This window comes from Coptis chinensis, chromosome 9 (genome assembly GCF_015680905.1).
Source record: "Coptis chinensis isolate HL-2020 chromosome 9, ASM1568090v1, whole genome shotgun sequence".
Lineage (NCBI taxonomy): Eukaryota > Viridiplantae > Streptophyta > Magnoliopsida > Ranunculales > Ranunculaceae > Coptis > Coptis chinensis.
In genome coordinates this window covers 13,519,365-13,581,877 of record NC_141464.1, presented here as the reverse complement: position 1 = coordinate 13,581,877, position 62,513 = coordinate 13,519,365, and the positions used below count along the sequence as shown (strand labels likewise).

General features: G+C 36.9%; 2 protein-coding genes and 2 long non-coding RNA genes across 9 annotated transcripts; 1 reads left to right on the top strand and 3 right to left on the bottom strand.

Moving 5' to 3' along the window:
• Positions 1–3,091: 3,091 nt before the first annotated feature.
• On the bottom strand, positions 3,092–12,127 carry LOC147474841 (uncharacterized). Of its 4 annotated transcripts, XM_086584383.1 has the most exons (4): positions 11,644–11,742; positions 6,583–7,121; positions 6,267–6,495; positions 5,543–6,186 (listed from the first exon to the last, which is right to left on the bottom strand). In XM_086584383.1, exons 2-4 carry the CDS (start codon positions 6,952–6,954, stop codon positions 5,705–5,707), a joined length of 1,083 nt encoding a protein of 360 aa, XP_086440509.1. In that variant the 5' UTR covers positions 6,955–7,121; positions 11,644–11,742; the 3' UTR covers positions 5,543–5,704. The 4 variants fall into 4 exon arrangements, 3 of the variants coding, with proteins under 3 accessions (XP_086440511.1, XP_086440512.1, XP_086440509.1); XM_086584385.1 differs by lacking the exons at positions 5,543–6,186; positions 6,267–6,495; positions 6,583–7,121 and adding exons at positions 4,276–5,014; positions 5,085–5,484 and having other exon boundaries at positions 11,644–12,127; XM_086584386.1 differs by lacking the exons at positions 5,543–6,186; positions 6,267–6,495; positions 6,583–7,121 and adding exons at positions 4,276–5,014; positions 5,085–5,474.
• Positions 12,128–12,598: 471 nt separating this feature from the next.
• LOC147474840 (protein NRT1/ PTR FAMILY 2.7-like) lies at positions 12,599–21,564 on the bottom strand. 3 transcript variants are annotated; one of them, XM_086583414.1, is made up of 5 exons: positions 21,194–21,564; positions 20,855–21,072; positions 20,143–20,690; positions 16,409–16,641; positions 12,599–13,030 (listed from the first exon to the last, which is right to left on the bottom strand). In XM_086583414.1, the coding sequence occupies exons 1-5, from the start codon at positions 21,330–21,332 to the stop codon at positions 12,723–12,725; spliced, it is 1,446 nt and encodes a 481-aa protein (XP_086439540.1). In that variant the 5' UTR covers positions 21,333–21,564; the 3' UTR covers positions 12,599–12,722. The 3 variants fall into 3 exon arrangements, with proteins under 3 accessions (XP_086439540.1, XP_086439539.1, XP_086439538.1); XM_086583413.1 differs by having other exon boundaries at positions 12,599–13,036; positions 21,194–21,561; XM_086583412.1 differs by lacking the exon at positions 12,599–13,030 and having other exon boundaries at positions 15,727–16,641; positions 21,194–21,487.
• Positions 21,565–22,967: 1,403 nt separating this feature from the next.
• Positions 22,968–24,064, top strand: LOC147474839 (uncharacterized). Its single transcript, XR_015209140.1, has 2 exons — positions 22,968–23,121; positions 23,410–24,064. It is a non-coding gene; the product is annotated as an uncharacterized LOC147474839 (long non-coding RNA).
• Positions 24,065–34,386: 10,322 nt separating this feature from the next.
• LOC147474838 (uncharacterized) lies at positions 34,387–34,881 on the bottom strand. Its single transcript, XR_015207299.1, has 3 exons — positions 34,708–34,881; positions 34,554–34,627; positions 34,387–34,467 (listed from the first exon to the last, which is right to left on the bottom strand). It is a non-coding gene; the product is annotated as an uncharacterized LOC147474838 (long non-coding RNA).
• Between the last annotated feature and the right edge of the window lie 27,632 nt (positions 34,882–62,513).

Genomic DNA, 62,513 nt, shown 5'->3' with positions numbered 1-62,513 from the left:
TGAGTACATGACTGAGTCTGACAAGATAGTTGATGCACAAGCACACATAGGCTTCGGTATTACCCCCCATCGCATAAGCTTATCCTGTGTTCTCAATTTTCGTACTCCAAGGTTGTAGTGAGTCACCCCCCATCCCACATTTTTTTCCTTCCCTCCTGCACTTTCTGTTTTTTTTTTCCTTGTAAGAGTTATAAGAGATTGGCTTCTTCCTTTTTGGCATTTCTAGCCTGCATATATACCACAAGCATTAGTTTTAGGTTTCAATGCTTCACAATTTGTACGTTTACCAACTTTTATAGTTTCTACACACCTTCGGCAATCCGCATTACTCAGTCTCATACCCTAGTCATGTTCATCCTCTATGCTTAGTTCCACTTCCAAGTCACCCTAAGAAAGAAGCCTCGGTTCTCAAAGGGTAGGGGCTACCACTTTTCTCAATCTCTATCCACTCGTCAGGACTGTTGGTCTTGGATTATCTTTAGCAAAATTTTAATCCACCAACATTGTCCTTAGAGATCCTAGTTCTCAGAGTTCAAACAATGAGAAGTTTGAACTATGAAATTTTTTTAGTGTATATGAATAGCCTGTTGGAGTAAGATTGTTTGCATTAGAAGGTGCATAGCTCTAAAAGAATCAAATACTCTAAACTCCCCATGCGACCACCATTTGTACAAGTAGTTGTTGAAAATGTAGCCTAATTTCATGGAATGCATTAAATTTTTAAAAGTTTAGAAATTGTTACTTTGTTGCTGGTTATTCTTTTGTTTTAATATGACATTTTCATGCAAGCATTCCGCTAATAACCATAACCTTTTGCCATGTTATGAATATGTTCTCGTTGCCTACTAACAAAATGTGTGAATTTGGCTTATATTTTAATGGATTATTAATTAATTATTAGTGTATATATAAAATGGTTGTAAGAGTAATTATCATTATTTATACACAATGTTGTTTAGTGTATATATAAAATGGTTGTAAGTGTTAGTTTGATTACTTGTGAAATACGTTGTTCAATTAGTTCACATTTAACTTTTTTTTTCTCGTAGTTATGGCAAGTCGTCAGCATACCCGTTGTTGGTCTCCCACGATGGATAAGATCCTAATTGAATTGTTGTTGGATCATACTGTAAATGGTACGGGCAGAACGTCAAATAATAGGTGGGAGACTGAGACCTTGTCCATGATGGCTAGGGAGTTGAATCAACGATTTAACTCATCAGTTGGGGATGAGAATGTACGTGCTAGGATAAAAACGTTGAAGAGAGATTATATAGCTGTAAAAGAACTTCTCGAGAGTACTGAGTTTGGTTTTTCATACAACCAACAAACCAAGTGTATTGACGCTGATTGTCAAGCATGGGATGCGTATTTCAGGGTAATTTACTTGACTATCTTGTAACAAATTATTACTATGTTTATAACTATAGCGTGCTTGTTAGAAATTGTTTATTGTTATAGGCACATCCATTGTGAGACACCTAAAAGGGAGGATGTTTACCTATATTTTTTGAAGCTTGTGTAATTTTTGGGGATGACTACTCACTTCATACTCGAATGTTTGTGAAAGCTTTGGGCGGTTGTTGGTGACACTCCACAAGCTGCGAAAGTGTACTTGGTGAAAGCTTTGGTGGTACACAAGTTGAGAGTGCTAAAACGTTGGTGGACTTGGTGAACCTTCTGGTGTGGTTGATGATACTACCCCCTCCCTCTCTTCAGTGGAGTATTCATTCCCTGCAGTGGAGTATTCATGGCAGTAGACTTCGTATTTGTTGAAGTGTGTGTTGTTGTGTGTGAAGGGTAGGCGAGTGTGTGTGGTGTGCTGCTGTGTGTGAAGTGTGTGCTGCTGCTGTGTGAAGTGTAGGCGAGTGTGTGAAGTGTGCTATTGGTGGCTTCTGCTGCTGTGTGCTATTGGTGGCTGCTGTTGTGTGAAGTGTGCTATTGGTGGCTGCTGCTACTGTGTGAAGTGTTATTGGTGGCTGCTACTTGCTGTGTGAAGCAAGAAATGGCTACCATTTAATTAATGCTAGATGTAATGGAATGGTATCTAGATGTAATGTTATTAAGAGTCTGAAGCTTTGGAACTGTTGGTACTTTTCATAACCTGAATCATTAAACTAGTGCTCTTTGTTCTAGTTTATGCCATCCGAGTCCTTCACTTCTTAAATGGAGCTTCTAGGTCAACTAGCCTAGACTAGTGCAATTTTCTCTTTATTGGAGCACTATTCAGTCGATTGACTCAATTCTTCTACTGAAGGTAACAGAGATTGGGAGGCTTCCAAATAAAATGCACATGAGTACTCAAATTGGTGCCTGATGTGGACTGCATCAGGATTGTTGGGTGACTTGCTGCAATAGAGTAAATTGCTTTATAAAAATCCATACAATTTACCCATTTATTTTGGATTTAGTTTATGTCTTATCTCTTGGTTGCGAATGTTGGTGTTACAGATGTTAGTGAAGAAGTTAGAGAAACTAACAAAAGTATTCAAGGTTGAAATTATGAAGATGTGAAGGGGAGTTGTAATATCAGAAATCTCTAATAAGTATAAGAGATGGTTGGATGCATGGGACGGAAATCTCTAAGTTTGTAAGGAAATGAATAAACTTGAGTAAATTGTTCAATCATCAGTGGTAAGTAGACCAAGTTTCGAGCAGGGCAAGTGTGGGTGGTTGATGAGTTGAGATTCTATTAGAATAATAGCAGGACATTGTTCAACTGCTTATTCATCAATCATAAAGACAGACTTGTATAAATAAAAATTGAGAGGCTTATCAAAACAAAAGACATACAAAGTGGGGCTTGTACCTTGAGCAGACACAAGTTCATTGATCTATAAGCATCCATGAGAACCGAAAATACATATGAAACTTGTGCATCTCGAAAATACATATAGGCAAAGTGACTTTTCGTTGCTACATGAATTTAGCATTGTAAGCAAAATCAAAACAGGGAACAAACGGGTGAATGTCGCTGTTACTTGTGTCTCTGATTCTGTGCAGACTGATTAAGCTGGGATGCAAGTTCAAATGTAGATTTAATTAATAAATTACAATGCATGAACAAAGACGAATACAAAATAAAATATCCTTACATCAACAAAGATGAAAATATATAAGTACAACCTTAAACGAACAAAGATAACTTAATACTTGGTTCAAAGTCTTTAAATTACAACGCATTCGACTACAACACGAAAAGTAACTTAATCATAACAGCAATTAAAACAACTAAAAACACAACTATCAAATACCGGATGTACACCCAATCATCACGTTGCTCAACCACATTATGTCCCATTTTCTCTATTGGTGCATTTGGAATGTCAGAAGGTTTCATAGCAATTTGGGGAGTTGCAATCATCGTCTGGGTCTCTTCGACGGGTCGAATGCACCTACTTAGAATAGATGTGGTAGACATTCTACGCCTAAGGTGAGCGGCCAACTTTTCTTCGGCTTCTTTTATGGACGGGCATCCATAGAACTCCGCATTTTTATAGCCTTTTACTTGAGTTTTACAATCTTCCCAATCTTTGTAAACTCCACGAGTGAAGCCTTCGAGGACTACATAGCAAAAATGCCTCCCCATATCTGTATCACAAATCTAATGTTAAATTTGAAACTAAACATATGTACGTGGACTATCACCATCAATGGCATTCAAAAGCCACATAAACTACCAAGTTCTAGTATCCAAGAGCGGATAAAATACCAAGTTCTAGAACGGATAAAATACCAAGTTCTAGTATCCAAAAGCCACATACATTCATACATATACTAAGTTCTAATTCAAACACTCATACACTACACACTATATTCAAAACTTGAGACGTGATGGACCAACCAACTATATTCTATTTACTAAAACCAACTATAAAACATCACATTATAGAAAAAATTCGGCAGAGTCTCCTTTGTATTTCTGACATTTCATATGCACACATCCTGTCTTAACCTGAAAATCCAATAAATATACATCCAAGGCTTATATAAAACCTCATGTCTCAGTCATAAACCCAAGAATTAAACCAACTTAAATCAAAACCCCAAGTCACATATACAAACAATTATTTCAAAAAGTTTACTATCATTGCTCCTAACTCAACTCACACGATTCCCAGTTCTTGTGCTAAAAGCACCGTCACTTTCGATCCCGTGTCGAGGAAGAGTTTCCTAGTGAGCTGGTAGAAACCTATCCTCGTATCAAAAGAAAACTACATAAATTGTATTCTTAAACAACCAGACATCAAGCCTTATATAAAAGACAGCACAATAACCAACGTTAATCTATATAAAAGACATGCATTAATACATATAGTTAATTCTAATTCTAAATATCATACATATAGCGAATTCTAAATCAAAATATAATTCTAAGATATCCAAAAGACACAAGTTAACGGCCTACATTCTATTACTCGATCTATTTCCCTGACTGCTCAAGCTTTCTCATAAGCCACGAATACTTCAACTGAGGATTACGTATCCCCAAAAAGAACTTAAGCAAGGCCTCATTCTCTACCAACAAATCAAGGGCCCTCAACATGAGATCAGGTTCCATGTTAGGAAGTTCTTCTAAAGCAGCGATTAACAAGGTGGAAGGGTCAACAGGAGTGAAGGCATTAGTTAGTTGACGCACTGCCTCGGTCAACTCCTTGAAATCTGGGGGTGGAGGCATGGCCTCAAGACCAAGACGAGACCTCTTGCGCTTCACTAAAGGAGGGGTAGTAATGCGCCGACTACCAGCTTGTGTAGAATCACCAACTACAAAGCTTTCACCAGGTGAACTATCACCATCATTGGCATTAGGATGTGGACTTGGAGGCTGACTTGACTCTTCCTCTGTATTCTCTGCCCCTTCATCTCCAACTTCTTCATCTAGAATCACTACTTCCTCATCATCGTGCCCAGCATTGCCCCCTTCCCCAGTTGCCACATCACTCCCAAATACAATACAAGCTTCCTCAAAATGAGGAAACATCTTCTTTCGTAGAGTCCTCGCTATATGATGGGCCTATAACAATAATCAATTGCTTAGAAGATATTGTAATAATAAGCAATTACAAGTTAGTAAAATATATTACCTTGCAATACTCTTCTCATGCCACATGATCAGCATCAATACATTTGGTTTGTAGGTTGTACGAAAAACCAAAACCACTAGCCTCGACAGCCGCCTTGGCAGCAAGGTAATCTTTCTTCATTGTTTTCAGCCTAGAACGTACATTGTCATTCCCGATTGACATATTCAATCGTTGATTCACAACCTCAAAGAACCCTTTTTTAAGGTCTCGGGCTTCCACCCATTGTCCGACTTCCTACCTAAACCATTTAAAGTCTTTTCTAACAAGACTTCGATTAAGATCTCATCCATTGAGGGGTACCAACGAATTTGCTTATGCCTGGGAACAGGTGGTTTGGTCACCTCACCGTCACTAACCACACCCTTACCCTTGGATGAGTTGCCCGCCCGCCTAGCCATAACTGTAAAAAATATCATTAAAATACAAACAAAGAAATAAAAAAAACAATATCAAATTCATTAATAACTAACAACCTCTAATAAGTATTCATTAAACAAATTCATAGATAACAATATCCATTAAAAACCATAATTAATACAAGCACCAATTCACTAATAAAAATTCACATTAAAAAAACAACGTAATCCATTATAAAAGATAATTAAAACACCATCACATATTTAATGTGGTCCCATGGTATCTTGCCACATCATTAAAGCCAAAGCATCTCTCCAATTTGTCCAACCGTGGGCAGGTACCATATCAATTGGTACTTGTTGGTCTTCATTACCATTAGTGTCATCCTCATTAATGCCCGCATCCCCATTTTCCTCATCCGAGCTCAATTCTTCATCGGTTAACATACTGTCTGGGTTTTCCTCCCTCAAGAAATTATGGATAGCACAACATGCAAGGATTACTTTCGTATGTACACTCGTATCATAATGAGGAGCATGCCTAAGACATGCAAAACGTTTCTTCAACAACCCGATTGTTCTTTCAACAACCATACGCAATGACGAATGCCTAAAATTATATAACTCTTTGTAATCTTGAGCATCCTCTGTGCCTATGTCACGGAGATGATATCGCGTGCCACGAAAGGGTGTGAGGAATCCCGGGACTAATGCGAAACCAGCATCCGCAAGATAGTACTTCGATCCTGGGACGATGTAAGGTTGTAGTTTAGTATATGACATTTTTATGTGCTAAGATAGATTACAATTATAAACCTTGACATACCAGTGGGTAGAGTAAGTTTGTGCCTGTATGAGATCTCGGCACTCCTCAAGACTCGACCATCATGGGCAGAACCCTCCCATCCAGCAAGTACATAAGTAAACTTCATGTCAAATGTACAGGCAACCAACACATTTTGGCTGACGACACCCTTTCTATTACGATATCTACCCTGGTCTTCCACATCTACTTTGGTAGCAATGTGAGTACCATCAATAGCACCCACAGCGTCCTAAAACCAAAAATGGTTGTTAACGGCAATTTTATAAGTAAAAAGTTTAATAGAATGGACATACACATGCTTCTATATCTCTCTAACCTGAAAATACTGATGCCATTCTTTTGTTTTCGAGCACTGCTTAGGAGAGTTTTCAGCGGTAGCATTATTGACCACTTCTCTATATAACCTCAAAACCACTTCCAATACCACATGGAAATAACGATGAACTGTTTCACATGAGCGGAAGAATTGTAACTCAATATTTCGTTGTCGCATGTCATGCCCAATTGTGTACAAGAAATACGCGACTTGCTCCTCGACTGACAGATACCGGCTATCATTAAGACCAAGTCCGCGCAAACGGAGGCAGAAGCGACGAAACATTTCTCTATTCATCCTCAACATATTATGACAATAGCGGTCACTGTCCATATAAAACCTCCTCAACACAACACTCCGTTGCAGATCCATATTCCTACGCGGAGCCCTAGGTGCGGTGTGCTCAGATAGCTCTAACAATCCTACGCCTAGTCATATATATCCTATACCACCAATCGTAGTATGCCATCACAACTTGAGCAATAACAACAACCACCAAAGTCGCGACTGCCCTACGCTCACGTGTAGTTCTCCTCATTCTACACAAATTCATAAAGTGTAATAATAAGTAACAACTAAAATATCCACAAAGTCGAGATACAAATACATATATACGAAATGACTAGCAACAAGCCGCATGCATAGGCAGGTAGCAGGAGCACACACCACTTGACACACACACACAAACTATCCTACAGGAGCATTCAAAGAGTCCCATTGTACACATGAAAAGCAAGACAATGCGGTCTAAGTGCAAGTGTCAGTAGTGGCCAATATCTGAAAAATAAGTTTTTCATGTAAATAGCTATGGTAAGGCCAAACTCCAAAATCAAAACCTATGGACATGGACCTATAGTAAGGCCAAGCTCCAAAATCAATAGCTAACATCGGTTTGATCAACTGAACACAACACAATCTGAACAAGTATTTACACTAACTCGCGATTCCTATCCAATCTGCACCCCGACCCCCTTCGGACCCCATTCTTCCATCAATTTCCTCAACGTACTTTTGAATCTCATCCCACATACTTCTACATACTAACCTAGAAGTAGTAGCAGAGGCAGCACACACACACACCTAACTCTACCAGCAGCAGCAGCCACCACCAACTCCACCAAAGATCCCACAGTAGTGAATACTTGACCACCGGCATCCTTGACCAACTTAGGTCATGGCTTAATTTCATGTCCGAGTGCTGGTTCGATTCACTTGTTGAATCCAAGCATTAAGCATCACTTTTCCAGCGATTGAAAGTTAGGAAGGAGGGGCAATTGTTCTCACCACGACCAAATTTTGAAAATGAAATTCGAACAAAAAAAACCTAAGGACAACCTATTTGCTAAGATTCTTTGGACCCATAAGTGGGCTACACTTCTAATCAAGATTCAAAATTTGAAACATTAAGCCTCGTTATTAATCCTCAACTTCCACCACCTCCTTTTGATCCTTGTTCTACCATGGCTACATGACATATTTATGGATGATGGGTTTGAGGGGGCACCTCAAACCCAACTTTAACTTCATGTCAAATTATGACCCCTTCCTCGTAGCTCCTCTAATTCTTTCTGTTCTTTAGTCAATAAAACATATATCTATTCCCATGAAATTGTTAGCTAAACTTTAACAAGAAGCAAATGTTAGCTAATTACAAGCCCACAACGAACCCAGATACAAGAAGTGGCTTATAATACTAGAGTATCCCTACTACTAATTCCAATAGAGATTCTTCTAACGAATCTTTCCTTTGTGGTTCTTCGAATCGATCTCGAAGTCACTTTATGGGACTTTCCCTACTGGTTAGCGACTCAAGTATTCAGCTGAGATAATACTAGATTATTAGTCAATTAGCGTGTTAACGATAGAATCGAAATGAGAAAATATTTTATGCAAAGGGCATGTCGACTCTAAGTTTGGCATGTGCTCTTGAATTGGTTACCTATCCACGGGTTTGGTAGGCACATCCCTTTTCTTTCTTGACAGAATAAATAAATACATAACAATGAGTAACTATCAAACAGCAAGTAATACTCATATCCTTTACAGCAAAAAAGAAGAAATAAGCCTTGCGGTGAGATTGCGTTCCACACTCATGAGCGGATTTTTTTATTCGACTTTATAACTTGAGACGACCTTTGTCCATCTATACAAGTTCACACTGAAGAGCTTAACCTTCTTTTTGTAAGACTCAATACATTTGCTTCAATATTGAGACATTAATGGCTTACATCCAAAGATTCAAGTTGATTAGCTAGGGTGTTTAAGCGATCTTGTTTGTCCGGTGAACTCTTAGTTAGAGGGAAGCAAAGCATTGTTAGTGAACTAGGATTGTCTATGAACAACTCTGCTATCATCCATAATCATTCAAATGACCAGTTTGGAAATCTATGGTGCAAGAATCAGCAGGAAATGAATATAGCAAAATTAATAGAGATCGATGAACAATCCTTAGCATTTGAGGCTTCGGGTTGGAGATCTGAGAGATGGCTGCATGGCTGCATCGATCATTCACCATTAATATGAGAACGTGTTGAAGTACCAAATATTCATAGTATTCAGTTTAGATTCAATATATCTTTGGGGCCTGGCCAAAGCATGAGGGATTTATGAAACTTGTTCAGGAAAGCTAGATTGAACCGTTTTACGTTTATAGTTTGGAGTTTCCTCACTATATCTACTTTAGATTTAACTCATTTAAGTGATTTTGCTCTTCAATGGTACCACCCATGATTTAGTGGTTGAGAATCAATAGGACCTACAGTTAGAATAAATTCTTGCTAAACAACATATATAAGAATTATAACTACGATAAGCAAATTTATCTTGTTTTCTTTCATTTTACGAATATGTTAGAACCAAACTTGGCATTTCTAACCAACTAACTACAAATCCCAAACCTTGATCTCAGTAAGGGCCAATGGAGCCTCTTCAATATGAGATAAGGCAAACTATTCCAATTCAAAAACCATGACTAAAGTACTTGATCAACTCCATGATGCTACTTTTTCCTTGTAAGTTCAAGGGTAAGTGACCAGATTTTTCTTGCAATGCACAAGATTTTTCTTGCAATGCCTCAGTGGATTCAGATCCTTGATTACGCAGATTCGTATGCCTATGAGAGACTACGGAGGGACTTTCGATTTCCATTTTGCGGTCCCCCCCCCCCCGATTGGCTAGGGCTTTCTATTTCATTACCTAAAATCGCATAAATACGATCACGAAGTTATTTCGAGTTCGTGAATCAATTCAGCGGACCAGGAAAGGATCTATCACCTATATATGTGAAAATGCTCCGCCTTACAGCCTTGCTTCCCAGGGTATCCTGCTTCTTGACATTTGAAATCAAAGAAAGAAGGACGATAAGGCAAACTTTTCAATTTTGGAAATGTAAATATGCGGGGATATATAATATTATGAGATTGATTAACCTAATCGGTTGGTCATGTTCTTTTCGGAAGAGACTAGCTGGATGCTGTTGGCCAAGTATTTGGACTCTACACCGGCTCCATTCTAACAATTCAATCTTTTTCTTTTTCTGCAGGAAAGGAAGACATGGGGCTCATCCAATTCCGTGGGTCTCCCTGACGCCCTCTCTCTCCCAAAAGATAGCACGAGAGGTTACGATCCTCACCCATGCCATTGAAGCCGGTCAACCATCGAGTGGCTTAGCGAAAGCACCGCTTGAAGTCGGAAAGCTAAGATTCCACTAAAGAAATAGCTGCATAGGTTTAGCAGCCCTTACTTCATGTGTAGCTTGCATTGAGGTACACATGAATTCACTCCCCACTCCAAGAAGTGCGCGACTCAATGTCAACTTCAACTAACGCCGAACCTTGCTTGGAACGAGCAAATTCCTTGCGCCAAGTTATGCCGAATGAACTCTTACCGATATTTTTTTTAATCGATCGCCCCCGACTTGGCGGGGAACCTAGTCCCTTCTTGTGACAACGAAGAGAAGGAATTGCCTTTTTCCTCTCTTTTTCGCCTTTCGCTGGTCAAAGCAAAAAATCCACTACCGATTAAGATTTCCACGAAAAAAACTGCTAGTTGAAGATCGGTCCGGTTCGCTTCGATGACGCAAACTACTCTATTCGAAGTGGGGACCGAGGTCGACAGAGTTCGAGAGGAAAGCCCGTGTGACCATTGACTGTGAAATTAGAGCTTTGATTAAAGAGGCCCTCTTCTTCTCATCATATTACGATACAAGGGCTGGCTCAGTATGAGGCTCGTCTTTCGCAGAGCAAGTCCGGTCTTGTTTTCCACTCACCGAAGATTCTATCTACAAAAGAAGGTCAACGGGGATACTAAAGTAGCTCTCAATCCGACACCAGCGTAGAAAAGGGAAGTCGCGCCTCCTGCGCCCCATGGGCAAGAACAAGCTTCTTTTAGGTGTAGTGTAGTCGCATCCGTAGTTTGCAAGGTGAGGTCGTCTTTCTTTCCGGCCGCCATACGGTTCAACCAAGAGGAGGCGTTATCTATGTAATTACGGTCTTTATTGGCCGTTGTTCCGGTCGAATTCTATGGCGGCTGGAAAGAAAGACGACCTCACCTAGCAAACCACGGATGCTGACTACACTACACCTATAAAAAAGAAGCTTGTTCTTGCCCACGGGCACAAGAGCACTTCGAGGAGCGATTATCTATGTAATTACGGTCTTTGTTGGCGTTGTTCGGTCGAGCACTCTCGCGATTCGGGTCGATAAAAAGCATCAACATTACATCTATGGAAAATCGGCGTGGTGCCTAAAAGGTGTCTGACTAAAAGATTCGTTCTCTCTTTATCATAACAAGACTATTTATTCCCTTCCCAGTTTTAGATTCGATGTGTGTTCGTTTTCAACAATATTTCTCCTAATCATATATTCTCGCTTCTCATGTATGTTATCATCAAAGTGTTTTAACAAACCACAGACACAAAAGTTGAGATGATAAGAGGACACAATTAATCAAGTCCGAATAAAAAAAAACAAATAATCAAAAACAAAATAGTCAACACCCAACAAGCAGATCAACAACAAGAAAAAATATATATATCAAGCTATAATAACTAGTAAAAATTACCTCAATGCTTTCTTTGGTAAAACAGATTAGTAGATTCAGGAACACCACCAATATTTCTTCCAATCTTCTTACAAACCGTGCGAATCTCTACACAAACCTTGAAATCACAGTTATTAAAATCGATTTTTTCTGAAAAAAATCAAAAGAGAAAGAGAAAAAACAGAGTTAAGGGCGCTAACCGAGAGAAAGTGAGTATGAAAGAAGAGAGTGAGTACGAGGGATTACGCGACCTAGGGTTGATCAAATTTGGCAAATGAAGTGGGAAAATTTTGGGCGATTTTCTTGTGGCAAAATATATCCATCTCCGAGATGGATAAAATTTTCTTGCTTCAAGCGGGAAAATTGGGTCACGTGACATATTTGCCGGCAAATCACAAAAAAGTTTGCCAGGTCTTAAAATGCTACCAAGCAGCGGCAAATATGTGTTTAAGTGGGAAAATCTGGATTTGCCAGCGGGAAAATGGGTTATCAAGCAGGCCCTAAATGAATAATTATTTAGGCCAAGATGGAGGGACTCCTCATTCCAGAAAGCCTCGTCAAATTCACAATTATAACAAGTTGGGGGTGTGCCTTTAGCTCATGTACCAAAATGGTATGCGAAATTGTCTTGTGCTTTCAACAATACAACATCGCCTCTGGAGTTATTGTTGCTTTGAACTCAATTCCATGGTATCTCTAAACAAACCACAGCGAACCTTAACCCCTTCAAAAAAATTTGAACACCTCAATTATACATGTTTTATTATACTACGTACTTGCACCCATCTCACATGTACATATACAACCATCAATAGGACTGACATGCCCTATAATTTAACCAATAGAATAGTAAAAACAAACTATAAAAATCATATCATCCTGCCATCTATGATTCAAGAATTTAAAGTTCCTTCCCATTGTTTTATGTATAGAGAAAAACAACTTACGAACCAATAACTATCAAAGAAAACAAATATGGTCAAATAGGGGAGATACATGTATTGATATGTGTGTGTCAATGATTACCATAAATGTTGAATTTATTAGGCCTTTTTTTAAACAAGAAGCATCCTTGCAGTTTGAAGAAACTTGTTACAGTCTTATAGAAACGAAAGATTACATATCTCTAAAGACTGTGGATGGCTTTTGTCATCGGCGACAAACATATGAGTAGAGCTGTTAATCTCTATCCAACTGCAACCCGGTATTTTCTGAACTCGTCTAGTCTTCATCAAGTTTCTAACTTTTGTGACACTCTCCCACTGGCCGGCATCACCATGAACATTTGCTAATAACATGTAATAACCAGAGTTCTGTGGGTCCAACTCAAAGATATGTTTTGCAGCAATCTCAGCAAATTCCACATTGCCGTGGACCCTACAAGCTCCTAGCAATGCTCCCCAAATACCTGCATCTATATCAAAAGGAATGCTCTTTATGATTTTCATAGCTTCATCCCGCCCAGCACGTCCAAACAAATCAACTATGCATGCATAATGCTCCATCCTAGCCACTATTCCATAATCGTCAGTCATAGAATGTAAGTAACCATAACCCTCGTCAACATGACCACAAGCAGATATTATAGCAAGAAAAGTTACATGGTCTGGTTGAATCCAATTTTTCAGCATTTTATGGAACAACTCAACTGCATTGCTAACAAAACCATGGATTCCATAAGCAGCAATCATGCTATTCCAAGATAGTTCATTCTTCTCTTTCATCGAGTCAAAGACGCGGCGTGCAAGAACCAACTCCCCACACTTACCATACATGTCTATAAGAGCACTCTCGGCAAACAGGTCAGATTTTAAGGAACCTTTCACCAAGAAACCATGAACTTCTTTCCCATAGTGGAGAGCTGATATGCACACACTAAACTAGAAATGAAAATATGTATGCTCTACGTAAACCAAAACGAACTAGCAGGATTGATGCAAGTTCGGGCAACTCATTTGATCTCGAGTAGATTGGATTACTGGTACTGTGTAGTAGACATGAAATCAAATTCTATACACAGGGTTTTAAACTCGATGAGCGAATTCACGCTACAGTTCTAGAGACTTTTGCAACACTGGAAGACATTAAATCAGGCCTGAACCAAGAAATCTTACAGTCCGTTTGGAAAGCTAACTACGTACTAGTCTACTACTACTACTGGGACAAGTATTTGTAAGCGGAAAAACTAACAAAAACATGTACCCGGCAGTAGAGGTATTATCAAGAATTACACAATAATGTTAAGATCTTTCCCTAAATATTTGCAGAAAAAACTGTTAAAGCAGCATTCACAATACTGACCATGTCAACACCAGCATTAATACATTATTGACTACGCTCAATTCATACAACAGACCCAATTCCTTTTTGTAAGGCTCGTAAGATTATTATTATTATTTATTTATTTATTTATTTATTTATTTATTTATTTATTATTATTTTTTGGTGTAGAAGATACAGCGCAGGATGAACAAGAATGCCAAAAGAAACTTTCACTAATAAAATGGTACAAATAGACGTGTCGTTATTTTGTTTTTCTTTTTTTTAATCATTTTGCCCTTATGGAAAATACTCCAAAAATATATGGGAGATATTATTGGATTTAGGCAGTTATTGGGGTATGACAAAAATTTATGTTAGTTATGGGGCATGGGAGTGTTTTGTTGGGTATGTCCAAGATCACCCTTGTTTTCATCAATTCATCTTAAGTAAACACCTAATAAATATTATTGGTGTAAATTTAGTAAGTGTTTGTTTCATTCCATCTTAAACACCTATCAAATATTCTTTTTTCAATTTGAGTTTTGTTTCGATTTTGTGTTCTAAATTTTTGGTGTAAATTAAGTAAGTGTTTGTTTCTATCTTAAACACCTACTAACTATTATTTTGGATTCATTAAACAAACGATCCCATACAAAACTCGGGACATTAAATTAGAGTTGAGCCATAAATTAACTTTCTCAAATTAATTATAGACCTCCAGGCTCCAGTTAACTCTTAAATTCCTCGAGATTAGTATTCTCTGTTATGTTAAGTTATGGACCACATAAATCATTCCTGCTAGAAATTATTTGGTAATCTAATTTGGTATCAATCTAAATTTAATTAAACGTTAACTTACACATATATAAATATTTTAATTTGATGTACAATTCAAACGATTGTGTACAAAACTGTGTAGTATGCTTGCTTTAATTTGAAAATATGATGTATAGTTTGGAATCTAATTTGGATGTATAGATGTTTAATTTGGTAATCTAATTTTGTAACTATTAAGGAAAAATTGTATAGTTTGGAATCTAATTTGGATGTATAGATGTTTAATTTGGTAATCTAATTTTGAAACTATTAAGAAAAAATTGTATAGTTTTTGTCTGAGAAAAACTTTGCTCCTAGGCACTTAGGAGCGAAAAGTCTTCTAAGCACCCATCCACCATCTTGTTAACTATTGATTAACTATGGTTAATTAAAATCTAACCAAAATTTGTTTTATTCTCTCTCCAAATCATTCAAATTTTCTCTCAACAAATTTTTCATTTTTTCCGTGTTTCTATTAAAAAGGAAATTTTTTTATTAATTTCAATTAAAAATTAAAAATTTGTAAATAAATTATTAATTGTGTTGCAAATTTTCAAGAGGTTCTCCTTCATTTAATTACAACACAAATTTCTCAAATTTATTTTGTATTGGTTATTACCATCAATATTTTGGGTTGTAATAAAGTTGCAATTTGTAATTGCATTTACGTTTTTTTTTAAGAATTATGAAAAAATTTAAGAGTTTTTTTTTTTTATAAAGTTAATGTAGTTTTCATTTTATTTTATAAGGTTATTTTCTACACAAATCTTTCTTTTTTGTGTTTCCGTAAAAAAAAAATAAAATAAAATAAATTATTAATTTCAATTAAAAATTAAAAATTGCACAAAATTTTATTATAAAAAAAAGCAACACAAAATTAAAAATTTAAACTCCCCCGATTTATCAGATTTTGGAGTCCTAAATTATACTATTTGTATACATATCTTGAGACAATATATTATATCTAAGTCATAAATTAACTTTGGGAGTTTCAAAGCGAGAAAAGGGAGACAGAGAGAGCCATCATTGTGTTCCACTTGTACAATTTAAATTATTCCATACCAATTACATTAAGCCATGTCTTGGATCTTGATAAATAATCATGAACTACTTCAATTAACAGTCTCAGATTTTTGTCCTGGATTAGGAACATTCTTGTACTTGTAAAACATTGCACAGGTTATATAGTAAGCAAAGTTTGTGCAACCTATTACAACCAACAACCAAAACACTTTATCTATTCTCCCTTCATTTATATTATTTGGTAACCAACCAGTAACCCTTTGAATCAAGTTTACCAAAACTGTACTTAAATAGTACCCAGAAGCAATTACCACTGAGATCATAGCAGTTGCAGTACTTCGAAGGGATATTGGAAATTCTTGGTAATATAATGCCACCTGACCAGGAAAATGAAAGGCTTCACCAACACCTATAATTGCCAGTGGTGGTACTAACCAGAAAGCAGACATTGGTACAATTGAATTTGGCTGGTGTGTGAGGTTGTGGGACCGAACCTTATGAAGTCTCCTCGTCTCGACTAGAGCTGACAAAGCCATGCCTACAATGTTGAGTACATGACCTATTCCAATACGTTGGAGCGGCCTCAGAGGGCGGCGTGCCAACTTTTGCCAGATAGGAAAGAGATAGCAATCCATGATAGAGAGTGAGATGACAGTAGATAATAAGGTGAAAACAAGAAAAGTACCAGCTGGGATATTGATGTGGGGCCCGAGGTGACGGTCCATGCTTAATGCTTGAAGGACCATTAGGGCATTTTGTATACCTATTGGGGTGCTAACGAAAACACCAGTTGCCCATAAAGGGAAGATACTTATTAGGCTCTTGAAATCTTCAACTTGTTGCACCGTGCACAAGCTCCATGATTCGGTTGGTGGCTCATCTTGCGTTTCATTTTTCAGTGCTGCACGGTTTAAAAACCTGCATGAATTGCAAGATTGCAGTTAGAAAGAAATTTAGGAGAATAATTGTCGTACCCAATTTCTAACGTTCACCAAAAAAAAGAAAACAATGTTTTTTGTAGTGATAGTCGCTCATAAATGCCATGATCTTTATGAACAACCAATTTCACGACTGTTTTAAATAAATTTCGTTTGAAAATATATTTTGTACTCTATACTTGGAAAATCTATTTTGTATTCTATATACTTAACAATTCTCAGTGGTACCATACAAATACTTTCGACTAATCAGCTTATTAGTTCCACCTAAGGGTGTTCATTTGGACCCGAAAACCGACAAGAAAAATCGATAAAAAACTGATCTGCATTCGGATAAAACCTGAACCTGAAACCTCCCCGACATATAATAGGTTAGGGTTCGGTGGGAATTTAATACCCTAGGGATATCTGAACCCGATCCTTACCTTTAACCCGAAACCCGACAATAAAAAATTTGGTTTGCATAGACTGTTAGAAACTAGGGTATGCCCGTGCCTACGGCCCGCGAGACCTCGACACGCTTGCCGTGCTATTCGACAACTCGTTGCGCCTTCGGCGCAAGGCGTATGCATGCCATCGGCACGAAACAACTCATCATGCCTTCGACGTGAAACAACTCGTCGTGCCTTTGGCGCAATACCAACCCAATTGCCCATTAGCCCAATAGCATCAATTGGGTCAGCCAATGATGCAATACCATGTCAAATTTGGAGGCCCAACAATTTATAAGTTCATAGTATTGTTGACTTTTGGCTGATTTTTAGATAGATCCCATAGTATTGATTGCACTTAACAAAATTGCACAAACCCACTAAACACTTGGATCTACCAAGTCATATTTTGGTGAGAATAATTACCTAATATTGGATGGAGCCTTTCCAGCCTACACTTCCCTATTTTGTTAGATAGAAAAAGATGTTTGGTTTTGTTACGGTAAAGGCTAGCCATTTCCACCCACTAAAAAGGTTAACCGTTTATGAGGATAACTAGGAACCACACTTGGTCTCCACCCACTTTAAAAGCAACGACATATGAGGTCATGAGGATAAGTGGTTGACCAGTTAAGCTCCCTTCGACATAGTACTGAACATATGAGGTCATCACGTCCAAATCATATATAGTTATCAGTCCAAATCATTTGACATAAGCTATCATAAACTAGTTGACTGGTTCAAACAAAAGATCGATCACGCTGTTAGGAAGGTGGAGTAGCTATTGTTATCGCTCGAAGTTGAGAACCCAGTCTTCCACCTTGTCTGATTTGTGAAGATGAGGGTATGTTGAGGTGCAATTTTGAGCCACCATCTTCCATCCCTTTCTTCTGTTCTCCGATCTGGTTTTTTTGGGTTTTAAAGAGCCGGGTTTAAATTGGGTTACCCGAACCGGAAACCGAAACCGAAACCGACGGAGTGCCGGACCCAGTTGGATATAGGATATGTTTGAGGTTTTGGGAGGTGCTTTCCTCTTTATACCCTAACCCGAATTATCGGTAATCCGAACCGATCAAAAACTGAGTTTTCGAAGATAACCGAAACCCGCCCAAAACCCGAACAAAATACCCGCACCGAACCGAACCCGACAAAATCCGAACCCGAACCCAAACAGAAATATATAAGATATGGTTTGGTCACACTCTCTAAACCCGGCTCGATCCGATAATTTAGCCCTAAATCCGTTAAAAGGGCTAAAAAACCCGAAACCGAACTCATATCGAAATCGAACCCCAAATCCGGTTTCAATTGCATACTACTAATCTTATATAAAAGAATGAGTTAGATAAATATTTGGATTATGATCTCATTTATGTTTACAATGATGAATTATTTAATATATTGGATTATGAAAAATTTTATGTCGAGATTTTCAATTTTTTCAGCAATTGCACGTGATCATGTGTCTATAGTTCATTCTGAGTTCATCTATTTTTAAATCATATCAAATAATTATGTCCGAGTATAGGTGATAATTACTTCTAAGTTCATTAGAAATTTTATTTTGTTTGAAGGATTGGTGGATAGTCGAAGAAGGAATAAAATGTAGATATATATTTCAAATAAAATTTCTTATCGTCTTCTTTCTTCATTTATACCGGGCTTTATCCTATCCGAAATCCAAATCTGGGCCCGATGGGTACCCGAAATATAGAGTTAGGGTGGGGTTTGGTCACACTTCTCAACAAAATACCCGACTCCAAACCCGACTCGTTAAAAACCGGTTCAGGTTTGGATAACCCGATATCCGTTCAAAACTTGAAAATTCGGGTTCAGGTCGGGTCGGGTACCCATTTCGACATCTCTAGTTAAAGCTGTCAATGGATCGGTTTAGGTTGGGTTATAGAAAATCTGAACCCAAACTGATAAGAAAATTAGAAATCCGAAACCGAACCGAATCGATAATATTATTTTTCATCTGAAACCAAACCCAACCGATAAGATATATTATAATCTGAAACCGAACCGATCCGAACCGAAAACTATAAAATCAATTAAATCCTAAATTAAATAAATTAATAAACATATACAAAATTAATCATAAATATTACTAAAATGTCATCTTATCGGTTCGAATTCATATCGGTTCGGTGGAAGACAAACCCAAAACTAAACCAATATCTTATCGATTCGGTTTAGTTTCTGATCGGTAGAGAACAAACAAAATTATCAAAACCCAAACTATTTTTATCGGTTTAGTTCGGATCGGTTATGGAAACCATTGACTTTGAAATACTAATTTACTTATATGAATAACTAAACACGCACACTAATAAAATATAGAAATAGATTACTATTTTGCAGTTCAGAGCATGGCCCAAAATATCTCCGAGATATCTGATATCTCACCGATATATCTCGGTAAATTGGTACACCGATATCGATATTTCCGACATATATCCACCGAATATTAAACCCCTTTTTTTCCGAGATATATCGGAATTTTCGATATGAAACTTTATATCGCCGATATAATCGATATTTCCGATATAATCGATATATATCGGTTGACTTTTTGACCATTTTTAAATATAAATCCGATATTTCCAATATATTTCTGATATTTCCAATATTATATTTCTGATATATTCGATATTTCCAATATTTTAAATAGTTTGGACTGGTCACCAAAAAAACCGATATATTCGATATATATCGGTTTTTGGGTACACCAATATATTAACCGATATCGATATTTTGGGCCTTGGTTCAGAGTTGCTTGAATTTGAAAAGCAACGCTAATAAATTTAATCAGAAAACGAAAAACTGGTCGGGTATGGTTGACCGTTGCCCAAGTTGCTTTTAATCAGAAAAGGAAAAACTGGTCGCGTATGGTTGACTTGCCCAAGAACTGGTCGGGTATGATAATGTACGTCCAGGTCGGTACCCGTTCTCATAAGATTTTCTTGAGCAATAAAATATGCATAACAACAGTTACATGCATAATTGAATTGAAAATTAATATTGAGGCTTAGGACTTAAGTTCTTACCTAAAGCTGGATGTTGGCCCTTGAACTGCCAACTTGTTTTCAGTACTAATATCTCCATAGTAGTAATCCTTGCTTTCTGATGATACCGACAGTACTTTTTTCTTCCGGATGGTAGCTACTACAACACGCGCTAAGTTTGTAAATGGACTTCCCCTTGGCTTAATGTGTCGATAATATCGCTTACCCAAAAGGAAAACAGCAAGGCCAACCGCATTAATCGCCAAACACAAGCCGAAGCCCAAACCCCAACCAACATTGTCCTCAACATAGACGATGGCAGTGATGCCTATAACTAAAGCCAAATATAAAGTGAAGAAATACCAGTTGAAGAATGTTCCTTGGTCTTTGGCCTTATCAAATTGGTCTGCACCCATGGTCGCAATTGTAAATCTTGTCCCTCCCATCCCTAGAGCAACTAGTGTCATGGCACTAAAGAGGATCGCAAACTGGAACTGTGACGGAGTTTCACACGTCTCTAACAAAGCTTTGTTACAGAGTTGAGGCCTTAATGATTGGAGGCTTGCAGTTAGTGTTAATAGAACAAGACCCTGAAAATATATAGGCCAAAATAAATGTCATTAGATAGTACATGCAAATTAAATTAAATCCATATCAGCTATTCTTTAACGAATGAATATATTTAAGACTATGAGCGCGCGAGTCTGAAGAGTATGATACATGTAAGTAATTTTTAGTCAGTCTACTACCGTACCAGCAAGGATATAAACGATGAAGCTGATACAACCAAGAAATTGCCCAAGAATGAATCAGCGATGATAGCTCCAACTATAGGAAAAAAACTGGAGGAACCATTGACAACGTTGGATATCTGTGCTGCTTCGATATTCTTGATGTTGAAACGTTCTATTAGATATACGGTCAAGTTTGTATTCCACCCAGAAGCAGCAATAGTTAAGCCCATTAAAGTAACTGCAGCCACCGCCAATATAAAATAAGCACAAAGTCATGATTATACTACTGTATATACAAACATGAAGACACTTATAAAACCATCATATCATGCAGAAAACGAATGGAATGGGATGAAGACCTGTAACAAAGGGGAAGGTAGTCCAACCCCCTTGTCTTTGGCCGACAACGCATGTATTAAATGCTTCTTCATCAGGAACATTAAGATGATCGCCGGCGGGCTTATTATTTCCGTTGAGTGGCAGCTCTGTGGTTGCCATTTTGGCTTTGGTTTTGTTCAGTATAGTAGGGAGAAGAAGAACACCAGATCAGTACATGTAGATATTTGTGAAGAGAAGGATGAACCTGTATAGGTGGAATCAAATATGGTATGGCCTCAGTATATACTATATAGTTTTCAAATAAGGAGTGTGCTTTTGTGGTTATGTCTGGGGTGAGACCATATTTCGCATGCTACATACGGCTAGTCCCACCACTGGACTACTGGATTGACATCCACCACAAATGGATTGCCACTTGATCCATCGCTGTAATGTGTATACCCACTTGCAACTATTATTATTATTTTTTGAATATGGATTAAGGCAGACCCCAACCTGTATTAGTGTCTCAAATATATGGTTTCCTTTTTGCCCTCTTCAATTGAGCTCAGAGGAGATACACAGTATTCAGTTGCTCGAGCCTGGAAGTTTGCTAAAAGAGGCCAGGTGTTCTGTAGCTCTGATAGCTTCCCTAAACACATGCGATTATTAGGGTATGGCGAATTTCAATTTGGTTGCATTACTATTTTATTGTCATAACTAATTAAACAACGCTGTTTGTTTTTTGTTCTGTTCATATATGTAATCAAACCACAAATTACATCGACACGCCCACAATGCACCAAACATCAAGTTCATGGCATTGCCATACTGCTAAGTTCCTGTTAATCATTTGTAACCTTAGGCAGGTCTAATTAATCTCTGGTAATGTGGCACCCCAGCTATCCAAATTTAGTCAATTGCATGTGTTTTCTGTTCAACTTTCATATAATAAGCTAGATAACTTCAGATGTCACTACCCAAGTTTAATTGAAAATTAAACGATGATTGAGAATGATCCCTGGCCTGTAGTTAAAGTACTCTGTTGCAAAATGCGCTACACCAACCAAAGAACTAACACCGTTATTGACTTACTACTTATATAATATATATTGCTTGTCTACCAAGAGAGATACAGCGAATCCCATGAGTGTGGAAAAAAAGACCATCCAAAATATGAGACGGACATGGGATAGATGGAAAGTAGCATGACGATCCTTCTCAGCAAAGCATATTGAGTTATTATCGCCCGATCTTTGCAGCCTTACTATGCAATCAACTGTGACATGATTTGCAATAGTAGCATGGGTTTGATCCATACTTCCCCACTCTGGACGATTTTGTCTCATAAGATATTCAGTGATACTTCCCCACTCGCTGACACTTGCAAGTTGTCTACCATAGTAAAAAAGGAATCAAAGGACAATGCTTATCCATGATCGTTACTTTTAAGTATTTGAGGGAGTGAGAATAATTTTCAGAGACTTTAAAAACATTTACTAAGTATGCAAAGCGTAAGGCGTTGATGATCAATCTTAAGGTACAAGCGCATTGTATGTTTTCGGTAGTAGAGGGTATTGATTTTGCAAGAAATGAGGCTCACCTCCCTCATTCAGAACACGTTACACTAATCCACCCTCAAATCGCTAATACCCACTAAACCTCCCTCTTTTTAAGCCGTTTATACTAACCTCCCTGTAATGAATCTCGGTCTAATTTTAATATCCTCATCAAAATTGTTCCCTTTTATACCCTTTCACTGAAATAAAGATTTAAGATTGACGAACCACCGAGGATTACAAAAAAAAAAAAAAAATGAAAAACACCGAAACAGTGATGTTCTTGTTTCACCATTGAAGAAACAAGCTTCCACTTTTAGATTTTCATTGTTTGACTATTGAAGAAACAAGATTTGACATTGAAGATTTATAAAATGGTTATTCTTACATCTGAGAGATTGAAGAAAGTGGTATATATTTTCATCTCGATCGTCTTCAAATTTGTGTTGGATGCTTTCTCAATTTGATTACGAACTCTATTCAATTAATGCTTCTTTCGTATTTTATAGTTTTATGCAATTATACATCTTGATATTGTTTTCGCTTTGCTTTAATTTGGTTTTATGTGTTTTTATTAGATTTGAATTTGTTATGAAAAGTAAAATTTTCGTAGTGATTCATCAGTTTTGGTATTATTACTATGAAAAGTTAGATTTGCATAGTGTTCATCAATTTTGGCATTGTTTTCGTAAATGCAGTGAAATGGAGGGATTGTGCTTTTCTGTCATTTGTTGCAAAATCCTAACTAGTGTTCGTCTTGGCGCTAATTGTATTATCATGGATTTTAAGGTGGAAAATAGTCGGATTTTATTCCTTTATCCATTGGACATTTCATTTTTTTCGTTCTTTGAAGCATAGTGTGATAGAGACAGACTCAGAGCTTCAATCCTTGGCGTGCTTCTGTTGGGTGAAAAGTGAGTACTGTTGCTATGGCCACCGCAAGCTTCAACTCTTGGATTATGCTAGAACGCCACTTGCCTATCACTACAATGGTGGACAAGATCTGTGGAAAAATTATGAAAATGATGTCTAATCAGCAAGAGTTGGGAGACCAAACAAGAAACGGAAGTAGAGCACTAGTGTTGCAAGAGGTAGGAAGAAGAACAAGCGCCATTGCTATGACCATCGCAACCCAAGAGTGGGCTCCACTCTTATAACATGCTCTGCACCGATTCAATTATTTGCTATTTGATGGTTGCTCTTATATAAAAGCAAGATGTTGATGATTTTGCATTATTTGATGTTGCTCGTATATAAAAAACGAGATGTCGATGAACTTGCTTTTTTTTTCTGATGCTGTTGGATTTTATAGTTTGACATTAGATTTTATATGTTATGATTTTTAGTTGGAGATTTTTAAAATAGCTAGTTAAAAGCGGTTTTGTATTAGTGTGTAAAGATACTTTTACATAGTAACTTTTGGGACTGAAATTAGCCTGACACCTAACATAATATATGTAAATGTATTTTTACATAGTAATTATATATGTAAATCTATATTTACATAGTAACTTGACCTATGACAACTTACATTTATATAGTTACTTTTTGGTAATAAAAATTGCCCGACACTTGACAGAATGTAAATGTATTTTTACATAGTCATGTATATGTAAATCTATATTTACATAGTAAAACTACTATGAAAATTTAAGATTGCAGAGTAAAACTACTATGCAAATTTAAGATTGCAGAGTAAAATTTAAGAATGTAGAGTAAAAGTACTATGAAAATGTAAGATTGCAGAGTAAAACCACTATGAAAAGTTAATATTGCAGAGTGAATTTTAAGATTGCAGAATAAAACTACTATAAAAATTTAAGATTGCAGAGTAAAACTACTATATGGACCTGACAACCTTTAATAATCAAACCCAGGGAAAAATAACATTTCGACTTAAGTCTTACTATGTACCATCACCACATGTTTACATCCTCATAACTACATATTTTTTTTCTAAATAACTTCATATAATAACAACATCAAAGACACAAACACTTAAAGACCTATCTATTAAGGCTTATCAAAACTCTAACATCACGAATTTTTGAATTGATTACTTAGAAAATATAAAAATGCATAGTAACAATTATTATCAGGTTTGTGGTTCCCTTTCTAAAACACAATATGTTTTCAATTCCAGGAATGAACTAACCATTGGCACCATACCAACTTTAAAATCGAACAAGCTCGACTTCTGATTTCATGTGGAAATTTAAATTTACATAGTAGTTTGACATATGAAAATTTAATTTTACAGAATAATTTGATATATGAAAATTTGAATTTACATAGTAGTTTGATATAAGAAAATTGAAATTTACATATGAAAATTTAAGTTTACATAGTAGATTTGTGAAACAAAACATGCTTGATGTAGATTTGTGAAACAAAACATGCCTGATGAAAAAATATTTGTACTATGCAAATTTAAAAATGCATAGTAGTAGTATTATGCAAACTTAAAACTACATAGTAATATCACATCACTCTGAAAATTTTAATTTGCATAGTTTAACTCTCTAATCGTTGTGAAAGCTAGAACCAAAAAGAAAAAGATCCCCAACAAACCAAAATGGCCAAACACAAGTTTTGTTGCAAAACTTTTACAACCAATATTAACATTCAATCTTTAGTATTTGGATTTCTCTTTTCGAGTAGGAAATCAACAATGTCGATATTTAATCTAATATATAATGAGAACAGATTTAGAAATTGAATTTTCATTATCTTCACCCTATTTTCAATCTTTGAAATTGTCGTTCGAATATGAATCTATAACCTTCTTTAATTCTTCCATCATAAAATCGATATTAAATTCTTAGAATTTGGGATTGGGGGGAAGACAATACCATTTGAGATGGTGTTGAGTTTTTTGAGAAGTTTTCTCTCGTAAAGAAAGAGAAAGCTGGCCTGGGTTGTTTTAATTACGTGGGTATTTTGGTAAGTTCTGGATGCAGAAAAAATATAGGGGGGTTTTATGGTTTAGTCTGTAAGGAGGTGGTTTTTATGTAGTCACTTGAAGGTAGATGGAGATTAAACGCAAAACCTGATTGATTTTGACACACTAATGGGAATCTAAAATCTAAATTGCTCAAGCCGTTGATAACTTGATACAAATTTTTTTAATTCTCACCCCCGCTACTAGATAATCTCCCCGCCCAAAAACAAGAATACCCCATATACCCCTCTAGAAAGCACTAATGCAATCCAACTTCTCATTTCTATTCTGTCTTTGGACGCCAATTTGACAAACTAGTCAAGAGATTCGAGTTCATTAAGAACAATTGTTCTCCGATCACTTGTCGTCCAAGTTTCGGCAACATGATCACCGTTGTTGCTGCCACTCAAAACCTACTCCAGATTTTCTCAAAACTCGAAGTTGACAATCATTGTTCTAAAAAATACAATGAATTCAATGAATTCTTCTACTTTATTTTCGATAACTAATTATTTTGTTCCAAAACTTTTGGAAAGTTTGGACTTCGATATTTGATTTAGCTTCATTGATTGAGGTGAGTTGTTTACTCACATCATATCATTGATGTATGTAGGCAAAACCAGGCCATAGACGAGTATGATGAAGTGGGCTTTTGTTCATGATAAGATTTGAGCATGAGTTTTGTATAGCAGAAAGATTGGTGTATTTTCCGCCGATTTATAGTTCGGTTAGATTCATGGACACAAGAAATGTGTGAAGGCTTGTTTAGATCATTGACAGAGGCCATATTTATTAACATTGAAGAGGATTACAATCTTGCATAAAAGGAAACAAATTAGAGAGGAGAAGGAAACAATAATCAAAAGGAATAAGATCATATTGATCAAATGATCTTCTCTAATATATTCTCCAACACGCCTCTCAAGTTGGAGAGAAGATATCTATCAAGCCCAACTTGATCACACACCTTTTTCAGCAGTCACGCTCTAAGTCCTAAATCCCTGAAATCAAATAGTAACTCAAAAGTTAAATACTCGTTAAGGTTTAGTACTCAATCAGGCTACTCAAATAATTAAATCATCAAGTTAATCATCTTGCAATTAATGAAGTTACTCGATCATAGTTACTCAGCTCAAATATAAGTAAAACATATAAAACAATTCTTAAGTTTTAACAGGATCTTTTATCATAGGTTAATCATATAACAATACTCGTAAATAAATCACCAGTTTTCTAGCTTTACCCCCCAGAACTTAGGCCAATTAGTTTTATCCCCCTAGTTCTTTCATCTAGAGGTTTAACCCCTGAAGACCACAACACATCAAGTCAATCGAAGTTTGATCGTAATGTTTTGGTCAAGACAAATGAAAAAACTCTAATGCCCTTTTCTAGGTATAATTACATAAATACCCTGTGACTTTGGCGAAGACAAAATTAGAATTCAAATCATCTAGGACACATGTCATGATCTTGTGAACTCTATCCGACGGCCACACACCATCACTACCATCACTGTAGCATTATCTTATCCAAGCCATACACCACTACCATATAAAAAAACTTCATTGCCCTTTCACGGTTGGTTTTCTCCTAGTATACATGTAGTTTTTAACAACCGTGAGGTTAATTATGTAATTTTATAATGTTAAGGGTGTGGATGTCATTTGATAAGGATTGGTGGTAGCCGTCGGATAAAGTTCACAAGATCATGACATGTGTCCTAGATGATTCGAATTCCAATTTTGTATTTGCCAAAGTCACAGGGTATTTATGTAATTATACCTAGAAAAGGGCATTAAAGTTTTTTCATTTTTCTTGACCAAAAACATCACGGTCAAACTCAGTTGACTTGGATATGTTGTGGTCTTGGGGCGAAAAACCTAGATGAAAGAACCGGGGACAAAGCTAATTGGCCTAAGTTCGGGGGGTAAAACTAGAAAACTATTAAAAGGGCAAAGGGCAATGAAGTCTTTTTACATTCATTGACCAAACAGATAACAGTTGACTTGGATGTGGTGTGATCTTGGGGGGGGGGGGGTAAAGCTAGAAAACTGGTGATTTATTTACGAGTATTGTTATACCTTTATCCGAAGACATGCTTGTATGCAAGAATCTTTAATGGGGGAGAACTAGGTTTATATATATATATATATATATATATATATATAATGAATGAATTGATTGATGGAAATCAATATATATTTATAGGTGGAGAGAGGACCTTAGTTTCCTAATTCACAAGATTTCCACTATCCATCATTGTAGAAATATCGTAATTAAGGAAAGACTTTTGTTTAGTAAATTAAACCACTATAATCGGTAATTTCTAAGTAAACCAATATACCCGGTCTATATTCTCTATGGACCATATCTAGGGTTTTCGTTATTAGGAAATTCTTGTGTTTAAAATATTTCCAACAGTCTCCCACTCGGTCCATAGGAGGATAATATTGTTTATGGTTTAATTTAGAAAACATTAGGTGCACGTAAATGCCGTGCTAACATTTAATAGTTATCGTAAATACCATAGTTAATAGAATCATTAATGTGAGTCATAGTGGTTCCGTGCTAATTAACCTACATGGTTCCTTCCATGTACCACAACACCAATGATCTTCTCAACTAGATGTTAAGTAAGAAGTAGCAATAATGGTTCAATAATGTCTTATCAAAAGACTGGTTCTGTTATCATTCATCCATTCACTTACATTTACATAAATAATGGAAAATAAAAAATTAAGAACATTCTAAAATGAGCTAAAAAAATATGTCGATTTAATAAGCACTAAACAAAATCCACAAAATAACAACTACTGGTGACACTCAAGACCCATACTTTCAACATGCTGCTTGAATACCTTGGGTGATAGCCCTTTTGAAAGTGGATAAGGGATATCTTTAATTTGTTTTCATTCCAATTCATTCTTAAGACATTGACTTAAGCTGAACTTATCCCCTTTTGAATTGGAACAACATTTGGATCGCACATTGACATGTTAAATCTTTCCAAAACTTTGTTAATGTAAGCCTTCTGAGACAATCCCAACAATCCACGTGATATATCACGAAATATTTCTATTCCTATCACGTAGGATGCCTCACCCATATTTTTCATTTCAAAGTGTTTGGAAAGAAAATCCTTGGTGTCATGTAATAGACCAAGATCACTGCTGGCAAGTAAAATGTCATCAACAAACATAACCAAAAAGATAAACTTACTCCCACTGATCTTCAGGTATATACATTGATCAACAATGTTTTCAGTAAACCCAAAGGAACTAATGGTACTATGAAACTTTTTGTACCATTGTCGGGAAGCTTGTTAAATTTAAGTCCATATATTGATTTCTTTAACCTACATACCATATTTTCCTATCCTTATTTTATGAAGCCTTTTGGTTGAACCATATAGACTTCCTCATTTAAACTCCCATTCATAAAATCCGTTTTCACATCCATTTGATGTACCTCTAAGTTGAAATGAGCTACCAATGCCATAACGATTCTCAGAGAGTCCTTCTTAGAAACTGGAGAGAAGGTCTCATTGTAATCAACGCCTTCTTGTTGAGTGAAATCTTTGGCTACAAGTCTAGCTTTATGTTTGTCGATTTTACCTTGAGAGTCGTATTTGGTATTAAAGAGCCATTTGTTTCGATTGTCTTTTGTCCTTTAGGTAATTCAACTAACTCCTAGACATCATTAAGTTCCATAGATTTCATCTCGTCATTCATGACATCAATCCATTTAGCAGAATCGCTGCATTTAATGGCTTATGAATATGTGACCGGATCTTTAGTAATCCCGATGTTAAATTCTGATTCCTATAAATGCACCACGTAATCATATGAAATAGCTGATCTTCGTGGTCTTTGAGATATTCTTAATGCTACTTCTTGTGGTTCATTAACAGGTTGTTCAATAACGACAACTTCATTATAGAGTTGTTGATCATTCATATGTTGCTCTTTGTTATTGACAGGGTCAACAACAGGAGGAATAACAATATCATTAGTAATTCGTGGTATGGGAAATTGTACCCGAATTTTTTGAATGATAACTTCTTTAATTTTGTCACTCCCACTGACTTTGTCATTCTCAATGAATTTAGCATTTCCGGTTTCAACTATTCTTGTGGTATGATTAGGACAATAAAACTTATACCCTTTTGACTTTTCTAGATGATAACCAATGAAGAAACCACTAATGGTTTTCGGATCCAATTTCCTTTCTTGTGGGTTATTGATCAGCTCCCAAATGTTCATTTTATTACCTTTATATTACTGCATTACAACTTGTCTTACGTTTAAAGAAAAGACAACTAATAGCTTTTATTGCCTTTTTCAGGTTACGGAGAATTTCAGGCCACTTATCATAAAAGCTGCATCTTAGCACCTAAAGGAGCCTTAATCATGCTTATTATGAAGAGCAGAAGCTGCTATTAAAAAGTTCTGAAAAAGCCAAAGTCAAAGGTCAAAGCCCTCAACTCAGAAGACCAGAGATGGAGGCCCTTATCTAAAAATATGGCATTCTAAAAAACCTACCTTGGTAAAGAAGAAATCAAAAAGCAAAAGAAAAAGCAAAAGAAAAGTGAAGTGTGAGGTGTCTCAAAAGTAATGGAGGAGGGCAAATCAGTAAAATACAAAAGTAAGGGTATCTAATCTAAAAGTTAGGGAGAGAGAAGGCATCCATTGTTTTTGGGTACAAACCATTTGGTTTGTAGGATTTAGTTATTGTTTTTCAATTCAAGTATTTTACTTTATTGTTTTTTATTTCTTTCTTTTTAATCTTATTGTTTTTGCTTATTTCAATCAATCAATCAATCTTATCTTGTTGTTATTTGTTTCAATATTCATTTCAATGTTTTCATGTCATTTCCATCTTAAACAACTTATGTTTTCAAGTTCTTTATTAGCTTAAAACTACATTAAGAGTCTACCTTCCTTCTTCTTCAACTCCCACATTCAAACTCCAAACAATTTAGGATGAACCTCACTTCTAATATTTTGAAGACTACACCACAATCTACAGCTTCAAATGGGGCCGTCGTCATGGATTGAAGGAGCAAGAGTGCGTTGCACCATTCTCATATTTCCATTTATATATATATATATATATATATATATATATATATATATATATATATATATATATATATATATTTTTTTTTTTCGTTGTTTTATTTTGTTGTTTTTCAGTGTTGATTTACTTTCTTACAAATTAAGGTTCAGGATCAACAAGCTGGAGAGGAGCTGAAGCAGTGGACAAAAGCCGATAGAAGTTTGTCGGAACCGCATGGGCGACCGCGGGTCCACGTCAGCATACCAGCATCTAATTTTTTGCCAGTCCAGTTGTTGTTTGATATATAGTTGCATTCCAAGCACGAATTTTATAATAGAGTAGGATAAATCAGTGGAACTTGTTTGTAACTAGTATATGCCCCGTGCCTGAAAGGCACTCATCTCTTTGGTTTAGTGATTTGCCCACAATAGATAGTATTTAATAGATAGTATTTAAAATGTCTAAGGATTAATTGAGATAAAATTCACTTAGCATGATGGTTATGGGTCAGTAGATAGTACTACTAAGCGAGCGCAGTGTGTGTTCTCCTGGATCCGACTCACAACGTGAACTATATTCTTTAGTTGTTTTTAACTTATTAAACTTGATAATATTGATGAGAATGAAAAATAAATAAATTAAACTTGATAATAATGATGAGAATGAACACTACAGCAAAACAACACTTTTGTGACGGCTAGGAGGCGTCAGGATTATTTTTTGTGACGCCTACAAGGCGTTGAAATTTAGGCGTCTGTGTTGGTGTCAGAAATATTTGTGACGCCAAACTGCCGTCACAATTGACATATTTACTGACGCCTGTACGCCGTCACTAAATATGCATTACTAACGCCTATACACCGTCACTAAATGTGCATTACTAACGCCTCTACGCCCGTCACTAAATTTGCATTATCGACTTTACTCGCAAGAATAATAAATTTGTTTTTTAAATGCTTCTTCGACTTTGTCGGTGTCACAAATTATTATTTATTTTTAAAAAAAATATATATTTGTTTTTGGTTTCCATCCTAATATTTATATTTTTTTCCCCCTGAAATCGCCTGTATAAATACAACCACATAAACCCCAAACACATAATATAATTAAGACTTTACAAGCAATTATACACAAAGAAAATCTTAGTAATAACCATCACCAAAATTTGACTAAGTATATATATCACTTAATGAATAACATGTAAATTAAAAGATATAGATGTATGGATATAGCATAATCTACCAACATACTATTTCAATATAATTCCTATACAACAACTCAAGATCACATCTTGAGAAGCAAGAGCATAGGGTCCTTGACGATTCTCCTGGCGGTCTCGCTCTAAAACATACACACCCTAGACCAAGCTGGCAGCTACAGATCTTCGGTGATATTTATTTTTCCTTCATAAAAAGAAAAAAATTCATTTCAACTAGACCTTAGTCAATACAAGCTAAGGAACCACTAAAACAAGCTATTGACTAGTCAATATACACAATTTTCACTAACCGTGCAGTCTCCTTGACGATTCTCCGGCAGTCCTCGGCTCCAAAACATACACTCGGACCAAGTCGGGCAGCTCTGGATCTTCGGTGATGTTCATTTTTCCTTCATAAAAAGAAAAAAATTTATTTCAACTAGATCTTAGTCAATACAAGCTAAGGAACCACTACAACAAACTATTGACTAGTCAATATACACAATTTTCACTAACCGTGCAGTCGTAACATAATATGCTCTGCCACATGCATGATTTCACAAAAAAATGAAATTTACTAGCATTTAGACTGTTAAGAGTAGAACCTTTTCAGCATTCCTAAACCTCAGCTTCCAACCACAAGAGAATCAAGCTTCAAGTCATCAACTGCATCACAAAGTTTATCCCTCGGGTGAAAACACTTGTAGATACTTTCTAGCTGGGAAAGTAATGACATACCTTTCTATATTCGGTCTCGGATACCAAGTAGTTCATTTCTCTTCCTTAAGATTTGTGACTCAATCTCTTTCAGCTTCTCTGAGGTATCCTCAAAGGATTTTGCACAAAGAAGCCTCAATGATATAGCTAGCAGCCTTGAAAAAATTGTCCCTTAAAGAAAATTTAGATAGAAATTAATAAAATGTCAAAGAGAACCACAATCACCCAACCAAGAACCTATCACAGCCTGACTTGATACAATCAATTTAATCCAAGAACATATCACAGCCTAACAAATCACTCTGTTTTCTTTTTTCTGCAGTATGAAACATTGTACTAGAAAATCAATGCACATTTTATACAAAGAAAATAAACAAACGGAACATCCGCATAATTTACTACCTAAATGACAAAGGAAGTTCTACAGAAGACAGTTACTTGTGTTCAAGATCAGGTCCAGCCCTATGCCAAAATATATTGGAAATAACTTGCATATTAGAACTTAAGATGAAGGAGACGAAACTCTAAGGACAATATAAACAAGAAACCATGTGTGTTCAACGTTCATTCACTTAATAGAATATATACGCATTCAGTAAGACACTGCTGACCCTTGGGCCTGCTAATATCCACAACTTTCCGTCCTGTCAAGACCCTATTTTCACCAACTATACACAAAAGATTAATGGGTATCCAAAAAACTAAAGCATTATCTACAGCAATATATTGGATGTGCTAGATAAATGGTTGTTTATCCACAAACATTACAGAAATTATAACCCAAGACCAATTGTTAGATATGTAAAAAGGCTGAAAACTATGACAACATATAAATTTTTGATTTTAAGATTTCGGTCTCGAATAGAGCAAAAAACAAAAGGAAATTAGATACAACTGTGAACTCCTACTAAGTCTATATAAATGAATGAATTCCATACCAGTGGCTCAAAATCATGGGTAATGAGGATATTGTTTGGACGCATATCACGGTGGACAATGCATCCTACTCTACATTCCTCATGAAGGTATCGCAACCCTCTAGCATAAAGGTATCGCAACCCTCATGAGGATATTGTTGTGCAGCCCATTCCAATCTTTGCCAATTACGCCCTGCATAAAACCTTTTTTGTTATGGACCAATTCAAGCAATACACTGAAGCATAACTAAGAAAGAGTGATATTCATATAACAGAGGTGACTTTTTCCCACTGAAAGAAATCTACAAATTTTAATCAGCATACGCAAAATGCTGCCACAATTTTGAAATTGAAGGATAAGGAAAAGCTTTAGGTCCAAAAGAATTCTCTAGTACCTCTATACTATCATATTTCTTTCTACAACAATGTAGGAGGTTTCATTCATGAACTAGTTGGGCAAATAATTATTTCTTCACATATTAGCTTTCTTGATTAACATTTGCATGTCAAATTTTTTATGAGCTAAACCACTTTACGGAGGCAGTGGTGTATGTAACCTTAAAATTGATTAGGCATAATCATAAAACATAGTTGCTAAAATGAACTTCAAAAGTCTTACCATATAAATGAGAATCCAGTGATCCATTGCAAATATATTCATAGACCAACAATCTTCTTTTTGTCCTCAACACGTAACCCAATCAAGATCACAACGTTTGTGTTGTTGTGCCGCTTTAAAACCTCAACTTTCGAAAGCAAAACTCATGATCGCCACAGGAACTAGCCAATTTATGTTGCTTCACGACTACATCGCCTCGCCATCCGGTAAGACACCCGTGGACAGATCCAAACCCACCTTCGGCCAAGAAATAGAACCGATCCACCAACATCATATTGCCATAAGAAATAGAACCGTATAAATGAGCTCTGTCATTGGATTAAAAAACTAATTAGGTCAAGTTAAGTTTCAGATAATAGTGAAATTTAATAAAGTTGTCAGAATCTATTTACCTTTTAGAGGACTATCTAGTGCCCATGCATGCAAAGCCCTCATCCCACTCTGGAGTAGGACCTATTGAAACAACCTGACAAGCAAAAAGGGACAATGAGTTCTATAAATGTTACATGAGTAGCGTGCTAGACCAGAGAATTCCGGTAGACCTACTTGAGTAGTGGCTTGGATCGGTTGGATTTGCAGTGGTCCCCAAAACCAAATCCATCCATAGCTCAAAACTAAATAAACACCACTCAGGAGACTCAACCACAGAAAAAAAAGAAACAATTTTTATAAGCAAATATGAAGAAATAAATCACTACAAAACTTGTTCAATCTTTTCCACACAAGGCTAAAAAAAAATTCTCCACCCAAAACCTTCAACATACATATCTAACATCAATAGAAATAAAGACAACTTATTTAAGATAAAAAGAGATGCAGTAGAGATACTTGCCTAAAATATAGGAGATTGACAGCAAGAAATGAGTCATATAACGCTTCCATAAACCTGATCAACAAGCACCAAATAATTATCCTTTTTCTTCATAAAAAGCTTGACAGATATTTACCCCCAAACTACCTGGATTTCTGGCACGTCTCCTTAGAACTAGCTATCATGCCATATACCATCTGAAAGACTATTGAATCTAGTTTACAGGGAAAGAAATGGCATGTCAAACCGATCATTGTAGAGAAAGTTATGCCCATTATCGTAACAGGTGACATAACTGGTCTTCAATTGAATTTCTCTCAGGTTCTTTACATTAGAACATGATCTGTTGGGAAGGTGTCAAAAATTCAGGATGGAGCTTGATTCTCCAATTCAAATTCACCCCCATCATTATCCTACTGTTGACACCTTTTTTTGTTTTTACCAAAAGAAAGCACTAGTTCGCTCCAAGAGTTTCTTCTTGAATTTGGATGGTTCTAATGTCACCTTAAACCCAATTAACTGGGCTGTCCAATAGCCTAAAATATACACCAATGGACCTCCTCACAGTAAAACTAACTCAAAGCCCATTAATTTGTTTGCTACCAGTCCCAATTTAAAATTATTTTTCTGAAAATATGGGGTTTCACATTATATCTATCTATTATGAACGATTTGAAACCAGAATGAACAATGTAGAAGTAAAGTTCCTAAGGTCCTCCCAATGTTTAGCACTACTAGTGCAGTGGACATCTTTGTTTTACATCATCACATATTCATTTTAAATCAACGTACAACAAGGGAGGACAACAATACAAGAAACTAAGGAAACTTAAAGCATTGTAAGAACTGTAACATGTGAATGAGCTTGGTATAAAACAAATGAAAAGCTGAAAAATGAATGAGCTTGGTCCTTTAATAGCAACATATCTCTTAAATAACTCTCAAGAATTGTAAGAGTTTCACATAGAGACATCTCAATATTTAAAAAAAAAAAAATCAACAGTTAAACCCCTACATGCAATAATATATCGAAAGTAAAAATAAAAGCTTTGCTTTTGTAGAAATATCCGGGGAAACCTTAACAGTTCAATATGTAATTGAATGGATGATTTTGATTTTTCAAAAAATTAGGGTTTTAAAATAAAGTAGAAGTATTGTAATAATGAAATTGCTCAAGGCTGTAGAGAATTTTGAAATGAAAGTGGCGAACGAGAGATAACTCACCGAATATGTTGGTGTGCAAGTGACCCTCTAAAAATGGAGCGGCGCTAAAACTAAGTACAGTATTGAGAAAGAACAAAAGGAAGAAGTAGTGTGTTAGATAGAGAAAATAAGAAGCTTAAGAGAGAGACTTAATTTTTGGTGGTGGTGACTTCTCCAAATTTGAATCAACAAGGATCTACAAAAACCATTTTTAAAATAATTCAACAAGTTCAAAGCTTTCTCCATTAGTTAAAATCACTAAGTGTTTTTCCTTCTTCAGTACGCATCTCCTTCTTCTTCAACATCTTTGCCTTCAGTATTATTAGAAAGAAATTTCAAGGCTAGATCTTAATACTCCAATCGTTTCTAGAGTCAGGACAACCTTCATTCATTTCTAGGTTGAGAGGAAGAGTGGCGGAGGAGACGAGAAAGTTGGGCGAGAGAGATGACAATTAATTTTAGAGAAGTGTTTGGGTTATAAATTATTGGAGAAAACACGGTCCCTTAGTTGTAATTTTTTAGTCTTTGAGATCCTTGACGCGCTTTTTTCGTCACTTTATTTAGTAAAACTCCTTAAAATTTAAATGATATAATTATCAAATTATTGGTGACGGTTGGAGTGTTTTTGTGACGCCAATATGCCGTCACAAAAATCCTGACGCCCATTTGGCGTCACAAATGAGAAAAGCCCAGTGTCACAAAAAAGCTATTATGGTGTAGTGGAAATGAAAAATAAATAAATAAAAGAAAATGCTTGCAGCAAGTATCGAACCCGCGACCATACACTGACGGAACACCGCTGATGTAACCGGGTTGCGAACACTGCTAATGCGATATAAAACTGACTTAACTAATTAAAAACAGCAAAAATACGTATCTCGAGGTTGATCATCACATTTTAGCCATCCAATTGTGCCAAAAATCGATCTGGACTGTTGTTTGTCTTAGGATAAATGTAGTCCTGTAGTGCGGAAAAAATCCCTAGCTTATTATATAGATAGTTAGAGATAAAAAGAAAAACGAAAAAATTAGAAAAAATTGGGTTTTGATTGAGTTTTGTGGATGAACATGAGTTGAACTTGGTTGAAGTTGAATACTTACCAAGGGATTAAAGTTTTCATTGCCTTGGGAAGTTCAAGTGTGTGAGGAAAGTTGTGAATTATAGCTCACACACTTTGAATCAACACTCTAAGTCTATTTGACTCTAGTTAATCTAGATTATCAATCTAAAACTAGTTAATCTAGTAGATTAGTATAGTATTAGTTTAGTTTTAAGTTTTGTGCCCTTGAAGGCAAATTTGTCTAAATTATCAAAAACCCAACTTGTGGGCTTTTTAAGTGGACCTTTATTGTAACTTAAAATAGGGTAAAGCTCGAAAGGTTGGCATGATTCTCAGAATATGCGCCAACCGATGTCGCCTTCTCCTCAAGCAGCATGTAAGTATGACTTGAGAGGTAAATTCTAAACCTCCTCGAAGCCTAAGTAAGAGGATACCTTATGTGTTCAAGCATGCTTAAGTGATTGTTTGAAATTTAATTTTTGCACTGCAATTTACATTCGCGCATAAGGCTGAACCCGAGCCACATAACAACCATTGGGAAGTCATTCCCCACATAAATTAGACGTTGTTTGATTTTTGAAGCCCTAGACAAAAAAAAAAAAAAAAAAAATTAAAATTAATCAACTAGAGCCCAAAGTAGTCACGCTCCTCTAGAAAAGGACAAAAATATAGCCACGAGGATTTAAAGTAATAAGTTACCAGATTCCGGTAGATCAACTACCTTCCTCACTCCCCTTCCCCAGATTCATCGTGAGTGAGATTCTTGGTAGCACACCACTTGGTGAAGTGACTGCCTACTCTTCTGAGATGTGTAGTAGAGCCATCCTAGTCTCGCGCCTAATTGTTCCCCTGAACAGGGCATAGTAAAATATAGATCAAAGCAAAGTTTTCAAAACTCCATACTTGCAAAAACGAATTTCAAATTCTTGAGCATACATTGCACCGTTTGCGCATGTTAGGATAGTTTTGGGGTTTTGCTAAAAATGCATGATATTGTGTTCAGGCACTACTGGTATTAGCAAGAATAAAACTTACTCATATAGGACAACACGTCGTCCTAGACAATCTCCTGTTTCTAGTCCTCCATCTACTAAGATGGCCGACGAAGTAGTGCAAGTTGAAGAGCCTCTCTCCAACTTCTACACACTGTTGCAAGATGGGCCTCCATCTTGTATATGACTGATAAATGTAAAATGATGAATAGTTTACCTACGAAATGAACGATGAATTCAATCCGTAAGTAAACTAAAACTAATCTTTATAATCTCAATTATCAAAGCTTCTACTCTCGATGCGAATTGCACTAAGTGGAGTAGGAAGTTCGTTCCACTCCTAGTTCCCTAGCATGGATTGTTTTCTAAGTCTAAGAAATCTTAAGTCTAATGAGAGCTTTCTTAAATGTTATGCTAACAAGACGCGTTAATTTAAATAACAAGATATAATAAATAACAAGATAAAATATAAACCTAAAGCTACGGAAATGAATTGTTTGAATCTAGATAAAGAAATAGGGGAATTAAATCCACCTCGAATCCAACTTAATAACCGACACAACCTCTCCTTTGTGTATATAGATGGTATAGTCGTTGAACAAAAAGAGAAGCGTTATCAAAACCTAATTATCCCTCAATGAGTAAAGGATGAGTAGGGTATCATTCCACTTTTAAGTGTATGTTTATATGAAGGACAGGATTTGGAAAGGGGTTTGAGGGATTAAAAACTATAATTGTAGAGATTTTAGATTCTAATGCTAAACTAAACTAAACTAACTAAACTTAAACTAAACTAAACTAAACTAACTAACTAAACTTATACTAAAACTAAGAATTGGAAATAGGGAGAGAATATGAGAGAGATAGATTCAAGAGATTCAAATCCACCAATGCTTTTGATTCAATGACCTTTTGCTTTTATGTTGTTCTCCAAGTAGACACAATCGGCAATCGAGCGAAAGTGCCGATGCCTTTTGGGTGAAACATGGATTAAACAATTAACTCTACTTAAGGTTGTTCCTATGTTCATGTTACTAGTATCTTCTTTCCTTTTATGTGAGTTTGGGGCAGCCTATTCAATGAATCACCATCTAAGGCAAACACAAGGAATACTTTCCTTACTAAAACACTACACAACTAGAAGAAAAGTAGAGAATAATAGTATAATATTCAATTACAATAAATAAAACTCTATTCTAGCATTATATTCAATTGCAATAAATAAAAGATGTTACTAGCAAATATTCAATTGCAATAAATAAAACCCTAAACTAGCATGATATTCAATTGTAATAAATAAAAACCTTAATCTATACTTCCATCCCCGGTGTGTGGGCAATGGAACTAATAACTAAAAACATAAAGAACTAACCCGATTGAAGAACACTATAAACCGGAAGAATCATTAAACCTTAAGCACTGGCTTCATCTCCTCCCTTGAAGGGAGAAGATTAGCCTTCCTTCCATATAGAAGGAAGAACAAGAAGAGCGAAGAGAAGAAGAAGAGTTCAAGAACATAAGACTAGAAAGACTAATTTATTAAGACTCGACTAGTTTCAAGTTCGAGACAAGAATATAAGTGAATTGGCAAATTACATGAGGAAAGGTCCTCTATTTATAGGGGTTACAATGAGTTCTAGAAGCATTCCAAACCGTCATTTATTTCCTAATACAAAATAGACTTCTTTGAGTCCAACTTCATGTCCAAAAAAGGAAACCGGACTCATTATCCATGCGTCTCAGACTGCCTCGGGCCTTTCGATCTATCGTCCCGGACTCATTCATTCGGGCCTTCGATCCATCGTCGACAAGAAATTTTCTCTTTTTTTGCTCTATCCTTCTATCCTCCTTTTGGGCTTTGGTCCAAGCAACGAATCCTTTGGCCTTGGGCTTCCAAATAGACTTTAATATAGGTCCAAGTCGCATCTTTAACAGCTCCAATTCCTTGGCCTTCTCCATGATTGTCCACGGGCCTCCCATGTGATCCTTAATGCTCAATTGCTTCGTTTTAACCCTATTTTCTCTAATATTCTATAAAACTCTCTTTTACCCTGTAGAATCTTAAAACACAACTTATAAACACTATTAGTCCACTAAGATGGCTAAACAAGAGGCATAATCGAGGGTTAAATAACACTTTTTGAGCACTTATCAATAACCTAGTATAGATTGTCGTATTTCGATTCTTACGTTTTCACAGCAAGAATTTCGAGTCCAATCCCTAGTGTTCATGGCATTTCTACCAAGTACTAACTAGCATGTGAGGTCGCCCACCCATTCTCATGGCGAAACACGACCTTCTAGAGTGGAATAGATTCTACAACGATTCTATACTAAACAACTAAGTTTTCATTAAGGCTTCTCAACCCCCTCTAATGGAGGTTTAGCCTTGAATCATTACGCAATCATTTCCATTTAGATTAAAACTAAACATAATCTAAAGCATTGAAATTTACTTAATTAAACAATAATGAAATCTAATTTAATGACTAAAATGAAATAAACACAAGAATTGAAATTAGATCTAGAAATGGAAATGACAAAAATCGAAATTAACAAATAGCTATTTATTTATTAATACTAATGAAGAACTATGATTCTAATAGTTTAATCTAAGACAAGAATTTGATTTGAAACTAAACTTAAGTAAAACAATTCAATAAAACTAGATCTAGAAGCTATTTTAATGGTTACTTTTTACTCTAACCTATCTACCATTAACAAAGAGCTAAGCTTTTGTTTTTATACATTCAGATCCAAAAATCGTGCATGGGCTTGGAGCCATGTTTTGGGCCAGAGAATCAGGCCCAAAACCCAATTCTTTCAGTCCAAAAAGGCTTCTTCAGCTGCAGTTGGCTTCAACAGACTTTTCTTCCACTTATGCTCCTCTGATTGGGTCAAGGCTTAGACCATTGGAAAGCTCTTTCCGAGCCGGTCGTTTTGACATAAGGTAGGCCCAATTCCGAGGTCTGAGTCCAAAGATATGGCATTCGGAAGTTCTGCTGACTTTTGCTCCTTTATCTCGCTAAAGTGGCACATTTCTGCACATAATGGACTTTGAAGCCTGAAATGCATAAAAACACGTAATCAGTATTAACTCTTACTTATTATTCACATAATTGGTCTAACAGTATGATTATTAAGGGGTTAAAACTACAGTTTTGGGCTCTTATCAAACCACCCCAAACAAACCATTTTGCTTGTCCTCAAGCAAAGATGAGAAATTAGAATAAGTGACCAAAATGGAGTTCTAACTACTCGTTTTAGTTGAGTGCGATTGCATTGACCATATGCAACAAGGCCTTAAACCACTAGGAATTCCCTAGTGGACGAGTTATAGCCTCGTGAGAGTTTTCCAGTGAAGGTACTCACAAACTTCATCTATACTACAACGACTAAGAAAATAAAACTATTGTTTCCTTATTCATGCTCAACTATCTATACATCTCTCTAGCAATTGAATAAGAATAACCAAGTCAGAAACCTAAGTTAATATATGCATAATAATCTATCATCTACAATAAACATATACACAATGAGTAGTACTATAAAATGTTTAGCAGGTTTGTTTCTGAGAACTCGGAATAGCGTCCTTAAGTAGGTTCTCACAATAATAGTCAAGAAACAACACTTTGATTTTTCCACTCAAGTTTCGCTACTCCAGTGTACAGTGGGCACACTTTACCTTACAATCTCAATGACAACAAGGAAGCCGGAGTCGATCAAACACATCTGCCACTTACTATCACACTAACCTATTCCTAATTGAGCTAGAGGTCTTTATTAGGTGTTACGGGGATTAGGAGATGGTTTAAGAAGGAAGGAAATGGATATTCTAAAGGACAAGTCTGAGATAATAGAGTCTTCATATTATGTAACTAGAGAAAACCTTGTTATTTACTTTTGCTTCTACACTTTGTTTCCATCCTTAGCCATATTTTTCTTTGGCTTTTGACTCCCTTTTATTCTATTTTTGGAGTTTTTATTTTATTTCTATTTCTATTTTTCTTTTCTTTGGATGGAAACTTCTTTTCTTTATTTTATGAAGCAACTAACTAATTTTTGTTTACATAGGTTTTTCTCTTCTCCTTTCTTCATTCATTCTATTCTCAGACTTATTCTAAATTGGGTAGGTTGATTTATTTTTTTATTTTGTTTTGTTTTTGTAACAGGGTAAAGGAATTGTGGTTTATGGAAGGGCTAATGAAAGGCTCGATTAGGCGACTAGCTTAAAAATATACTTAGGTCAGAATTTCTAGCTATATCGATCCAAAAAGGGCCTAAATTCTCGCTTTTAGGATATGGTTTAGTGATCAAGCAAGTGGGACGTGTGATTTTCTATCCGGATTTTACTTCTCCCTTGTGTCATTTCTCAAATGTTTCATTTCATATAAGGCTTTAGGCTATATATATTCTCACAGGATTTGTAGAATAAGTACTCTAGCCTAGATTTTAAACTTATCGCTAACAATCATAGATACTCATGTAATATATTTATAGATAGATGTAAAGATTATTACCTATATATTAACCTAAGTTTCTAACAATTATTCTCGATGCAAACTCATTGAGACTTCTAGATTATTAAGAGCATGGAGAAAGAAACAATACCAATATTCCTAAGTGTATAGCATAACTTATTTATTTATATTTTTGAATTTTTGAAATTTTAACTAGAAAACAAATGCATATTATACATATTTATATCCTAGCAGATGTCTTAATTACACGTGTTTCTATGCCCCCAAAAAACAAGAAGCATGCTTTGTCCTCAAAGCATTTAAATAAAGAGTGTAGGAAAAATACCATTGAAACGCAGCGTGAAATTCGAAACATCGCAAAACAAGGTTAGAACGCATACTAATATAGGAAATAAAACGGACGAACTCTATAAGAGTTCCACCCATTATGGGGTTAACAGAATTAAATTGCTTGGGACATAAGCGCGACACTCAACGAAACTAAAACTTACCTCCACTCGGCTGTTATTCGTCATCTTCGCCATCCTTTACTTCTATAAAGAAGTAAGGCTCCTTGGCGATCTGCCATGCTATGATAATTTGCCGGGCTTCACGCCATTTATCATCTATGGTTGCTAACCTATTAAGTGCCACTTGGTCGATGGGGTGTAGGGTGCAACCCGGTGAGGTTGTATCCGCCACCCTTGCCAAGTCATTTGACGGAAAGATCGAATAATACTATTGGTGGGTCGCGACCGTCTACCCTAATCCAATCCGTGAAACGTGTACAAAAACAGGAAAGAAACATAGCATAATACGTGAAATTAGAACAGGCATAAGAAGGTACTTATGCCTCATGGTATGGGCTCGTGCTAAACTAGACATCAAAGTTCGGGAAGGTCATAGAACCGGGCGCCCGTGGCTAAAGCAAGGAAAACGCCGCAAGTGGCGCCATTCACGTAAGAAAAACGCCATTCCCCTAAAATGTTTAGCATAATCCAAAACATAACAGTTCCTATGTTCATGGACGGGCTACCGCGGCAACGTTATAGTCCCCTTGGTCCTCAATACGGAAAATGCACGCCCCATAAGCCTCGTGCAAAAACTCATAAGTGTAGACATGCATATTATCGACCCAATAGCACCATGGGTCTTGTATCTCGGCCGGGCATAGCAAGTCCAAGAACAAATGCTAGCAAGAACCGGTAATTTCTATTGGTTCATCGTCAATGTTGATGGAGAACACTTGTTCTCCATTCCGGTCTCTCAAAGAAAATACAGTTATTATAAAAATAAGATGCAAGTCTTTGGAGAATAAAGTTCACCCGGTCTTACCATAAGAGGTTCCTACCAACGATGTGATCACCTCATGAAACCAAGCACCGTAAGTAGTGCTTTGGAACAAATCTTTGAAAGACTGTTCGGTATTATTATAGGAGATGTCATCTCAAAACTACGCCTGGAACAAATGCAAAACAACCGGGCACAACTTCGCTGAAAACTGGAATTTTTCTGGTCCACGGAAGTCGGCATGAAGGAAGGCCAACTAGGGCGAAGTCGGCGCTTTGTATTTTGGAATTCTAGTGTTTGAGCGCGAAGTCGCGCTTTGACTTGGCACGGGCGCGCTCGAGCAAAATTTTCTGTCGAAGTGTAGAGTGGAAGGCTCCTTCCGAGGTAGGCCCGGCCCGAAGTTGCAGATTTGGCGAAAATGGAGACTAAACGTGGGAATCGCGGGGTGTGAAGGGTGCGTGATGGAAGTTAGATGTAGTGTGAGTTGTGAGTGTAGAATGTATGAAGTTTATATAGGTTTTAAGTTGCTAAAACGGATCGGGAAGTTGCCAAAAAGTATTTACGGCAGTTTCCGGAAATCCTCAAAATTTCCAAACCCGAAAACGGAAACAACTCATTTTCTTGATTCTAATTCAAACCCAGTATCTTTTAGGTTGATTTTATGATTGAATGTACCTATTTAATCTAGATTTCATCCTACAATGATTCTCAATCATAGATATGCCTAAACGGCCATATTTTCACCTTACTCCGCAATAAATTCTAACACTAGGGTTATATAAAAATAAAGCTTGAATTGATAAAACCACCCCCAAACAAGTTGAGAAGGTGGGATCAATATGAAACAACCACACATACTGAAAATAACCCCTTATATTAAAATTTTCATTCGGAGTACCTTTCACTACAAAATTCAAATTACGAAAATAAAAGTTACATTACAATAAAAACAACAAAAATAAATAAAACAACAACCACTATCAATCCTCACACTCTCTAAACACCTCGCCACTGGTGGCGAGGGCACACTCTCTAGTGGTGGCTCCCGGGCTCCGAAGGTCCAAAGCAGGCGTCGTCATTCTTCGCCGACGACGCCATGCCTCGTAGGCTGTGTGTCTCGAAGCGAGTCTCAGATGAGGTGGGAAAGCGCAAGCATATCCACTCTAAACCGGGCGTTGGGCTTCCATCTCATCCCTCGCCCGTTCCCATCTCTCATCCCTCTCCGGGTCGCGGAGCTCGAAGTTGTGATGAATAGTCGCTGTCGAGTCCGGGAGGTCCGCACAGATAGTGTTTAGTGAACGCGATGCCCCTATGAAGCACGCCGACCATGCGTTCGTGATCGTAATCAACACCTCCGGAAGGCATCGTATCAAAGCAAGTCACGCCCTCCTCATCCTCCTCCTCCTCATCCTCATCCTCCTCATCTATCTCATCCTGTTCCCTATCCTCGGGCAATTTCCAGCGTTGTTGGACACACTCCCTATAGATACGCTGGTTACGGTGCGAGGGGTAATGTAAATCCTATCGACGACGGAGTCGCTTTCATCTTCAAAGATGATCTTGGTAATTAACACAGGAAGAGGTGCCAAAGACTTTCCGACCCCCCTAATCATGCTCAGCAAAAACTCCAAGATACAGAAATTGTACTTCTGCTCCTGGAGTACCCATAAGATGTGGAGGCAGGTCAGACCGATGTCATCGACCTTGTCCTTCCCTAGGACATTCGACTAATCCATCGAAAGTCAGAAGCCGGTGGTTGGTCCCGAGGGATGCTGGCGAACACAATGGGAGTTTGTATTGTAGCTCCCATTGATGACAGTCACGCCCATCAAAGGCTCTACCCCGTCAAAATGGGGCTCCTGTAAAGTGGCATCCAGATGGATTCTAGGCGGAATGCCTAGAATCTCAGCCAACAGTCCAGTAGTCAACTCCTTCCTCTTCTTCTTTACCAACACAAAAATCCTACTCCCCTCCAACTCCCTGGTGTTGTAGAACCGTCGGACCAAGTCTTCGTGGTAGAAGGCTTCGGTCGAGTACCACAAACTACTCCAGTCTCTACTAGCCATTTCGTCACCGTAAAATGGCGCGAAGTGGTCGGCAGTGAAAACTTGCTCCGGTAAAATTTGGCGTTGTTGAGCCATTTGAAGTTTGAATACGGTTTGGGGTTTGTAGAAGGTGTAGGAGTAATGAGGAAAGACCTTACTGATAAAAAAACGATGGTGGTGATGATGTAGTGGCGCGGCAGCACCAAATTTTGATTTTTTCGGTGGTTTTTGTTGGGTTAAATTGGTGGAGGTGGTGTGGTTTGGTTTTAGAGGAGATTTGAATTGGATGTTTGATGGTTGGCGTGAGTTATTTTGGTTTTCTTTTTAATTTTTATTTTGTTAGGGTTTTGAAGCTTTGTTAATGGAGGTTTGTGGGAGAAAAAAAAAAAAAAACGATGGTGAATGGTGCAAAAGCGTCGCTGTTAGTGGCGCGCTGGTTGGTTGCCCAGCCCAAATGCGAATTTGTCGAATTTTTACGATTTTTAGCGATTTCAAACTAAAATTGCGCGCCGTTACGGTCCGATTTTGGTGAATGAGATATGGACATGATCGAGAGAGATTTCCTATCCAATGATCGATAAAACACTCTATTCCGACTTCAGATGACATACGAGATAATGGAAAATGCCTCGAAGTGCGTGCATGGCGTAAGTTATGCTTAACGAATGAACTCTAAATTAATAGATTATGTCAATCCGAATCGTAATACAATAAAACGCCTAAGAAACTCTAATGGGACATAAAACATTTTAGTATCGGAACATTTAACACCCCACCCCCAAACAAATTTTTACAACGAAGCTTAGAAAATTTGTTTTAGCAGATGGGTCTTTTAAAGTCAGATTCGAGACTTCCTAGATTACTATGTTTATTTTTATTTTTTATTTTTTTTTATTTTATTTTTAGAAGGAAAAACAATAAGCAATAAAGACATAATTCACACCATAGAGAAACATGACTCAAAAATCCGAGAAAAACATGCAAGAGTGGAAAATGTGAACTATGTGAACCGTGGACTTAGGATCCGGTACTTATAGCCACACACTCCATAGGGAGGGCCCGGTTACCTTAATGGTGCACTCACCAATATATTAAAGTGAAAGGAAGTGCACCGAACACAGAAATTGAGTCGTTTATAGTCAGATACTCGAGACTTTATCTAAAACATATGTATGAACATGCAGTTGATCATATATCAACAACCGAAATAGTTGTGGATCATTCCATAAATAAATATCACAGAAAACATATCCAAACACAATCAAGCACCAAGATTTCCTACGACGCAGCCTAGTGGAATGAAAACGAAGTCGGATAACCCTATTGCGGTAACCTATCATGCACCTTCTTTTTAATTTTGAATGAGTGGGTGTTCTAGTAAATAAGTGTGGAAAAGTGAATGGTTGTGGAGAATATGGTGGATATGGATAAGTTGTAGAAAGACAGCGTACCGCACACAATGAGGATGTGGTTTTAGCAACGAACTCATTCATTGTGTGTGTGGGACTGCCTCAATTCTGAAAATGAAGGTGTCAAATAGTTTGTCCTTCCAAGTATCTCATTTTGCTAGGAGGATTTAAAAAATTATGAAGCACAGGAGAAACAAAAGGATCGAAAGTGCAAACTCGAGATTCCTTTGAAAGGGTGGAAGGAGGGGAGTCGAGGTGGATGTTGTGCAAGTTAGTTCTTGATAGGGTGAATTGTCACCTACTAAAAAAACTCATCGAATACCTCATCTAGATTGGTCATATCCACATTACTATGGCAGTCCTCTACATCTTTGAGAAAGTCATCTATCCCGTCCTCATCAATAATATGTGTATCGACTAGTGTAGGAATGAAAATGTTGGAGTCTGACTTTCCAAAGGAAAGAATTTTGGGCATATGATTATCAGGGAACGTGTTGTTGAAATAATCTCGAGCAACGCTTTCGATCATGCTAACCTCTCCATCCATAGACGAATCGGGTAACTGTGTCCTTGTTTTAAAAACATTGACTTCAACAGCAAGATGGCCAAAAGACATGGACATTGAACCATCACGGCAATTAATGAGCGCATTGGCAGTTGCCAGGAAAGGACGCCCTAAAATGATCGGGACAGAGTCGTTAGCGACTTCTGTATCGAGGACTACAAAATCAGCCGGATAGTAGAAATCTTGAACTTTTACCAGCACATTTTCGACTACACCCTTAGGATACTTAATAGACCGATCGGCTAATTGCAACGCGTCATTTTAGTGGGTTGCATCTTGTCTAGACCTATTTGTCTATACAAATAAAATGGGAGTAAGTTAACACTAGCCCCGTGTCTAATAAATAACGGTCGATAGGAATCTCCTAAGGTGCATTGTCTGATGGGGATCGATTGTGGTCCTTGTACTTAACAATTCCATTATGTTAAGATAAGGTTGGGAATTATCCGTTAAAAAGGCGCCTTTTGGTATATTTGTCTTAAGCCTAGTAGTACACAATTCCTTAAGAAACTTAGCATGATGTGGTAGCTTTTTAATAGCTTCGAGGAAGGGAAGGTTTATAGTTAGATTCTTGAAAACGCCCCTAATCTCCTCGTAATTTGTATCCCTAGTTAACATGGCTAATTTTTGTGGAAACGGTGGTTTCGTCTATATTTAGCAATGGTATCACCTAGATGTTTAACCGCGGGCTCCTCTGTTTCTTAGGTTGTGTTGTAACTGGGTACCTCTACAACGTGGTAGGCTCTTCAGTTTCTATTTCGGGTATCTAGTAAAATAGTAGGTGTAGGGGTTATGGTGGTGGGGTAACTATAGGCATAGTTACCTTGTTATCAACCACTCTGCCGTAACGGAGAGTGGTGATGGCATTTATCTCACCTACAATTTTCATATTCATTACTAGTATTATCGGTTACCTCAAAGGTCGTGGTTTGTTGTTTTAGGATTAGGTATTGCGTGACCTGGCAACACACCTTTGGTTTGGGCTTTATCTTGAGCCAACTGTTGGGTTAAATTATTAACGGATTGTAGAAGCTGTTGGTTAGATTGAGCCATGGTTTGGAAAAGTTTTTGGCTCACTTGTATGAAGGTGTCAAGGCGATCCGGTTGTGTGGGTGTAGTAGTCACGGGTGGTGTGACTGGAACTATTTCATGTGAATTATTTATGGGTGGATTTTGATAATTATTATTGACCGGAACGATACCTCTATTAGTATTATAATTATTATAATTACCTTGACCTTGTGCTTGACCTTGTCGAGGTTGCACTTGGTTGTTATAATTATTAAAATTACCCTGACCCTGTCCTTGTCGTGGTGGAGCTTGGTTAAAGCTGTGCGTGGGCCTAACATATTGATTATTGTACCCTTGAGGTGTGACGTGTTGGTTATTTCGCCAACCGAAGTTGGGATTTTGTCTCCAAGGGGCGTTAGGTTCACTATTAATGGAACAAGCCCTGTTCATAGGCTATAGGGACGATGGGAGTCGGGATGCTCGGGGACTCCAACGTAAAACTACATGGATTTGAATTTACATTCATGACGGGATAGGCTTTTGTTGTACAGAAATGGCCTCTACCTTTTAGTGAGTGATTCGATTAGAGTTTTAAGCTCGAATCGTGTTTAATTTCAAACATACCGCGGCCTTAATCGTATTAGTAGAACTAGCGGAGCGGGAGTAATCGCCACTACCTCCCCGTTATTATTTCGCTTTAGTTTGGTCGCCTAAAAATTTATAAGCCTCCGAGGCTCCTTTACTTAAGAAACTACCCCATTCATTATGTCAAGGACTTCTTTATGGTGATGTTGAAGTCCTTTGAAAAAGGCAACTAACTAACGTGTCATTTGCTAGGTTATGGTGTGGACACTCTATAAGCAGATCGGTGAAACGATTCCAAGCCTCTCGAAAATGATTCATGAGGATTTTGTCGAAAAAGAAATGAATCTTGGAAAGCATCTCATCCGTCTTTAGGGGTGGGTAAAAATGTTCCATAAACAATTTGAACAAGTTTAGCCCACGAGTCCACGTAATTAGGCTTGGGCAGTTAACCAAGATGCCTTTATCGGCTAAGGTGAAAGGGAATACCCTTAATTTAATTTGTTCCGCACCAACCGTAGGATGGTGGAATGTTGTTAGGACTTGTTCAATCCTACGATGTGCCGATAAGGTTTTTCATGGTCTAAACCATGAAAAACGGGTAACAAATTAAAAATATTTGGAGGATTCTCAAATCCCTCACTGGTCCGCTAGAATAATGCAAGATTTGGGGCTATCGCTCAAGGCTTTGTAGAAGTCGAGAGGAGGTCTCTCTTTCTTCCCCATTATATCGGTGGTGTGTGTGAAATAGTAGCTAGAGGTGTAGTGTGTGGTATACTAGATAGACTTGTTTGTTCTTTGTTGTTGTGTATTTACGTTAGGTGTTTTGTTCGACCGGACCTTAATCTCATGCAAGACTAAGTCGAGCTTAACTAAACATGCAACACTCCAAACAATTCTCGATATACTAGTATAAACCTCTAACAGGAGATGCGAGGTGTGGAAGAAAGGAATACCGACAAGGTCCTTGCTTCGCTTTATGAATAGCGTCTTGTTTACGCTTTTGTTGTATATAGAGCAGGTTAGAACATGAAAAATATGAAAGATCAAAGTTCGAATCAAAACCGCCGAATTCGGAAAAATCAGCTAAATGGGCTGGGCGCTCTCCTGGTCGGTCGGTGTAAATTCGAATTACAGAGTTTGAGCTGGTCGCGCTTGGTATGGCATGGCGGGCTTCGGTGGTAGATGAAATTCCAAGAACTTAGCTGGTGGTCTTCGCTCTCTCTTGGCGGTATTCGTATATTTTATCGCGGAATTTTTCCAAAGCTGAAACGGGCAACCACAGTATGAATCAAACAAGGGTGGGTGGGTGAAATGGGACTTAAAAATGACTACTTCTACAAAGAAAACAATGCTAAAGTGCAACTAAGATGGCAGCGGCGCCATTTGATAAATGTAAAATGATGAATAGTTTACCTACGAAATGAACGATGAATTCAATCCGTAAGTAAACTAAAACTAATCTTTATAATCTCAATTATCAAAGCTTCTACTCTCGATGCGAATTGCACTAAGTGGAGTAGGAAGTTCGTTCCACTCCTAGTTCCCTAGCATGGATTGTTTTCTAAGTCTAAGAAATCAGTCTTAAGTCTAATGAGAGCTTTACGAAATGTTATGCTAACAAGACGCGTTAATTTAAATAACAAGATATAATAAATAACAAGATAAAATATAAACTAAGGTTAATCTACGAAAGCTACGAAAATACAATTGTTTGAATCTAGATAAAGAAATAGAGGGGAATTAAATCCACCTCGAATCCAACTTAATAACCTAGTATAGATTGTCGTATTTCGATTCTTACGTTTTCACGGCAAGAATTTCGAGTCCAATCCCTAGTGTTCATGGCATTTCTACCAAGTACTAACTAGCATGTGAGGTCGCCCACCCATTCTCATGGCGAAACACGACCTTCTAGAGTGGAATAGATTCTACAACGATTCTATACTAAACAACTAAGTTTTCATCAAGGCTTCTCAACCCCCTCTAATGGAGGTTTAGCCTTGAATCATTACGCAATCATTTCCATTTAGATTAAAACTAAACATAATCTAAAGCATTGAAATTTACTTAATTAAACAATAATGAAATCTAATTTAATGACTAAAATGAAATAAACACAAGAATTGAAATTAGATCTAGAAATGGAAATGACAAAAATCGAAATTAACAAATAGCTATTTATTTATTAATACTAATGAAGAACTATGATTCTAATAGTTTAATCTAAGACAAGAATTTGATTTGAAACTAAACTTAAGTAAAACAATTCAATAAAACTAGATCTAGAAGCTATTTTAATGGCTACTTTTTACTCTAACCTATCTACCATTAACAAAGAGCTAAGCTTTTGTTTTTATACATTCAGATCCAAAAATCGTGCATGGGCTTGGAGCCATGTTTTGGGCCAGAGAATCAGGCCCAAAACCCAATTCTTCAAATTCAAAAGGCTTCTTCAGCTGCAGTTGGCTTCAACAGACTTTTCTTCCACTTTTGCTCCTTTGATTGGGTCAAGGCTTAGACCATTGGAAAGCTCTTTCCGAGCCGGTTGTTTTGACATTAGGTAGGCCCAATTCCGAGGTCTGAGTCCAAAGATATGGCATTCGGAAGTTCTGCTGACTTTTGCTCCTTTATCTCGCTAAAGTGGCACATTTCTGCACATACTGGACTTTGAAGCCTGAAATGCATAAAAACACGTAATCAGTATTAAATCTTACTTATTATTCACATAATTGGTCTAACAGTATGATTATTAAGGGGTTAAAACTACAGTTTTGGGCTCTTATCAATGACTAACACTACTCACGAGCGATTTTTGCATTCCACCGAACATGTTCAATCTTCTACCCATCTTCCATGGGTTAAACATGAGTTACCGTATGAACATCTACGCTGGATACATGAAGTATGTAATACTTTCCACCATCCGGGCGTCACTGACGATTAGGTTAAGCTACGAGTGTTTCCTTTCACTCTAGCTGGTAAGAGTCATGCTTGGTTTCTTTCGTAGAAGGCCGACTCTTTCGATACATGGGAAAATGTTGTGTTCTCCTTCATGAAAAAGTACTTTCCGCCGAAGAAAAAGAAGAGATAAGAAGCAAGATACAGTTCTTCAGACAGAGTCCGAGTGAAACATTTTTCGAACCATGGGATAGATTCTCTGATCTACTCCATTCATGTCCTCACCATAAACTAGAAAAATCCACTCTTGTCCAATGTTTCTTCAAAGGTCTTCTCCCAGAACACAAAGTAACCCTCGACATCATGAGTAATGGTAATTTTTTGGATAGAGGTGCAACTGAAGCCTTAACCTTTCTTGAAAACCAAGCTGAAAAGAGTACCCATTGTGGCGACATACATAATTCTAGAACAACCCAACCTAGTACATCTAAGGCTAGTGGTAGTTTTGAGGTGAAATCAGATCCAGAAATCAAAACTTTAATTGAAACCCTCACAAGAAAGATAGATGCATTCACAACCAAACAAAAAGACCAAAACCCTCATCCTGTCATGAACATAAATACCTCACCATTCAATTTCTGTCTAGGCTTAAATCATATAGATGCCACCTGTCCCTTGATCACAAACCTATCATCACTTCAGCCAGAAAAAGTATGTGCTTTCAATGTACCAAATGCACCATGGAGATAACATCCAAACTTCGCATGGACCAACATTCTACAAAACCAACCACCTCCAGGTTTCAACAAACCAACAAATACATTCAGACAAGGACAAGGTACCTATAACAATCAGAACAGAGCATTGGTTCCATCCCAGTTTAACCAGAACTACCAAAACCAACATGTCAACAACCAAAGAGACCTAGTTTCTATTACACCATCAACTAGTGTCCAAATAGATAAGCCCACTGAAATAATACTATCTGTCATGCAACAACAAACCCAAATTGTAGCATCCATGTAACAATCTCTGAACTTGTTAGCCCAAGATAAAACCTAGAAAAGTTCATCGCCAAGCCAAAAAGTTCAAAACCTTAAAACCCAAGAGATTAAGGCAGTCACAACATTGCGATCTGGCAAAATTGTTGACAACAAAGTAATCTTACCGAAAGATCCTACACTTGTAGAAGTAACCCTATCAATGGTCCAGTCCCTAAATCACCAATTCCTCCACCTAACCAAGTTAGAGAATACAAACCAAAGGCACCTTTTCCAGCTCGCCTAATGAGACCCAAGGAGGATGATAATTTTGATGAAATCAGTGGAACATTCAAGAGTTTAACTATAAACTTGCCCTTTCTCGATGCCATCAAACATTTACCCAAACATGCCAAGTTTCTTAAGGAAAACTAACATTCCAAAATATGCCTTCCTTACATAACAATTTCCATCCCTCACAGAGACTAACGAAATAGTCAAATATAAAGATCCTGATTGTCCTACCATCCCTTGCACTATAGGAGACAAGTACATTACCACCGCCTTACTTGATCTTGGAGCAAGTGTTAACCTCCTTCCATACTACCTATTTAAACAACTCGGTTTCCACGAGCTTACACCTACCACCATGCCATTGCAATTAGCTGACCGATCCATCAAATACCCAATGCAAAAGGAGTGGTAAAAAATGTGCTTGTCAAGGTTATGGATTTTTACTACCCTGTTAATTTTGTCATCCTTGACACCGAAGTAGCTCATAATGCCAAGACCTCTAGAGTCACAACGCCGGTTAAACCCAGCTATGAAAGAGGTAGTAAGGGAGGAGATCCTAAGATTGTTGGGTGCTGGAATCATTTACCCCATATTTGACAGCGAATGGGTCAGCCTTATTCATGTGGTGCCAAAGAAATCTGGGATTACAATGGTTCGTAATGAGGAAGGAGAGTTAATTCCAACACGTGTTCACATCATGTGGATGATTTGTATTGATTATCGGAAGCTGAATGCCGTCACAAGGAAAGATCATTTCCCCCTGCCGTTTGTAGATCAGATGCTTGAACGTTTAGCAGGACATGCTTATTACTGTTTCTTGGATGGGTATTCAGGGTACTTTTAGATTTTAATTGATGAAGCATATCAAGAAAAGACTACCGTCACTTGCCCTTTTGGAACATATGCTTATGCACATATGCCCTTCGGTCTCTGCAATGTACCTGCCACATTTCAACGCTGCATGTTACACATTTTCAGCGATATGGTGGAGAGATTCATGAAAGTTTTTATGGTTGATTTTTCCTTCTATGGAAATTCTTTCGATGATTACTTATCCAACCTGTCCAAAGTATTGGCGCATTGTCACGAAAACAATCTGGTCCTTAATTGGGAAAAGTGTCACTTTATGGTAAAAAGGGGAATAGTGTTAGGTCATATTGTGTCTAAACATGGTATAGAAGTAGATAAAGCTAAAATAGACAAAATTTCTACTTTACCTATTCCATGGAACATCTGTGACATACGAGCCTTCCTAGGCTATGCTAGATTTTATCGAAGATTCATCTAAGATTTCTCAAAAATTGCTAAGCTTTTAACTAATCTTTTTATAAAAGATGCACCCTTTGAGTTTAACTCGGAATGCATGCAGGCTTTTAAAAAGTTGAAAGTTGCCTTAATAACTGCACCTATAATTCAACCTCCTGATTGGTCAAAATTGTTTGAGCTCATGTGTGATGCCAGTGACTACACTATTGGTGTTATTCTAGGTTAAAATCCTGATAAGGGACTTACAATTATTTACTATGCAAGTAAAACACTAAATAAGGCTCAACGGAATTATACGACGACTGAAAAAGAATTCTTAGCCATTGTCTATGCCTTAGACAAATTTTGTCCTTATTTGATAGGTTCAAAAACCTTAATCCACACTGATCATGCAGCACTTAGGTACCTTCTCGCGAAGAAGGATGCTAGGCAGAGGTTGATCCGATGGATTCTCCTCCTGCAAGAATTCACTTTGGAGATAAAAGATAAAAAAGGAGTTGAAAAAGTAGTGGCTGACCACCTGTCTAGGTTAACCAATGATAGTGACAGTAATTTCGAGCCCATTTTAGATTCTTTTCCTGATGAGCACCTTTACACGATCCTTTCTGCATCTTGGTATTTTGATATTGTGAACTATCTGGTGATTGAAGAGACTCTTCCATTATGGAATAGAAATCAGAGGAAGAAGTTCCTGGCTCAAGTAAAGTAGTATCATTGGGATGACTTATATCTTTTCAAATACTGCCCATATCAGATCATCCGACGTTGCATTCCAGAATGGGAACAATCTGCGATTCTTTCCTTTTGCCATGAGCAGGCTTGTGGAGGGCATTTTAGTGCTAATAAAACTGCTGCTAAAGTCTTACAATGTGGATTCTGCTGGTCAACACTCTTTCGCGATGCATTTCTTCATTGCAAAGCATGTGCTCGTTGCTAACATCTTGGTCGTATTTCTACACGTAACATGATGCCCATAAATCCCATTCTCATAGTGGAGATTTTTGTCGTCAGGGGTATCGATTTCATGGAACCTTTCCCAACTTCTAATAGGTTAATTTACATCCTAGTAGTCGTAGACTATGTATCTAAATGGATTGATGCCATACCATGTCGTAACAATGATAACAAAATAGTCGTCAGGTTCATAAAACAAAACATTTTTTCAAGATTTGGTGTTCCAAAAGCCATCAGCAGTGATGGTGGATTACATTTTTGCAATCGAGTTTTTGAACATATCATGAAAAAATATGGAGTAACCCACAAGGTTGCAACTACAGACCATCCTCAAACAAGTGGTCAAGTAGAAGTCTCTAATCGAGAGATTAAGCGTATCTTGGATAAAACAGTTAATCCAAATAGGAAAGAGTGGTCTCTCCATTTGAATGATGCACTATGGGCATACAGAACTGCTTTTAAAACACCTATAGGGCTGTCCCCCTACACGCTGGTCTTTGGAAAACCTTGTCATCTACCATTTGAACTATAGCATCGTGTCCTGTGGGCATTAAAAACCCTTAATTATAATCTCGATGCAGCAGGTGAAAAGCGTAAACTACAAATAAACGAGCTCGAAGATATTCGAAATGATGCTTATAACTTTTCAAAAGATTACAAAACCAACATGAAAAGGATTCATGACAAGCATATTTTACGAAAACATTTCGAAGTTGGTCAAAAGTTTTTGCTTTATAACTCTAGATTACATCTTTTCCCAGGAAAACTAAATACTACTCGATGGACTGGTCCTTTTAAAATAACTGAAGTCACCCCTTATGGTACTATTACTTTAAAGAACCATAAGGACAATAGTACCGTTAAAGTCAATAGTCAACGTCTCAAACATTTTCATGGGTTACGATCTACGGATGTTAAAGAAATTCTTCTCCAAGATCCCATCTACGAGGATTAAATCCTCTTTTCTGATGTATTCCTTTCCCATTCCATTCAATCTTTTGATTTAAGGGGATACATCAATAAGGTAACCGGACCTCTCCACTTAGAGGGTGTGGTTGTAAGTGCCGGAGCCTTGAGTCCACAGTATATCTTATGCATTCCACATTAGCACTTTTACTCATCGTTTGAGTAGTGTACCCCTATGGAGCAAGTATACAATTTATCTTTTTTTATTTTATTTATTTATTTTACATTTCTTTTTAGAATAGTTTTTCAATTCCTGTCATTTACAATTCCTGTCTTTATTTTCATTTACCTATTTTCTATTTTTACATTTTCTATTTTTACATAAACATTTTTCTTTCAATCTTCACCTTTGATGTTTATTAGTCTTTCCTCTACAAAGAAGAGATGTGAAACAAAGCAGAGGGCGATGGGGATTGAGTGAAGGTGTCTTACAGTTGTCTCTCATGGTTGTTTAGTGATAAACATAAAAATGATAGAGTTTACCTACGAAATGAACGATGAAACTCAAAACGTAAGTAAACTAAAACTATTTACGTGTCTATATTTATCAAAGTTTCTACTCTCAATTCTATCGAAATAGAGTGGAGTAACAAATTCGTTCCACTCCTAGTTCTCTAGCATGGAATGATTTCATAGTTAACTAATCGGTCTTAAGTCTAATGAGAGATTTACGAAAAGGGCAACTAGACTACGATGCAACTACCCACAAGATGCAACTAGTCGATTATCAGAACAACTATGGGAATGCTACGTTGATTCGATGATAAGGAGTTAGAGGGGGATTGATTCCACCATAACTCGACTCAATCCTATTAACGATTTAATCGTCAGTAATCCAAATTGAATCGCAAGAAGAAAATTGGTTCTTCCTAATCCCTAATTACACATGACATTTCTACCAATTCATAACTAGCATGTGAACGATTAAACCCATTCTCATGGCTTAATTAATCGTTTCTAGAGTGGAATAGAAATTACGGCGACTCTACGATAATCGAATCAAGCTTTCATCAAGGCTTCTCAACCCCTCTAATGGAGGTTTAGCCGAGAATCATTCATAATCATTTCCATATGAATCTAAACTAAACATAATATCAAGATTCAAAATTTACTAATCTAAATTAAACAATAATTAAATTCTAATTAACAACTAAGAAATGGTAACCAACAATAATTAAAACTACATCTAATAGATTGAAATAACAAAAATCGAAATGACAAGAATAATAACTATTTTATTTATCTAATGAATGATATTCAATGATTCAAGAAATTAATCTAAAACAAGAAATGAAATTCTAAACTAAGTTCTAAACTCATTAATGGAGGCTAACTAATCTAATTCTAATCTAGGTCTAACTATCTACCATTAACCAAGAGCTAAGCTTTTGTTTTTATACTTTCAGATCCAAAAATCGTGCATGGGCTTGGAGCCATGTTTTGGGCCAGAGAATCAGGCCCAAAACCCAATTCTTTCAGTCCAAAAAGGCCTCTTCAGCTGAAGTTGGCTTCAATAGACTTTTCGTCCACTTCTGCTCCTCTGATTGGGTCAAGGCTTAGACCATTGGAAAACTCTTTCCGAGCCGGTCGTTTTGACATAAAGTAGGCCCAATTCCAAGGTCTGAGTCCAAAGATACGGTCTTCAGAATTTCTGCTGACTTTGTGTGCTGTTTCTGCCCGCGTCGACTTTTCAGCTTTTGACCAGGCTTTAGAAAGGCTTTGTCTTCTTGAATCTTGGCCTTTAATCACAGAACTCCTTAGCAACCGACCTTTGCTCCTTTATCTCGCTAAAGTGGCACATTTCTGCACATAATGGACTTTGAAGCCTGAAATGCATAAAAATACGTAATCAGTATTAACTCTTAATTATTACTCACATAATTGGTTTAAAAGTATGATGGTTAAGGGGTTAAAACTACAGTTTTAGGCTCTTATCAAACCACCCCCAAACAGCATTTTGCTTGTCCTCAAGCAAAGATGAGAAATTAGAATAAGTGACCAAAAATGGAGTTCTATCTACTCGTTTTACATTTGAGTGCGATTGCATTGACCATATGCAACAAGGCCTTAAACCACTAGGAATTCCCTAATGGACGAGTTATAGCCTCGTGAGAGTTTTCCAGTGAAGGTACTCACAAACTTCATCTATACTACAACGACTAAGAAATAAAACTATTATTTCCTTATCCATGCTCTAAATTAACTATTCCTCTCACTAGCTATGAACAAGAATAACCAAGTAAAAAACCTAAGCTAATATATGCATAATAATCAATAATCTACAATAAACATATATACAATGAGTACTACTATGAAATGCAATAGTAGGTCCGTTTCTGAAACTTGGAATAGCGTCCTTAAGTAGGTTCTCACAATAATAGTCAAGATACAACACTCCGATTTTTTCACTCAAGTTTTGCTACTCTAGTGCGCAGTGGGCACACTTTACCTTACAATCTCAATGACACACAAGAAAGCCGGAGTCGATCAAACACATCTGCCACTTACTATCACACTAACCTATTCCTAATTGAGCTAGAGGTCTTTATTAGGTGTTTCGGGGATTAGGAGAAGGTTTAAGAAGGAAGGAAATGAATATTCAAAAAGGACAAGTCTGAGATAAAAGAGTCTTCATATTATGTAACTAGAGAAAACCTTGTTATTTACTTTTGCTTCTACACTTTGTTTCCATCCTTAGCCATATATTTTTTTCTTTGGCTTTTGACTCCTTTTATTCTATTTTTTGGAGTTTTTATTTTATTTCTATTTTAATTTTTCTTTTCTTTGGATGGAAACTTCTTTTCTTTATTTCTGAAGCAACTAACTAATATTTGTTTACATAGGTTTTCCTCTTCTTCTTTCTTCCTCATTCTATTCTCAGACTTATTCTAAATTGGGTAGGTTGATTTTTTTTTTTTTTTTTTGTTTTGTTTTTGTTTTGTGGTAAAGGATTTGTGGTTTATGAAATGCTAAAGAAAGGCTCGAGGGGCTTAATTAGCGGAAAATAATTCATAGGTTTGAATTTCTGGCTATATCGATCCAAAGAGGGCCTAAATTCTCGCTTAGGATATGACATAGTGATCAAGTAAGTGGACGTGTGATTTCTCTATCCGGATTTTACTTCTCCCTTGTGTCATTTCTCAAATGTTTCTCTCATTAAGGCTTTAGGCTATATTCTCACAGGATTTATAGAATAAGTACTCTAGCCTAGATTTCAGAAACTTACTGCTAACAATCATAGATACTCATGTAATATATTTATAGATAGATGCAAAGATTATTACCTACATATTAACCTAAGTTTCTAAAAATTATTCTAATGCAAAAGCTACATGAGACTTCTAGATTATTAAGAGCATAGAGAAGGAAAACAATACCAATATTCCTAAGTGTATAGCACGAACTTATTTATTTATATTTTTGAATTTTTGAAATTTTGGCTAAAAAACAAATGCATATTATACATATCTATATCCTAACAGATGCCTTAATTACACGTGTTTCTATGCCCACCCCCAAACAAAAAGCATGCTTTGTCCTCAAAGCATTTAAATAAAGAGGGTAGGAAAAATACCATTGAAGCGCGTGAAATTCAGGAACATCTGCAAAACATGGTTAGAATGTACTAATATAGGAAATAAAAACTGACGCAACTCTATAAGAGTTCCACCCATTATGGGGTTAACAGACTTAAATTGCTTGGGACATAAGCAGACACTAAATGGAATTAAAAACTTACCTTATCTCCGGGCCTACATATTATTTAACCAATAGCACCATGGGGTTTTGTATTCAGCCGGGCATGGCAAGTCCAAGAACAAATGCTAGCAAGAACCATAAGCGGTTCCCTAAATTTCACGTGTGTGATCACCTCAGAGTCCAAGCACCATAAGTAGTGCTTTGGGAACAAATCTTCGAAAAGACTGTTATGGTATTATTGTAGGAGATGTCATCTTGAAACTACGCCCGAACAGCTGCAAATGACCCGGGAACAACCCATAAAAAACCGGAAATTTTCTCGGGTCTAAGTCGTCGGTCCAAGTTCAGTTTTTTTTTTTTTTTGACAAGGGAGCGAGGTGGGGGTAAGAATAGGAATTTGAGTGATCAAGAATGGAAAACCAACACTTATTCCCCAAACAAATTTTTGAAAACAGTTTTGTAAAATTTGTTTTAAAACGTCGGGTCATTTAAGGTCGATTCGAGACTTGCTAGATTACTATTTTTATAGCTTTAAACTTTTTAATTTTTATGAATTAGGTTTAATATAAAGGAAAACAATAAAGCGAGTAAAGATATAATTCACACCATAGAGAAACATGACTCAAAACCAAGAAAACATGCAAGAGTGGAAAACGTGAATTATGTGAACCGTGGACTTAGGATTCGGTACTTACAACCACACACTCCATAGGAGGGCCCGGTTACCTGAATGGTGCATTCACCAATATATGGAAATAAAAGAAAATGCACCAAACACAAAAATTGAGTCGATTTATAGTCGATACTTTCGAGACTTTATCTAAATATATGTATGAATATGCAGTTTATCATATATCAACAACGAAATAGTTGTGGATCGTTCCATAAATAAATATCACAGAAAACATATCCAAACACAATCAAGCACCAAGATTTCCTACGACGCACGCCCTAGTGGAATGAAAGCGAAGTCGATAGACCTATAACATAACCGAAAGCATGCACCTTATGTTTCATCTTTGAACGAGAGGGTGTCCTAGTGAATAAGTGTGGAAAAGTGAATGGTTGTGGAAGATATGGTGGATTGGGATAAGTTTTAGAGAAAAAGCATGGAAAAAATGAGGATGTGGGTTTAGCACAAAACTCATTCATGGTACTGTCTCAAGTCTGATAATGAAGGTGTCAAGTGGTTTATCCTTGGGAAGTATTTGTTTACTAGGTGGATTTAAAAAATCATGAAGTACAGGAGAAACTAAAGGATCGAGTGCAAACTCGAGGTTCCTTTGAAAAGGTGGAGGGTGGGGAATATTGGTGATAGAAAGTGAATGATTCTCAGCTAGAGCTCTCAAGTCCATGTCATCAGAAATCTTGATATATGCAAGACATTCCTCAATAGGTGGGTCAAAAGGATCACTGGGATAGAGATTGAAAAATTCATCTTCCGTCATAGCATCAAGGGATGAATGGTTGTTGGCAAGGGGACTCTCTGAAGTGATGAACGGCGGCAAAAGAGTTGCAGGAATTCTTCTTCGATTTCGGTCTACTACCGTGGAGTCATTGTTAAAGTCGAATTTCGAAGGAAAGGAATTTGTTAATCTGTTTCTCCGAAACATATTTTTGAACTAATCTTGAGCTAAGCTCGATCATGCTAACCTCGCCATTTGTAGATGAATCGGGATATCGTGTCCTCGTTTTGAAAACATTTACCTCAACGAGAAAGATGGCCAAAGGACAAGGACATCGAACCATCGCTGGCAGTTTATGAGCCGCGGCGTTGGCGTAGCCAAGAAGGGACGCCCTAAAATGATAGGTACAGAGTCGTTAGTGACTTACGCGGTCGAGGATAACGAAGTAAATTTGGGT

What these genes read in the sequence shown, in the direction of transcription:
- LOC147474841 (XM_086584383.1), bottom strand. Translation starts at nt 6,954, where the DNA reads ATGGATCTGCAACGGAGTGTTGTGTTGAGGAGGTTTTATATGGACAGT. An exon ending in AATGGCATCAGTATTTTCAG is followed by an intron (nt 6,496 to 6,582) that starts GTTAGAGAGATA and finishes TTTTGGTTTTAG; the next exon opens with GACGCTGTGGGTGCTATTGA. An exon ending in CAAACTTACTCTACCCACTG is followed by an intron (nt 6,187 to 6,266) that starts GTATGTCAAGGT and finishes ACATCGTCCCAG; the next exon opens with GATCGAAGTACTATCTTGCG.
- LOC147474840 (XM_086583412.1), bottom strand. Translation starts at nt 21,332, where the DNA reads ATGGCAACCACAGAGCTGCCACTCAACGGAAATAATAAGCCCGCCGGC. An exon ending in CATCGTTTATATCCTTGCTG is followed by an intron (nt 20,691 to 20,854) that starts GTACGGTAGTAG and finishes ATATATTTTCAG; the next exon opens with GGTCTTGTTCTATTAACACT. An exon ending in GGGCCAACATCCAGCTTTAG is followed by an intron (nt 16,642 to 20,142) that starts GTAAGAACTTAA and finishes CAATTCATGCAG; the next exon opens with GTTTTTAAACCGTGCAGCAC.